General features: G+C 39.1%; 3 protein-coding genes across 3 annotated transcripts in view; 1 reads left to right on the top strand and 2 right to left on the bottom strand.

Moving 5' to 3' along the window:
• Nucleotides 1-15332, top strand: part of LOC131928436 (uncharacterized) — a 16880-nt gene extending 1548 nt beyond the window's left edge. The window contains exons 2-5 of the mRNA XM_059284469.1: nt 8842-8899; nt 9746-9889; nt 10350-10498; nt 15176-15332. Of these exons, the coding sequence (XP_059140452.1) occupies nt 8842-8899; nt 9746-9889; nt 10350-10498; nt 15176-15323 (499 nt within the window). The 3' untranslated portion in view covers nt 15324-15332. The remainder of the gene's footprint in view (nt 1-8841; nt 8900-9745; nt 9890-10349; nt 10499-15175) is intronic.
• Nucleotides 15333-21528: 6196 nt separating this feature from the next.
• Nucleotides 21529-52274, bottom strand: LOC131928432 (mucin-2). The gene is made up of 10 exons (XM_059284466.1): nt 52065-52274; nt 32505-32942; nt 31259-31355; nt 30525-30580; nt 29926-29970; nt 27290-27395; nt 26781-26805; nt 26230-26328; nt 25479-25559; nt 21529-25137 (listed from the first exon to the last, which is right to left on the bottom strand). The coding sequence occupies exons 2-10, from the start codon at nt 32614-32616 to the stop codon at nt 21931-21933; spliced, it is 3828 nt and encodes a 1275-aa protein (XP_059140449.1). The 5' UTR covers nt 32617-32942; nt 52065-52274; the 3' UTR covers nt 21529-21930.
• Nucleotides 52275-60465: 8191 nt separating this feature from the next.
• LOC131928434 (phosphatidylinositol 5-phosphate 4-kinase type-2 alpha) lies at nt 60466-70991 on the bottom strand. The gene is made up of 10 exons (XM_059284467.1): nt 70691-70991; nt 67545-67642; nt 66297-66393; nt 65738-65890; nt 64617-64763; nt 64327-64365; nt 63835-63948; nt 63520-63690; nt 62588-62717; nt 60466-62470 (listed from the first exon to the last, which is right to left on the bottom strand). The coding sequence occupies exons 1-10, from the start codon at nt 70802-70804 to the stop codon at nt 62286-62288; spliced, it is 1248 nt and encodes a 415-aa protein (XP_059140450.1). The 5' UTR covers nt 70805-70991; the 3' UTR covers nt 60466-62285.
• Between the last annotated feature and the right edge of the window lie 1098 nt (nt 70992-72089).

Raw genomic sequence — 72089 nt, 5'->3', positions numbered from 1 at the left:
ACGTAGTTTATAAATATAAAGTATTGTATAAATATAGATGGCATTATAAGCATATGTGGCTTATAAAGTACCGCATAAATAAACATAGTTGGATTAACAAGCATAAGTAATTTAAGAAGTACAAAATACCGGATAAATATAGATAGGAAGGAATGAACTGCGGCAAAGCTAAAGATCCTCTCAATATTTTATTTTTATAAAAAACAAAAATATTACAAATTTTGATTTGCATGCAGTTTTATACCACGTTTCTATTTGATGTTTATTATTAGATAGATAAGTAATTTTTAAAAAGAGGCATTTTAATTAATTTTTTTTTATTTAACTGTAGTGAGGAGAAAAAAAAATCGACATATAAATCAGTTCTTAATTTCAACTAATCTACCAGAGGGTTCGAACTCGAGACATTACTTTTAGCAACCATGAGCGTAACCGGCTTGACCTCGCCAAACCACCCGGAATTAGTTTTAAAAAAAGTAAAAGAAGAAAGAAACAAAATTTCATTTTACTTAGGAATTTTAGAACGATCAAAACTTTAAACTAATATTACGAAAAAAGATGTTTATATTCTCATTTTTATTAGTGCAATTGAATGTTTAGATGCTGCACAAAAAAGAATATTCCAGATTTGATTTTTAAAAGTTGCAATATCATAAACACTCAAAATGACATATCAACAGAAACAGTCAAACCCACAGAAAATCACAAACCTGCACATCAACTCAACAGATGTTATGGCTAAAGATAAAGCTGACTTTTAAAATTTAAAAAAAAAAAAAAAAAACTACTTACAGCGTATACAAATGGTGCTTAAAACGTATTTTTTTTCCAAATGTTATACATTCAAATAAGATAACTGCACAAGAATAATAATGTTGCTTATTTAATAGCAGCGACGATATCGGTTTGTAGTGCATAGGACTGCAAACCCGAAAGTCTTGAGTTCGATTACCGGGTTCAAGTCTTTTGAAAGTCCCTGAGTTCACCCAGTTATCACGGGTACCTGACTCACGTTCAGGAAAGTAAAGGCGGCTGAGTGTAGTGCTAGCTACACTATTCCTTCATGTGCTGAAGTCACTGAAACAGGTGAACACTACTTCATCTACCCCATGGACCGCCAGAAACAAAGAGTGAGATTGGAAGACCATGTCGGCCCAGTCAGCGTTGGCGGACGGTTTATTACTGACCTACGCTTCGCTGGTTACATACATGCCATAGCAGGCAGTGAACGCGAGTTGACAGACTTAGTAGACCCATTGAACAAACACCGACAACAGCATGGAAATCAATGCCGACAAGATAAACGATCGTGTCCACCAACCCTTATGATATAGTGGCACACATACGTGTAAATAGCCAAAGATTGGGGGAGGCTATTCTTTCAAGTAATTTGACGCCATACTATCTGATGAAGGAATGAAGCAAGAAATACTTGCAAGATGTGCGCAAACTACAACAGCACTCAAAAATCAAGAAACATTCGGTGCAACAAAAATTCTTCTATTGGCACAAAAATTAAAATGGTCGTTTCTATTTTATTGTATGGATGCGAGGCATGGAGCATCAGCGCAGACATCCAGAGAATAATCCACATCCTGCAAATGAGATGGCTACACACAGTGGCGTAGCGAGGTCGGGTGCCACCCGGTGCGGCACTTAATGGTGTCACCCTCCAGAGGCGTAGCGACTCTTCCCTGGGATAAACTTCAATTTTCGATTTGCCCCCCCCCCACCCCCTCAATTTTTCTCTATATATTTTACTATTTTTTGCCTTGGTGTCACCCCCTAAATTGTGTCACCCGGTGCGGTCCGCACCCGCCCCCCCCCCCCCCCTCCCTCGCTACGCCTCTGTTTACCCAGACTCCTCGGGATCCCATACAGACGTCACAGAGCTGAAAGTCTGTGAAAGGATCACTAATACAATTGATCCATTTGAGAAAATGAAGCAGGTTTGGGCGTGTCACAAGAACCAACGGCCTATCCAAAATAAAAACACAGGGCACTGTGACAGGAGGGAGAAGGAGGGAGGGGGAAGGCAAAGACATGACTGGATGGATGACATCAAAGACATGACTGGATGGATGACATCAAAGGTTGGACTGGGTGGATGACATCAAAGGTTGGACTGGATGGATGACATCAAAGGTTGGACTGGATGGATAACGTCAAAGGTTGGACTGGGCTGCCTGTTACAGAACTATCCATATCAGCTAAGGACAGAGACAGATGTCGTAAAATGACAAGAAAAACATCTGTAGTGCCCAACAACCAAAAAAAAAAGTTGATGATAAACGAAGTGAAGAGAAAGATATAGAAACAAATCATCATTGTCAAGGATAAATAAGTTTATAACAATCAAGCAGATCGAATTAGTAGTACTTTTTTCCATTGCAAGCTAGATAAATGACGGTGGGTATGGGAGGGAGAGAGGGGGGGGGGGTATTGGAGGATGATTGACGGGGAAAGGGTGGTGAATGGACATGTATCACGTGATATCACAATTGTTACATCACTGGACTCAAATGTCAGGCTTGGTGGGGGAGGGGGGGGGGGGTATTTTGTCGAGGTATGTTTTGGCTTGGAGAAATAAAAATACCACTAAAACATGGACAATGTCCACCACTAAAACATGGAATATCCACCACTAAAACATGGACAATGTCCACCACTAAAACATGGACAATGTCCACCATTAACACATGGACAATATCCACCACTAAAACACGGACAATGTCCACCACTAAAACATGGACAATGTCCACCACTAAAACATAGACAATGTCCACCACTAAAACATGGACAATGTCCACCACTAAAACATGGACAATGTCCACCACTAAAACATGGACAGTGTCCACCACTAAAATACGGACAATGTCCACCACTAAAACACGGACAATGTCCATCACTAAAACATGGACAATGTCCACCACTAAAACACAATGTCCACCACTAAAACACAGACAATGTCCACCACTAAAACACAATGTCCACCACTAAAACATGGACAATGTCCACCACTAAAACACAATGTCCACCACTAAAACATGGACAATGTCCACCACTAAAACACAATGTCCACCACTAAAACACAGACAATGTCCACCACTAAAACACAATGTCCACCACTAAAACATGGACAATGTCCACCACTAAAACATGGACAATGTCCACCACTAAAACATGGACAATGTCCACCACTAAAACATGGACAATGTCCACCACTAAAACACAGACAATGTCCACCACTAAAACATGGACAATGTCCACCACTAAAACACGGACAATGTCCACCACTAAAACATGGACAATGTCCACCACTAAAACATGGACAATGTCCACCACTAAAACACAATGTCCACCACTAAAACATGGACAGTGTCCACCACTAAAACATGGACAATGTCCACCACTAAAACATGGACAATGTCCACCACTAAAACATGGACAATGTCCACCACTAAAACACAATGTCCACCACTAAAACATGGACAATGTCCACCACTAAAACATGTACAATGTCCACCACTAAAACATGGACAATGTCCACCACTAAAACACAATGTCCACCACTAAAACATGGACAATGTCCACCACTAAAACATGTACAATGTCCACCACTAAAACATGGACAATGTCCACCACTAAAACACAGACAATGTCCACCACTAAAACACGGACAATGTCTACCACTAAAACATGGACAATGTCCACCACTAAAACATGGACAATGTCCACCACTAAAACACGGACAATGTCCACCACTAAAACACAATGTCCACCACTAAAACATGGACAATGTCCACCACTAAAACATGGACAATGTCCACCACTAAAACATGGACAATGTCCACCACTAAAACATAGACAATGTCCACCACTAAAACATGGACAATGTCCACCACTAAAACATGGACAATGTCCACCACTAAAACATGGACAATGTCCACCACTAAAACACGGACAATGTCCACCACTAAAACACGGACAATGTCCATCACTAAAACATGGACAATGTCCACCACTAAAACATGGACAATGTCCACCACTAAAACATGGACAATGTCCACCACTAAAACACAGACAATGTCCACCACTAAAACATGGACAATGTCCACCACTAAAACACGGACAATGTCCACCACTAAAACATGGACAATGTCCACCACTAAAACATGGACAATGTCCATCACTAAAACATAGACAATGTCCACCACTTAAACACAATGTCCACCACTAAAACATGGACAATGTCCACCACTAAAACATGGACAATGTCCACCACTAAAACATGGACAATGTCCACCACTAAAACATGGACAATGTCCACCACTAAAACATGGACAATGTCCACCACTAAAACATGGACAATGTCCACCACTAAAACACAATGTCCACCACTAAAACATGGACAATGTCCATCACTAAAACATGGACAATGTCCACCACTAAAACATGGACAATGTCCACCACTAAAACACAATGTCCACCACTAAAACATGGACAATGTCCACCACTAAAACATGGACAATGTCCACCACTAAAACACAGACAATGTCCACCACTAAAACAAGGACAATGTCTACCACTAAAACATGGACAATGTCCACCACTAAAACATGGACAATGTCCACCACTAAAACACGGACAATGTCCACCACTAAAACACAATGTCCACCACTAAAACATGGACAATGTCCACCACTAAAACACGGACAATGTCCACCACTAAAACACAATGTCCACCACTAAAACACAGACAATGTCCACCACTAAAACATGGACAATGTCCACCACTAAAACACGGACAATGTCCACCACTAAAACATGGACAATGTCCACCACTAAAACATGGACAATGTCCACCACTAAAACATGGACAATGTCCACCACTAAAACACGGACAATGTCCACCACTAAAACACGGACAATGTCCACCACTAAAACATGGACAATGTCCACCACTAAAACACGGACAATGTCCACCACTAAAACACGGACAATGTCCATCACTAAAACATGGACAATGTCCACCACTAAAACATGGACAATGTCCACCACTAAAACATGGACAATGTCCACCACTAAAACACAGACAATGTCCACAACTAAAACATGGACAATGTCCACCACTAAAACACGGACAATGTCCACCACTAAAACATGGACAATGTCCACCACTAAAACATGGACAATGTCCATCACTAAAACATAGACAATGTCCACCACTAAAACACAATGTCCACCACTAAAACATGGACAATGTCCACCACTAAAACATGGACAATGTCCACCACTAAAACATGGACAATGTCCACCACTAAAACATGGACAATGTCCACCACTAAAACATGGACAATGTCCACCACTAAAACATGGACAATGTCCACCACTAAAACACAATGTCCACCACTAAAACATGGACAATGTCCATCACTAAAACATGGACAATGTCCACCACTAAAACATGGACAATGTCCACCACTAAAACACAATGTCCACCACTAAAACATGGACAATGTCCACCACTAAAACACGGACAATGTCCACCACTAAAACACAATGTCCACCACTAAAACATGGACAATGTCCACCACTAAAACATGGACAATGTCCACCACTAAAACACAATGTCCACCACTAAAACATGGACAATGTCCACCACTAAAACACAATGTCCACCACTAAAACATGGACAATGTCCACCACTAAAACACGGACAATGTCCACCACTAAAACACAATGTCCACCACTAAAACATGGACAATGTCCACCACTAAAACATGGACAATGTCCACCACTAAAACATAGACAATGTCCACCACTAAAACATGGACAATGTCCACCACTAAAACATGGACAATGTCCACCACTAAAACACGGACAATGTCCACCACTAAAACATGGACAATGTCCACCACTAAAACATGGACAATGTCCACCACTAAAACATGGACAATGTCCACCACTAAAACACGGACAATGTCCACCACTAAAACACAGACAATGTCCACCACTAAAACATGGACAATGTCCACCACTAAAACACGGACAATGTCCACCACTAAAACATGGACAATGTCCACCACTAAAACATGGACAATGTCCACCACTAAAACATGGACAATGTCCACCACTAAAACATGGACAATGTCCACCACTAAAACATAGACAATGTCCACCACTAAAACATGGACAATGTCCACCACTAAAACATGGACAATGTCCACCACTAAAACATGGACAATGTCCACCACTAAAACACGGACAATGTCCACCACTAAAACACGGACAATGTCCATCACTAAAACATGGACAATGTCCACCACTAAAACATGGACAATGTCCACCACTAAAACATGGACAATGTCCACCACTAAAACACAGACAATGTCCACCACTAAAACATGGACAATGTCCACCACTAAAACACGGACAATGTCCACCACTAAAACATGGACAATGTCCACCACTAAAACATGGACAATGTCCATCACTAAAACATAGACAATGTCCACCACTAAAACACAATGTCCACCACTAAAACATGGACAATGTCCACCACTAAAACATGGACAATGTCCACCACTAAAACATGGACAATGTCCACCACTAAAACATGGACAATGTCCACCACTAAAACATGGACAATGTCCACCACTAAAACATGGACAATGTCCACCACTAAAACACAATGTCCACCACTAAAACATGGACAATGTCCATCACTAAAACATGGACAATGTCCACCACTAAAACATGGACAATGTCCACCACTAAAACACAATGTCCACCACTAAAACATGGACAATGTCCACCACTAAAACATGGACAATGTCCACCACTAAAACACAGACAATGTCCACCACTAAAACAAGCACAATGTCTACCACTAAAACATGGACAATGTCCACCACTAAAACATGGACAATGTCCACCACTAAAACACGGACAATGTCCACCACTAAAACACAATGTCCACCACTAAAACATGGACAATGTCCACCACTAAAACATGGACAATGTCCACCACTAAAACATGGACAATGTCCACCACTAAAACATAGACAATGTCCACCACTAAAACATGGACAATGTCCACCACTAAAACATGGACAATGTCCACCACTAAAACATGGACAATGTCCACCACTAAAACACGGACAATGTCCACCACTAAAACACGGAAAATGTCCATCACTAAAACATGGACAATGTCCACCACTAAAACATGGACAATGTCCACCACTAAAACATGGACAATGTCCACCACTAAAACACAGACAATGTCCACCACTAAAACATGGACAATGTCCACCACTAAAACACGGACAATGTCCACCACTAAAACATGGACAATGTCCACCACTAAAACATGGACAATGTCCATCACTAAAACATAGACAATGTCCACCACTAAAACACAATGTCCACCACTAAAACATGGACAATGTCCACCACTAAAACATGGACAATGTCCACCACTAAAACATGGACAATGTCCACCACTAAAACATGGACAATGTCCACCACTAAAACATGGACAATGTCCACCACTAAAACATGGACAATGTCCACCACTAAAACACAATGTCCACCACTAAAACATGGACAATGTCCATCACTAAAACATGGACAATGTCCACCACTAAAACATGGACAATGTCCACCACTAAAACACAATGTCCACCACTAAAACATGGACAATGTCCACCACTAAAACACGGACAATGTCCACCACTAAAACACAATGTCCACCACTAAAACATGGACAATGTCCACCACTAAAACATGGACAATGTCCACCACTAAAACACAATGTCCACCACTAAAACATGGACAATGTCCACCACTAAAACACAATGTCCACCACTAAAACATGGACAATGTCCACCACTAAAACACGGACAATGTCCACCACTAAAACACAATGTCCACCACTAAAACATGGACAATGTCCACCACTAAAACATGGACAATGTCCACCACTAAAACATAGACAATGTCCACCACTAAAACATGGACAATGTCCACCACTAAAACATGGACAATGTCCACCACTAAAACACGGACAATGTCCACCACTAAAACATGGACAATGTCCACCACGAAAACATGGACAATGTCCACCACTAAAACATGGACAATGTCCACCACTAAAACACGGACAATGTCCACCACTAAAACACAGACAATGTCCACCACTAAAACATGGACAATGTCCACCACTAAAACACGGACAATGTCCACCACTAAAACATGGACAATGTCCACCACTAAAACATGGACAATGTCCACCACTAAAACATGGACAATGTCCATCACTAAAACATAGACAATGTCCACCACTAAAACACAATGTCCACCACTAAAACATGGACAATGTCCACCACTAAAACATGGACAATGTCCACCACTAAAACATGGACAATGTCCACCACTAAAACATGGACAATGTCCACTAAAACATGGACAATCTCCACCACTAAAACATGGACAATGTCCACCACTAAAACATGGACAATGTCCACCACTAAAACATGGACAATGTCCATCACTAAAACATGGACAATGTCCACCACTAAAACACGGACAATGTCCACCACTAAAACATGGACAATGTCCACCACTAAAACATGGACAATGTCCACCACTAAAACATGGACAATGTCCACCACTAAAACATGGACAATGTCCACCACTAAAACACGGACAATGTCCACCACTAAAACATGGACAATGTCCACCACTAAAACATGGACAATGTCCACCACTAAAACACAATGTCCACCACTAAAACACGGACAATGTCCACCACTAAAACATGGATAATGTCTGCAGGGTAAACAACAGCCGAGTGATGTTTTTACCCGCTGGTGAAGAAACAGCAGCCACACTGGTTCGTAGAGTGTCAAAAATCTGTCTCTACGTCGATGTATTTATTAGTGTCTCTGTCTTTATTTGTCTCCGTGTCTCTGTCTTCATTAGTGTCTTGTCTCTCTTTGTCTCTGTGTCGGTCTCTGTCTATATTTGTCTGTGTCTGTTTCTGTCTCCATTAGTGTCCCTGTCTCTATTTGTCTCTGTGTCTGTCTCTACGTCGGTGTCTCCCTTGAGTCCATGTCTCCGTTTGTGTCTCTGTCTCTATTTGTCTGTTTGTGCCTTTGTCTCTACTTGTGCCTGTGTCTCCGTGTGTGTATGTCTCCATGTGTTTGCGTCTCAATTAGTGTCTATTTTTTCTTTTGGTGTGTGTGTGTGTGTATGCATTATTTAGTTGATGTTTATTTATTTATGTGCAGCGTCCCTGTATTTCATTCAGCGTTAATGATTTTATTGTATTCCTTAGGCTTTAATAAATCCCATCAATTCCTATCTTCTATTCCATGCAATATTATCTCAGCAATGATAAAATACCCGATGATTTGTACCACCACTTGTAGGCTATATTCTCCTATATTTTCATCCCAATCACCAACTTTTGCAGGCTATATTCTCCTATATTTTAATCCCAATCACCACCATTTGCAGGCTATATTTTCCTATATTTTCATCCCAATCACCAACATTTGCAGGCTATATTCTCCTATATTTTCATCCCAATCACCAACATTTGCAGGCTATATTCTCCTATATTTTCATCCCAATCACCACCATTTGCAGGCTATATTCTCCTACATTTTCATCCCAATCCCCAACATTTGCAGGCTATATTCTCCTATATTTTCATCCCAATCACCAACATTTGCAGGCTATATTCTCCTATATTTTCATCCCAATCTTTCTGTTTGTGGCGGGTCTGTTGCTGAGAGAGGTCTACTTGTACTGTATGAACAACGATCAAATTCAGCATGAGAAGATTTTCGTCAGGAACACAGCCACTGCCCCCATACTGGTAGCTACTTGTAGTTCAACTTAGTGGTAGATCTATATATTTGTAGCTCAACCTGCTTGTATCGACCTACTTGTATCACCCTACATAATGTATCAACATACATATATCAACCTACTTGTATCAATCAACCTACTTGTAACAACCTACTCGTATCAACCTACGTGTATCAACTTAATTGTATCAACCTACTTGTATCAATCAACCTACTTGTATCAACCTGCGTGTATCAACTTAATTGTATCAATTTACTTTTATCAACCTACTTGTATCCCCCCGGAGAAAAAAAAGTTAGGAAGAAACACTGCTTGCAGCGCAGCCAACTTTTAACTCCATTAACTAAGTAGCTGAGTAAATTAGCAAACGAAAAAAAAATGTCTGAAAAAAATCAATTAGATTATAACTATGTGAGCGTACACGAAGTACTCAACAACAGCTAATCAGACATTTTGTTGCTTTGCAGACAACCTTGCCCTCAAACTTCCGGTACGCGAAGTACTCACACACAGAGGTGCGCGTGGAGTCTGACGTCATGTCCGACAGCGGTTCCAGCCTGGTTAGCCTCCCCCACCTGGTCACGTGTCGGTGGTTCAAGAAGTGGTTCACACAGAGGTGGGTACACGCAGGTGGTTTTATCATCAAGTGGTTCACACAGAGGTAGGTACACGCAGGTGGTTTTATCATCAAGCAAGAAGTGGTTCACACAGAGGTAGGTACACGCAGGTGGTTTTATCATCAAGCAAGAAGTGGTTCACACAGAGGTAGGACAGTCGTACACGCAAGTGGTTTTATCATCAAGCAAGAAGTGGTTCACACAGAGGTGGGTACACGCAGGTGGTTTTATCATCAAGCAAGAACTGGTTTAAACAGAGGTAGTAAGTCGTACACGCTAGTGGTTTTATCATCAAGCAAGAAGTGGTTTACACAGAGGTGGGTACACGCAGGTGGTTTTATCATCAAGCAAGAAGTGGTTCACACAGAGGTAGGTACACGCAAGTGGTTTTATCATCAAGCAAGAAGTGGTTCACACAGAGGTAGGACAGTCGTACACGCAAGTGGTTTTATCATCAAGCAAGAAGTGGTTCACACAGAGGTAGGACTGTCGTACACGCAAGTGGTTTTACCACCACGAGATGCTTTATCACGGGAGCCGGACGTTTTCCCGAAGGGACACTTACCCGCAGAGGCGTAGCGAACCTTCCCATTTTGGCCCCCCCCTAAGGTCGGCGCCAGGGGACATATATCCCCACGCCCCCCCCCCCCCCCCCCCTTGCTACGCTACTGCTTACCCGAATTCAGGCAAGTGTCCATTCGGGAAGACGGCCTTCGGGCAAACGGCATTCCGGTAAGTGTCTTTCGAGAATTTGTCGTAGACCCCTTTATCAGAAGTACGCTGCCACAAGCAACGTTCCCTCTAAAAGGTGGTGAGCAATGTGTATCTTGTGCGTGGTGCTCTTAGTCTTATTTGTATTTTACAAAGTGACTGCGGGTCTCGTTCAAAACTACTGCGCGCATGCGCAAATTAGATGGGACATTGGCCACAGGTATACTTTCACAGGTACACTGCCGCATATATACTGTCACAGGTATACTGCAACTGGTATATTGTCACAAGTATTTGTCACAGATACACTGTCACAGGTACTCTGTCACTGACAGTACTGATTCACAGGTACACTGTCACAGGTACACTGTCACAGGTACACTGTCACAGGTACACTGTCACATGTACACTGTCACAGGTTCACTGTCACTGACAGCTACTGATTCACAGGTACACTGTCACAGGTACACTGTCACAGGTACACTGTCACAGGTACACTGTCACAGGTGCGCTGTCACAGGTACACTGTCACAGGTACACTGCCACATATATACTGTCACAGGTACACTGTCACAGGTACACTGTCACAGGTACACTGTCACAGGTACACTGTCACAGGTACACTGTCACAGGTACACTGTCACAGGTACACTGTCACAGGTACACTGTCACATGTGCGCTGTCACAGGTACACTGTCACAGGTACACTGTCACAGGTGCGCTGTCACAGGTACACTGTCACAGGTACACTGCCACATATATACTGTCACAGGTACAATGCTACATATATACTGTCACAGGTACACTGCCACATATATACTGTCACAGGTACACTGTCACAGGTACACTGTCACATGTACACTGTCACAGGTACACTGTCACAGGTGCGCTGTCACAGGTACACTGTCACAGGTACACTGCCACATATATACTGTCACAGGTACACTGTCACAGGTACACTGTCACATGTACACTGTCACAGGTACACTGTCACAGGTACACTGCCACATATATACTGTCACAGGTACACTGGCATTGAGGAACAAACTCTACTGTTATATCTATTATTACAATAGCTGTTTATTGTCACCACACCTCTATAACCTATGTGTCGTATGTTTGTAATATTTCTTGTATGTTGTATCTAAACTGAGCGTCTGTCTACACACCAAACTGTAGTAGCACGCCAATTATACCCCGGTGCCGTATATTGTGATGTATCTTGTGCCGTATATTGTTATGTATCTTGTGCCGTATATTGTTATGTATCTTGTGCTGTTATATTGTTATGTATCTTGTGCTGTTATATTTCTTGTCTTTAATACGGAAGACATTGACCTACACCAATGTTTGAAAAGCTACCTGTGTTTGAAAAGCTACCTGTATTTGAAATGCTACCTGTATTTGAAATGCTACCTGTGTTTGAAATGCTACCTGTGTTTAAAATGCTACCTGTGTTTGAAATGCTACCTGTGTTTGAAATGCTACCTGTGTGTGACCTACTTAGGTCTAGTAATGTTTTATTTTAGTTTGACATTGTTATAATACCATATATGGTTGATGGTGCAACAACCGGGTTTTTTCCGCTGTCCTACTAAGAGAGTCTAAGACTCAGTAATTTTCCATCAAGATCTGATTGATTGATTCAGACCAGATGACCACCCCAACCAATGGCCACATGAGTTGAAGGTAACCTCCCCTGTTGCCTAAGTCTATAACTAGATCGCCCTCAGGCGGCACGAGGCAGTCCATTTTGACCAGGCCGTCCATTTTGACCGGCAGTCCATTCTGACCATTTGAACGTGAGAGAGCTTAAGTCCTGAGTGTGCTATGCATTCTTAAGTTGTTTAAGTATTCTAGTATTATATTACTTGTGGCCAAGTGATTCTTGATGCTATAGCAGTGTTATGTGACCTGTGGCTATTTTTATAAAGTGTTAGAATCTGTGATAGTATTTTTTCTTACGCTTTGTAAGTTGGGTTTTGTTATTTTCTAAACTAAATATTTTATCTTGTTTAACCTTGTGTTCTGCCACAACTGTGTTCACTTATTAAAGGTTGTATGCAGATTGAATGAGTTGTTAACTTCAATAGTTTCACTAGTTTTCCCTAGACCTCGAAATCGAGCCCTAGTGAGTTGTTGAGTTAGTTTTCATTCAGTTAGGCTTTAGGCCATTTGCATATAACCCCAAGAAAGAATCCGGGGGGCGTTCACCATCTATCTGGCTGGTAGATAGGTGTCCGTTACAAAGTGGGGACTCGCCGGCATTTAATCTGTCGTTCCAGTTGTTGGTTGTATCAGTTAAACACTAAGTTTAGTTTGATTTAGTTGTTTATCTATCCAGTGGAGCCGTGTTATTAAAACGCGCGCAAGGCTAGAGTTATCTAGGTCAAAAAGCCAGACGTGTCACGTCCTAGATTGAAGGTCAAGTTCATAACGCAGCGTTGGGCCGTGTTAATTTAGAGAATCTAGGCTTGTTTTGATTTTGAAGTTAGTGAAATGGAGTCTTTCTTATCTAATCCCACCGTTGAGGAGGTAGAGAAGTTGAGTAGGAAAGTTTTGATTAGTGTTGTTAAGGAATTGAAATTGGATTATTCTGTTACTCAGAAATCAGAGGTGTTGAGAGATAAAATTGTTGTTCATTTTATTAATGAAGGTGTATTTGATGAAAGTTTGTTGGCTGGGGTGATATTCCGTGAGGAGAAACCTCTAGAGAAGGTAGAATTAGAAGCTAGAATTGCTTTAGAGAAGGAGAAAGTTACTTTAGAGAAGGAGAAAGTTGCTTTAGAGAAGGCTTTAAAAGAACAGGAGTTAGAGGCTAAAATTGCCTAAGATAAGAGGAGGTTGGAATTAGAATTTGGTAAAGTTAGTGGAGATGTCACTTCTCTGGTAGATCCAAAAAAGTTGTCGGTGGGGCAAGTGATTGCCAAATTTGGGAAATTAGTTCCTAAATTTGATGAAACAGATTTGGTCGTTTTCTTTAACTCATTTGAGAGTTTAGCGAAGACATGTGAATGGCCCGAAACTTCCATTACTGCTTTATTGAGCACGGTCCTTACAGGGAAAGCTGCAAAAACATACCAGGCACTCTCTCACGACGTTCAAAATAACTATAGTTTGGTCAAGACTGCCATTTTGAAGGCCTACGAACTGACGCCCGAGGCCTATCGGATAAAATTCCGAGCACTCCGCAAGTTACCCACTCAATCATATGTGGAATTTCTCTTTGAAAAAGAGAAAATTTTCTCAAGGTGGCTACACTCTGAGGAAGTTTCTGAGTTTGAGAGGCTCAGATCACTTATCGTAAGGGAAGAATTCCTAAAGTCCCTGCCTGAAGACATACGACTACACATACTGGATAACAAGATAATTGACATCCAGAAGGCTGCTGAGTCGGCTGACACATATATGTTGGTGCATAAGAAACCACCAGTGTCAGGAAACCGCCTCAACCCCGTGCTTCCCCTTTTTGGCAGCAATCATCCTGTTGGCCAACACTTGAAGGCATTACAGTCCAGAGAGAAACCAAGATCAACTCTCAATCGTCGAGCTACCTGTGTTTGAAATGCTACCTGTGTTTGAAATGCTACCTGTGTTTGAAATGAAATGCTACCTGTGTTTGAAATGAAATGCTACCTGTGTTTGAAATGAAATGCTACCTGTGTTTGAAATGCTACCTGTATTTGAAATGAAATGGTACCTGTGTTTGAAATGCTACCTGTATTTGAAATGAAATACTACCTGTGTTTGAAATGCTACCTGTGTTTGAAATGCTACCTGTATTTGAAATGAAATACTACCTGTGTTTGAAATGCTACCTGTGTTTGAAATGAAATGCTACCTGTGTTTGAGATGAAATGCTACCTGTGTTTGAAATGAAATGCTACCTGTGTTTGAAATGCTACCTGTGTTTGAAATGAAAAGCTACCTGTGTTTGAAATGCTACCTGTGTTTGCACCTATCAGAGAAGAACTCCTGGTACCTGTCAAAGACGACCCTGCAATTATTGGCCGAGGTAACATCCTGGAGCAGGCGGCGGCCGCAGAGCCAGGCGATAGAGTGGCCCACTTCTTCGACATTGGCCACAAGTGCAAGTTTGACTTTATTGTATAGACACGATTGTTGGCCGTTAATGTTTGACATTGGCCATAGTTTGACTCTTGTGTTGACTAAATTGTTGGCCTTTAATGTTTGACATTGGCCAGTTTGACTATTGTATAGACAAAATTGTTGACCTTTGTTATTTCACATTGGCCATAGTTTGACTATTGTATAGACAAAATTGTTGGCCTTTAATAGTCTACATTGGCCACAGTTTGTCTATTGTATAGACACGATTGTTAACCTTAAATTTTTGACATTGGCCAGTTTGATTATATTGTGTAGACACAATTGTTGGCCTTAAACAGATTGAGACGTATCTACTTATAGAGCGAGGCTATAATTCTATTTTACACCTTCAATACGGAGTTTTATGTGTAGTTTGATGAAATTGGTAGTTTAATTAAACAACTTTTTATTGATTGCCTCAAGATCAATTAAAGTCTGCTATTGATCCCCCAGTCGGTGTATGCTTGTGAAATAAAGATGAAAAACTACTTTTAGAGTTCATAGTTTCTCCTAGACCAGGGGTCTCCAAACTTTTCAGTCCGAGGGCCGCATCAACTATCAAATTTCAGTTCGGGGGGCCAGTTAGTTCCTGGCATGTCTTTGAATTTTCTGGGCAAAGTTCCTCAGCCATCACCAACAAACGTTTTTTCCGTGAACAAAAAAGATCTCCGCGGGTCGGATGAGAGGACATCGCGGGCCGCATTCGGCCCGCGGGCCGTAGTTTGGAGACCCCTGTTCTAGACATTGATAAACGGGAAGGCGAACGACTTATTCTAATGGTAATCCCCTCCCACACATCACATGTGATCTCTCTCCCCCCCCCCCCCCCCCCCACAAAACACACCAGCATCCAGGCTTTGAAGTCCAAAGCTAGCGCCAACCAACACAAAAAAAAAGACAAAGTCCGAGCAACATTCATTGTTTAATCATGAACCGACCAATGTTTGTATTAGTAAATTCCACACAAGACAGCAGCCTAGCGTGGCGATTCTCACAGCAACCTAACAACAGCTCGTTAAATAATACACAAGTTTCATCCTAGCCAAATAAAACCATAGTTTTACTTGTACAACTGGATCAGTTTCCAAGGAAACAAACTTTAACTAATAAAACTTTCATCCGTGTCGAATAAAACCAGATTTAAGTACAAATATTATCACACGAGGGAATTTAAGTTACGCGTAAAAAGATAAAATATGTACCGTTTTAAAATGGAAAGGAAAAAAAAAACAGGCCATCTGGCAAAAAAACACAACACATTGTAGACTCACAGCTTGGTTTAGTTAACCACTAGAACTAACCTTAAAATGCTGACACAGCGCTTGGTTTAGTTAACCACTAGAACTAACCTTAAAATGCTGACACAGCGCTTGGTTTAGTTAACCACTAGAACTAACCTTAAAATGCTGACACAGCGCTTGGTTTAGTTAACCACTAGAACTAACCTTAAAATGCTGACACAGCGCTTGGTTTAGTTAACCACTAGAACTAACCTTAAAATGCTGGCACAGAGCTTGGTTTAGTTAACCACTAGAACTAACCTTAAAATGCTGGCACAGAGCTTGGTTTAGTTAACCACTAGAACTAACCTTAAAATGCTGGCACAGAGCTTGGTTTAGTTAACCACTAGAACTAACCTTAAAATGCTGACACAGCGCTTGGTTTAGTTAACCACTAGAACTAACCTTAAAATGCTGGCACAGAGCTTGGTTTAGTTAACCACTAGAACTAACCTTAAAATGCTGGCACAGAGCTTGGTTTAGTTAACCACTAGAACTAACCTTAAAATGCTGGCACAGAGCTTGGTTTAGTTAACCACTAGAACTAACCTTAAAATGCTGGCACAGAGCTTGGTTTAGTTAACCACTAGAACTAACCTTAAAATGCTGGCACACAGCTTGGTTTAGTTAACCACTAGAACTAACCTTAAAATGCTGGCACAGAGCTTGGTTTAGTTAACCACTAGAACTAACCTTAAAATGCTGACACAGCGCTTGGTTTAGTTAACCACTAGAACTAACCTTAAAATGCTGACACAGCGCTTGGTTTAGTTAACCACTAGAACTAACCTTAAAATGCTGACACAGCGCTTGGTTTAGTTAACCACTAGAACTAACCTTAAAATGCTGACACAGCGCTTGGTTTAGTTAACCACTAGAACTAACCTTAAAATGCTGGCACAGAGCTTGGTTTAGTTAACCACTAGAACTAACCTTAAAATGCTGACACAGCGCTTGGTTTAGTTAACCACTAGAACTAACCTTAAAATGCTGACACAGCGCTTGGTTTAGTTAACCACTAGAACTAACCTTAAAATGCTGACACACAGCTTGGTTTAGTTAACCACTAGAACTAACCTTAACCCTTTGAGCCCGCGCCTCCCTGACCTAATTTCTCCCATTTCCTGAGCTCCCAGGGCCAAACCAATTTTCACTTATCTGCTTCTAACTTTGCCTATAACTTTGAACCGTTTGAGATAATCAAGCCACTTTTGGTATCCAGACTCTGGATCAAACAACAATGCAGCAAGATTCTGAAATTCTTTTTTTTTTTTACAAAGTTTGAACAGAACAATGTATATAAAACGAACACATAATTATTGTTTTGATAGAACATAGAAGAAACCAATTTACATTTAGTAATTGTTTTGTTATTATTGACACCTGGCCATACTAGTTCATCGCCAGAAGTCCACTTTTGTGTGATAACTTTCAAAACAGTTATCACTGCCGGACCCGATGCAAAGAAAAACTTAGCATGTTTTGCACCAGTAAACATTTTTTTTTCGTTTCCGCAAGTCTTTGTCCTTGACACCACGTGCATCAGAACGTACTTGAACAGTTTCATTGTCACTGTCAATTTCAATGTCACTGTGTTCAGTCTCAAATTCAACGTCACTATCATCACAATATAGACCAGGATTATTATCTTCTTCATCAGAATCAATAAGTAGTTGTATTGCCTTAGATGCAGTCATTCTACTTCTTTTGTTGATATTTCGGTCTTTTGCTTCATCTTTTGCACCAACTTTATGTGATGAAGTCGACGGCTGTGGCTCAGCTTTTCGTTTCGGCGGCATTGCTACGAAATGTAAACACTTTCACTTTCACTTTTTCCTAAAAATCAATTTTTAAAATCATAATCCCGCACTCAAAAGACACATGCACAGTTTTAGTCAGTCTTCCGCTAATTATATTTAATTAGACGGTATACCGGCCGCAAGGAATATGACGCTAGATCATCGGGCCGGAAAACCGGCTTTTCGGACATATATGCCTAATGTTGAAGCCGGTTTACCGGCCTAGCGGGCTCAAAGGGTTAAAATGCTGGCACAGAGCTTGGTTTAGTTAACCACTAGAACTAACCTTAAAATGCTGACACAGCGCTTGGTTTAGTTAACCACTAGAACTAACCTTAAAATGCTGGCCCAGCGCTTGGTTTAGTTAACCACTAGAACTAACCTTAAAATGCTGACACACAGCTTGGTTTAGTTAACCACTAGAACTAACCTTAAAATGCTGGCACAGAGCTTGGTTTAGTTAACCACTAGAACTAACCTTAAAATGCTGACACAGCGCTCACAGAGCATGTACAACAGGGTGGGTATGATGATCATTATGAGGCACATTCATTATGTCTACACACACGCTAACATAATGCCGAGGGGAAAGACTAACGAGAATCATCACAGACAGAGCGTAAGTCTGTCGCAAAGGTCCGTCTAGCGAAGACAGACTCACAACAAGAAATCAGACAGCTATCACCTGATACCAACAGTCGATGACCATTGGTCGAATCACTGAGTATTCCAGCTAGCAAATGTTCTCCAATATGGCTGTCTCAACACATTAATTACAGGATTAGACCTGTATGTTTAATTAACGAACTAGTAATTACAAATGCTTCAACATGAAGGCATGTTACAGATATATTCACAACGGGAAGAATTAATATTCTTTACAGCACTGAGAAAAAAGCTAGTGAAATTAAGTTATTGCAGACAGTAGAGTTTATACACAGGTGAAACTGTCAATTGGCCGACATTGGTGATATCGCTATGTGGCACTTTACAGTACAATCTACATAGCTGTGTACTATACGCATTCATACACTGTATAGTACCATGTATGTATGTGTAATACATGCACATAATACATGCAATACATGTAATACATGTAATACATGCAATCTACGTATGTGTACTATACACATACAAACACTATACAGAACAATCTACATAGAAGTGTACTACATACATACAATGTACAGTACTTTATATGTATCTGCATACAACACACTTGCACACACTATACATTACAATCTACATATATATGCATACTCTACGCATATACATTACACAGACTGTGCCAATGATATGTACCACACATACAATGTGACATCACTGGTTGAGACATCTACTGAGGTCAAAGATGGTCAAACTAGTCACACAACTGGTCAAACCCTTTCTGAAAGCTAGCCAACATCCCACATAACATGATGGTCAAGCGCAAGGGAGGTATTCGGTAAGAATTGAGATTGACCACAATGACCATGTCTAAAGAAACAGATCAACTTCACAAAAGACCGTAGAGTCAACAGGCCACTTGTATCATAGTGTATTCTATGTCAAATATCTTGACAAGATGCTCCAAATAATTGCAGGGATCTCGACTTTAGTTTTAAAGCTGTAAGGGTGTCACTAGGGGGCGGGAGGGGGGGGGGGGGGGGTCAGCTCATGGCATGGGGAGCGCCCCACAGTGATGTCACGTGTATGTACGACACACATCATCAACACTCCACTCACACCCCACCCTCACTCCTAACCAGCTGAAGTTGATGGTTGTTAAAACTGACACCCACAAAAAAAAACAACCAATGTAACAAGGCAACATGAAGGCACTAACAGAGTCCTGGCATAAAAGTGGGTCAAGGACATCACAGCATGGGATTTCAATTGAAGGTCAGTCCGTTGGTCCAGTAGTCAGTCAAGTCAAACAGTTAAGTCATAGGTGACGAAGTCATGTCCAACCAAGTCAGCTACACATCAACAATTCTATCACCGAACTTGTTCAATAATCATTCGTCCAAAACCTTCGTGTTAAATGTGAATAATGAAAACACTTTCATAATTAATTATAAACACAGTTCAACTGTATGTTCAACTTAAAACTATTACAACACTGAAGTTTAGTGTTCTATTATGAGCAGTTAAACTTAATGTTTAAGTTGAAACTTTTTATCAGTACAGTTAAACTTAATGTTTAAGTTGAAACTTTTTATCAGTACAGTTAAACTTAATGTTTAAGTTGAAACTTTTTATCAGTACAGTTAAACTTAATGTTTAAGTTGAAACTTTTTATCAGTACAGTTAAACTTAATGTTTAAGTTGAAACTTTTTATCAGTACAGTTAAACTTGGTGTTCAAGTTGAAACTTTTTATCAGTACAGTTAAACTTAATGTTTAAGTTGAAACTTTTTATCAGTACAGTTAAACTTGGTGTTAAACTAAAACAACAACCTCATCACAATTGTTAAAAAAATGTTCGGGTAAAAAGTCTACCAGCAGTCAGCTATAACGGGTTACAAAACAACTTTAGAAAACAGGCCCATACATTTTTAACAGTTGTTTTTTTAAAACAGGTTCAAAAGGTTTATAAAACCATTTTTTAAACAGGTTCAAAAAGTTTATATAACAGTTTTTAAAAACAGGTTTGTAAAGTAAGTATATAAAACAGGTCATACAATAAGATTAATGAGTTTTTTTTTTTTTACATAGGTTCATAACAAACTCATAAATTAACGGGAGAGGAAAAGTTATTCCTGTTTGTTAATAAAACAATTGAAATAAAAGCAGTTTACAAATTGAAAACAGAATATTTGATCCAAAAGTGAAATTATAGGTCTGAGGTGTTGCATGTGTGTTTGTACACTGACCATTCGCGGTGGTCAGTTACTGACCAGATCACGTGGTGGTTCAGCCACTCATCAGTCATGATAATGGTCAGATACTGACCACTGGTGATGATGGTCATATACTGACCAGTGGTGATAATGGTCAGCTACTGACCACACATTGCAGTGGTACAACAACTGACCAGGTATGTAAGAGCTGATGTAGTGTGTAAGAATCACAGAAGGTTGTTGCAGTTTTACCTTAAGAACACCACGACCTTAAATTTCAAAGCAAGACACCTTTTAAACTGGATGAACATTTTGCCGCGATATCCATATCCGTAGCTATGATTTAACACAGAGAAATTATCACTAACAACATGAACGACCTCTACATCATCAGCAGTTAAACAAAACATCATGTAAATATCAGGTCAATAAAACAATCACGTGATTAAAAAAAACATGTTCCCGCCCCACCCATATCACCAACATTCTCCCCAATGTTGTGGTAGGTCTACAACTGAAGGTGAGTAGAACAACAGCATCAGGCAATGAATGGACACAACTACACCAACGCGGGTCAACGGCCAAATATCGAGTTAAAACCCCGATGTCTCTACAACAGAACTTGTTTAGGTAGGATTCAGTTAAAGCTATGGCTTACACATGACTAATTAATTAGCGCTAATTAAACAATAAATACAAGGGGGAGGCGCTATTTCTTTTTCTTGCTGGACAAGTCCAACGGTCCGATTTTCCCGGGGAAACTGACCACACAAGACGTGTGGCAGGAGGTTTGAATGTCCGGCAGGGCGCCCGTGTCCGCACGGTCTTCCGTGCCGGGCGACGTGACGTCAGTGGCCGGTGACGTCACACTGGAGGCGTCGGACGGGCTGCTGCTGATCTCCACACGGATCTCCTCCATGGGGGCGTGGCTGTCCGGCACACCCGAGCTCGATTTCTTCCCCGACTTGCGGCCGAGTGACTGACCCGACTTGCCGCCGCTTGACTGCTTGCACTTGACTTTACCGGACTTGACTGAGCTCTGATCTGACTTGACGTCACGAGACGACGGGTATTCCCCCAGGAAGTGTTTGTCGTCTTTCAACGATCGGGATTTCCCCGAAGTTTTCCCCGCATCAGTGAGGCTGCCCTTTCTCCCTACAGACAGAATACTGTTGTTGTTAAGTATCGATTGGGTTGCCATGGCAACGTCGGCCTGGGAAGCGGGAATTCTGGAGACTGGAAACAAACCGTTAGGCGACGGGCTGACAGGCCGACCCGACACGTGCTTGAGGGGCGCTGAAGTTTTAAGAGGCTGGGGCGCTGAAGTTTTAAGGGGCTGGGGCGCTGAAGTTTTAAGGGGCTGGGGCGCCGGGACTTTGGGCCCTCCGTTTTGTGGGGGTACAAAAGGCAGACAGCTGACCGAAGCTGTGGTCAATGTTTTACCTGGGTCAGTGACCCACTTGAGAGGTGAGTTGGTTTTATTCGAACTTTCGGGCACTTTCTGACTGGATGTAAAAGACAACCCTGGGTCACCGCCCGACCCCGGGGCAATAGCTGTTGAACACGGCGTTGAGAAATCGAAAGTTGAAAGTTTTCTTTTTTTCCAGTTCCGTTTCTCCATAGCGTCGTCGTTAACGCTGGACACGGCAGCTTGACCACTGGTCTGTCCTTCGTAGGACATTGACCGCTTGACGGCCAGCAGCTTCCGATGCTTCTGGAACTTTGGAATGTATGAGGCGAAAGTGTCCGTGTCGTCCTGTGTAGCCTGGTCTCGATCCTCAGACCTCGGTGAGATGTACGGGCTTTCTATCACGCTCTGTGATCTCTGGATGACTGCTGCATCACGCGAGATATCCCTACTCGACGCGCGATCTTCTGTATCACGCGATATCTCCTTACACGAGACGTGATCTGCCGCAGGTGAGCTAAATGTATCCTTCCGCTTCCCGTTTGGAGCTGGTGGAATTTTGCTGGCCGAGTCGGTAGCAGCTTCAAGGCGAGAGGGAGTAGGATGCGAGTTCTTTTTGCCGGTTCTGCTGAGTATCGACTGGACACTGTGTAGCAGGTGACCGGGGCCGTGAGACTGGTCACCCTTGACTGACACAGGGGCGGGGGTGGTGACCGGCGAGCTAACAACATTGGGTGAGTTTACTGTGGTGACGGCTGGGTAACAAGCAGAAGTTACTGGCTGTGGCGCTTGTTGAGTCTTTTGTTCAGTTGGTGGGATTCTTTGCACACTTGGTGGTATTTTCTGTGCCGATGTAGGTGGTGTTTTCTGTGGCGTTGTAGGTGGTGTTTTCTGTGGCGTTGTAGGTGGTGTTTTCTGTGGCGTTGTAGGTGGTATTTTCTGTGCTGATGTAGGTGGTATTTTCTGTGGTGTTGTGGGTGGTGTTTTCTGTGGTGTTGTGGGTGTTTTCTGTGGTGTTGTGGGTGGTGTTTTCTGTGGTGTTGTGGGTGGTGTTTTCTGTGGCACAGTTGTTGGAACAAAAACAGTCTTTAGCACCGAAGAAGGACTGGGTGATTTGATGTCGTGTTTTCTTTTCTGATGAGACACGTGTTTTTCTTTGGTAGGTGACAAGGAGCTTGAGGAAAATGGTAGTATGGGCGTGGTTGGTGCTTTCATGGGCGTGGTTGGTGCTTTTGTGGGCGTGGTTGGTGCTTTTGTGGGTGTGTTAAACGAGCTTGCTGGTGTGGTGGATGGACGTGTGGGGGCGGTGGTTGAATAAGCGGGTGTAATTGTTGCCTTGGTGAATGTAGTGGTTGTTGTGGTTGTAGCTGTTGTACGTGTGCTTGTGGTGACTGATCTTGCGGGAGTGACAGGTAAAAATGAGGGTGTGGAATTAGTCACTGTGGGTGTGGTAGTTGTTCTTGTAGGTGTACTACCTGTACTTGCGGCAGTTGTTGTTGCTGGTGGGGTGGTTGTCAACGTGGGTGTGGTAGTTGTTTTTGTAAGTGTGTCGGTGGATCGAGTGGGCGTGTCAGTTGATCGAGTGGGCGTGGCAGTTGATCGAATGGGCGTGGCAGATGATCGAACGGGTGCGGCAGAGTGGTTTAGTTTACTGACTACGGCTGCTGGGGTGCTGGAGGAGCACGCGACTTTAGGGGGCACGCCAGTACGACCCGGGCTCGTGCTAGAGCGAGGCTTGGCTGAAATATTGATGGTTATATAAGTGTCAGGAGGCGTGGCTGATGAAACAAAGGGCGTGGCCGATGAATGGATGGGCGTGGCAGATAAAGTGACGGACGAGGCTGTGGATTTGATGTGGGTAAATGCAACAGAAGTAGGTGTGGCAGTAACAGTAGGCTTGTTTATCACAGACGTTGACGCCCTCTTCCTTCCGTTCGGAGCAGCTGTAGTTGACAATGACGTGTCAGTTTTAGTGACTGACAGTATTCTATTGTCAGTATTAGGTTTTGAGTTGTCTAGTGAAGTAGTTTTTGGCCTACCAACATGTGCCGGTGTGGATGCAGCTGTCAAGTTGTCACCACTTAGAGCAGGTCTTGTTGTTTCCATACAAGTTCCTTCACTTCCTGGTTCGTGTTTGACGTGTTTGAAAACTTCAAGGATTGGTTCATATTTGACCACGTGCTTTTCTGCTTTTGAATCCCGCTGGTGTTTGGTAATTGGCTTATCAACCTTGGTAACCTGTTCGCTGATTGGTTGTGTTTTTACAGTTTTAGCAACATGTTCACTGATTGGTTGTATTTTCACAGCTTCTGTAACTTGTTCAGTGATTGGTTGTATTTTTACAGCTTTAGCAACCTGTTCACTGATTGGTTGTATTTTCTTAGCGTCTGTAACCTGCTCACTGATTGGTTGTATTTTCACAGCATCTGTAACCTGCTCAGTGATTGGTTTCTTGTTGACAGCTTTGGATTTATCTCTGACAGTGTAGCAGATCCTCATGGGCTTATCCTGTGGTCAAGATATCATAATTTTATTCATGAGAGGCTAAGATGTAATAAGTTAATTTCTTCAAGCTGACACTACGACAAAATAAATTACCAAAATTAATGCTCCTAATCAAAAGATACACCATCCACATCAACAATGCCCGTATGTCTATACAGGAACAACCACACAATAAAAGGCACTACATATTATAAGGAGCCACAATTGAACACGCAACAGTCATCATTTCACCTCAGCTACATTTACAACAACGAACTACTTAAGAAAACCAACACATTTCCCAAAATGGAATTCCGAGAACACAGTGTCATAGATTGCCTAATTAAAGCTAATTAGTATCTTACCCCTCGCCATGAGTAGATTAAGGCAATGTCCTGCAGCATGAGGTCATCGGTCAACTCCTCGCCTGCTCGAAACATCTGGATCTGCAGACGATACGGTGACGTGAGTACAGGAGTGGGCAGGGGACGGAAGAGAAGGGGGTAAATAAAACGGTGGGAGGTACAATGTACGGTACAGTGGAGAATACAGTGAGTAGTTCAATGGGTAGATCGACCAAGATACAATACAATGGACGTACAATGAACACAGTACACAGTTCAATATATAGATGCTACATGGGACAGTCCAGTGTACAGTATAAATGTCGGTACAGTGAACGGTAGACTAACCAATGGATGGATAGTCGACTCGCCAATTTTTACATAGGAATATATATAGGAGTGTGATTATTATACAAGCATAACAACATGAGACTAACACATACACACCGATAGATATCAATATCAACAGGAGGACTGAACACAATGGCGACACTTTGACGTGCCGTACAAGTGGAAAGGTTTAAAGTTGAAAGTGTGGGGTGGGATGATTGGGGAGGGGGTGCAGACGTTTTAGTCAACAATTTCAAACTGTGGTAGTAGGGAAATTGGAAAATGTTACTTCAAGTTTGTGTGCAGCAGGTGAAGTGGTCAATGTTACACACTGGAAGATTTTTTAATCAAACTAGCGACAGGTAAAATTTTTAAAAAAATATACGAAAAGATTGGCTGTCGATAGTCACGTGCTGATGGCTGTAACCATAGCAACGCTTACCTTAAAACTCTCGGTCAGGTCGAATTTGTAGCGCAGGAATTTCTTTAAGTGTTTGATGGTCACCTCAGACGGACACAGCAAATAACGGTTGTCTTTCACCTGCACAAAGGAAACATCACCAGTAAACTATGGAGTAACAAACCAGCGTCTACAGCTATAGTCCAGAGGGGGTTAAAATTGTTCAGATCACAACCCATACAAGGGGGTGGTTTGGTTTTGGCTGTGGTAACTAATGTAGCTCTACTTAACACTAAGTCACGTTCAGCAGGGGGGGGGGGGGGGATTCTATCGTCACTCTAGCCAAGTTGTGGTCATCATTTGGCCAGTAGCCATTATTTTAAGTGGTCATAACTATGTCCAGTTGTGGTCATCGTTATGCCCAGAAGCCATTACTTCACTTAACTCAAATCAGGGTACAACCGATCAATTTACGACATCGAGCCGGGGAGTCGAACTCGAGAATATCGTGTTTCAGTCTTGAGCTCTACAACTCGACTTCTGAATCCACATTAACCCACAATGTAATAATAAATAGTTGAACTTTTTCTTACCTTAAATTTTTTTCTTTCATTTTTCCTGAAACAAATTCACAAAAGTTTAATCGGGAGTGCAAGTGAAGGTACTATGGGGAGGGGGGGGGAGGGAGAGGGGGGTGAATCAAAGATAAAAAGAGTGCTGGAATGCAGGTGAATAGAGGGAAGCAAGGTGGAAATACACAGGTAGATGAATGGAGGGATCACAGGTGGAACGAATACGCAGGTGAGAGCGGAATAAACAATTGGTTGCATGGAGAGACACGTGGGTGCATAACAGGACGGGTGGAACTGGAGTAAACCGATGAAAGATAATAGCAATGATGTGAATAAAACGATGAAGGTAACGATAAAAAAGATGAAGATGTGAAGAAAACGATGAAAGTAGCGATAATAGAAAATGAAGATGAAAATAAAATGATGAAGGCAGCGATAGAAGAAGATGAAGATGTGAATAAAATTACAGAGGTAGCGATAAAAGACGATGAAGGTATCGATGACAGAAGATAACAAAGATGTAGCAATACCTATAGACCATCTGTAGAATAAGACTGATGTGATCATCCCCAGGTTTAAATTCTCTCTCCAGACTTGCCTCCCCTCTCTCCTCTAGACTCAACTCCTCCACATCACCTGAAACACCAATGGTCATCGTCAAGTAGATACAAGCTTACCTGTTCATCAGTGAACACAACAAAATCATTTACCTCAAGTTCTCATTTGTTCGTTTTTTTTCAACTATTTTTGCTATAGCACTAAGACTGCAGCAAATAAGTGTTAGGAAAGAAGACAACGGTCATTATACGCCAAGTTTGACCAATCAAAGTGAAAAAAGCTGACGGGAAACGAACTCCATTGATCTTAAACCTTACACCAGAAATTATTGGATCTTGTTAATGGTAGGCTTGGTATATAACGTCGTGCGTCAGTCATACGCAGGCTTACTGGTCAAACAAAACATTGGGACAATAGTCAGTCATACATCATGTTGGTCAAACAAAACATTGGTACAATAGTCAGTCATACATCATGTTGGTCAAACAAAACATTGGTACAATAGTCAGTCATACATTATGTTGGTCAAGCTAAACACAGATAAAATATGTTGGTCTAACAAAGACCCATCATGCCAATCAAACAAAACAATGACCCATTAGTTATACCTGTGGGTAAACAAAACACTGACAGTCAGTCATACATCATGACAGTCAAACAAAACAATGACCCATTAGTCAGTCATACAGCATTCTGGTCAACCTAACATCATGTTGGTCAACCAAACACTACCCCAAAAGGTACTCATACATCTGTCTTAACTCTCAGTTTAATTATTATTTGTCGGCAGCTCGCCAGTGAGACAGCGAAACAAAATGGTGACGAATATCTTCCAGTGGCTACTGTTTACTGTCTGGCAGTAATGATTAACTCGTGGACACACGGACTTCAACATCAATAACAGAAACCAGTCCTTGGACACTCGGACTATGGGCAACCATCTTATAAATCATTTCACTATTTTATCGATTGTTGGCAACGTTAAAATAAAGACAGAATCTATTTCATCATACCATCCATGTTGTAGGGACATCATACACAGCCTCTCAATGAACATCATACCATCCATATGTATGAACATCATACCATCCATGTGTATGAACATCATACTATCCAAGTTTAAAAACATCATTCACAGCTCTCAATGAACATCATACCATCCATATGAATGAACATCATACCATCCATGTGTATGAAAATCATGCCATCCATGTGTATGAACATCATATCATCCATGTGTATGAACATCATACCATCCTTAAGTATGAACATCATACCATCCTTACGTATAAACATCATACCATCCTTATGTATGAACATCATACCATCCATGTGTATGAAAATCATACCATCCATGTGTATGAACATCATACCATCCATGTGTATGAACATCATACCATCCTTACGTATAAACATCATACCATCCATGTGTATGAACATCATACCATCCATATGTATGAAAATCATACCACCCATGTGTATGAACATCATACCATCCATATGTATGAAAATCATACCACCCATGTGTATGAACATCATACCATCCATGTGTATGAGCATCATAAATTCGCTCATGTGCAAAAGTCAGGTGTTATTTTCAGTTCCCTCTCGGTCAATGTTTGGATGCTGGGCAGACGAAAACAATTCGTGCCCTGGAATTGTCTCGTGTAACCTTGACCCAATACTGGAGCGAGGAACTCTAACTAGGAAGTGAGTGAGTGAGTGGGTGAGGTGTGGGGGTGAGGTGTGGGGGAGAGGGATGGGTCCTCGGGGGAACGGCATTTGCATGTGGGATCTATAAATAGGTCACGGTGTTACACTTTCCTAGGGTAGTTGAGATGAAAAGCGGGAGTGAGCTCCCCTGCACTTTCTTGTAGGCTATATTTGTATGTAACAGTAAAGGATGGTGTTAAGTATCACATTGTAAGGATAGTCTAGAAATCGTTCAGATCCCCTGGTTTTTGATTTCTTGTACTTATTAAAATTGACTTAGTTGGGATGACACACTCAGTATAATCAGTCTTGGTAGATTTGTGACAAAGCCGCTATAATCAGGCTAAAGAAATGGTAGATTTGTGACAAAGTTTTTCGAGAACATACACAGAGGAGAAAAACGGCTCAAGATCGCTCAATAGTCGACAGAAACCAACGTAGAGGATCTAATATGAAACTTCGTCCACCTAACTAAAACGGTACTCAGGTTACCGTGTTCAAACAGACAAGATTGCAAACTTTTTTTCCAACCTATGAATTTGGAAGGTGTAAAGCGTACTAATTTTTTTTGGCAAAATTTCGACTTCGTTTTTTTTTTTCACGATTACAGTAGCCCCCCCCCCCCCCCCCCCCCCCAATATTCCATATGCAAGAAAGGAAAAAGAATCCCGTTTTTTGTTGTTGTGAGCCATTGCTGAGGGCCCCAGTTGTTGAAGTGGGCACATATCACCTTCGTATCAGCGTTATGTCACTGCGGATATTGAATTGTCAACTGAATTTAACATTTTCCAGCTAGACTTCCTGTGGCGAGGGGGTGGAAGTGGGGGGGGGGGGGGGGTGGAAAGAAGATGTTAGCCACAGGGTATACGGGAAAAAAAAACAACTCGTGACCTACTTTCTGACAACGTGGCATGGAACTCCCGCCTCCTGCGCATCTCATCTGCAATAAAAATGGGGTAAAATATTATTTACACCTTAATTAAGGAAAGTTAAAAGTCACATGGCATACAATGGTCAGTAGGAAATTTCTCTCACATAGGACAGTCCTTACAGAATTACCTATATCGTGCTATATGGTCATATCTAAAGACAACCAAGTGTGAAAAACTGGCCATAGTGGAGACATCAAGGTTTGTTTGATGTTATAGGTTGTTGTTTTTAATGTTATAGGTTGTTTTTTTATGTTATAGGTTGTTTTTTATGTTATAGGTTGATTTTTTTATGTTATAGGGGTTTGATGTTATAGGTTGTTTTTTTATGTTATAGGGGTTTGATGTTATAGGTTGTTTTTTTATGTTATAGGGGTTTGTTTGATGTTATAGGTGCTTGGTTTGTTATAGGGTTTTGTTTGATGTTATAGGGTTTTGTTTGATGTTATAGGGTTTTGTTTGATGTTTTAGGGGTTTGTTTTATGTTATAACGTTGTGATTGATGTTCTAGAGGTCTGATTGATGCCATAGGAGTTTACTGTAACCAGTGTAACATGGATCTCACCTTGAAACAAGCCAGGTACCAACTTGTACACAAGATTCTGTAAGGTTTGGTCTGGTCTGAAGGAAGAAACAAAATTCAACAACTTTTATGGTTGGCTGCATTATTTGTGGACCAATCCACACGTCAACCACCTTATTAGACAAACATGACATGTGATTGTCAGTTCCCTTTGGTATTCTGTCTAAACCAGTCCCACCACCACCCCCTTTCCACCTACATGTTAACAAACAACCATCAGACCTACACCCACAGGTATAGCTAATGCTAATAACATATAGTTGAATGTCGAATGGATGTACATTTAACAAAAAAATGGGACATTTTATATTCACCCCCACCCCATATAACGTTATTTTCCCATAGACACGTCTATCCCACCATTAGTATTGTATTGTACGATCCCTGTAGGATTGTCTTGTGTAATTTATCGTGTACGATCTATATTTAATGTGGAAACAGAAAAGTTGAAACAAAACACGACAGTTACCAATTATCGATAACGTGTGTACCGTACGAAAGCCTAACATAACAAATATATAGAAGCTCCGTACTACATCCATTGTGTAACATACTCATCTGTATGTAAACGTATTTTAGGAATCCGGCGTAAATTCGTAAATAAACTTAATATCAATTTAATGAAAGGGCAAGTAGTTTTCAGGTTTTCATGAACAATAATGGCATCATACAAATCACGCAACACCCTAACCCTAACAAAGCTATCCATCAACTACCTGATGTTGAGTAGTGGCCGTGTCTTGTGTATTTGAGCGTCACATATTGGGCACACCTTGCTCGTCTCGAGAAAGTTGACGATACAGGACCTGCAGACTAATCACAATAGGCAATATAGGATATGTAGGCTAAACACAGTAGGCAATACAGGATCTGTAGGCTACACAATAGGCAATATAGGATCTGCTGGCTACACTATAGGCGATACAGGACCTATAAACAACACAATAGGCAATATAGGATCTGTAGACTAAGCACAATAGGCAATACAAGATTTGCAGACTAAACATATTAGACAATATAAGATTTGCAGACTAAACATATTAGACAATACAAGATCTGTAGACATATCCGAACTAATGATAAGTTCGGAGCACATAGAAAATATTAACACCTGATAAAACACATATGGCAAATTTTTATGATGTTTAATTAATGAAATGGAATCCATTTAGTTTGAAATAGGAACAGCGTTTCAGGGTTCGGGATAACGATTCATAAAATATGTATAAACGTATCTAAATATTTTAGTTTACTAGAAAATAAACAATTTTGTTATCTAGCAAAAGGTAGTTCTCCAATGAAAGTAATTTTAAAGAGAGTGTGTTAGAAAAATGTTAAACAAATGGTCAAAATGATGACCTTCACAACATGATCAAATTTAATGCCAGTGACATGAGTGAAACTTTAAACATACAGTGAATATTTCAACACCTTAACATTAGATCTGTACAGAAATAGTTGAGCAGTATAGGTGGACGGATCATTATACCCTGGACATTGACACCTTGCCCATCCCCAGATAGGGCATTGAAATTTCACTGAATATTTATACACACAGCTTCTAGTTTCACATTACTTATATATTAATGTAATACTACGTGTGATCAGGTTATCGTACGTTGTATAGACTCCTAAAATAATGGTTGTTAACGGTTAAAACCACTAAATTAATTATTATATCTCAAAATTAATGAATATTTGACTAAATTAATTGTTCTACCATTAAATTAATGGATCGGCTACTAAATTATGGTGACTACAAAATTAACGGATAGACCACTAAATTAATGGCTAGCCCCTAAATTAAAGTATGGAGCACTAAATTGACAGTTATACCACTAAATTATGGATATACAACTTAATTAATGGCTTGACCACTAAATTGACGTTTAGAGCACTAAATTAATGGCTTGACCACTACATTAACGTTTAGAGCACTAAATTAACGACCACCATACTTACACGAATGCAGACATTCTATAACTGTAGTGGCCTGTATCAGGTAGCCTCCGCACAGCGCACACAAGATGTGTGGGTTCAAATCCCGCACAGCCACGCGCTTTGACCCGTACATATCGCGGTGAGCTATGTCCGCATGAAAGACAGATGTGTCGCCAGCCAACACTGCGTCTGCTCACATTATGTTTATCTAATCCCGCACGTGCGCTAACGTCTGCACCAGGCGGTACAAAGCACTAAGCGCCGTCCATCTTGAGCTAACCTGACGTCGGCACGTCCATGTCGTCAAATCCCAGATTTGCCGGACACGTGACACGGTTACGTCGACTCGCCCATCTACTCGTCAATAATGAGGCTCCCTTCACGTGGACGCACGCGCCGCGGTCACTTCCACTCACGTGAACCAAAACTCGCGTGCTTGAGAAATATGAGGCCTAGTTTCTGAAAGAAAAAGAAACATAAAATCGTACTTTGTCGTAAAAAACATAGTGTCCTATTTAAAAATGTACTCGAATTTCATATTATAAACTAAACATTAAACATTTAAAAATGTACTCGAATTTCATATTATAAACTAAACATTAAACATTTAAAAATGTACTCGAATTTCATATTATAAACTAAACATTAAACATTTAAAAATGTACTCGAATTTCATATTATAAACTAAACAATGAAGATTTTCTGCGAGTAATTGCTAATTAATAACACACCAATTAATAACAAATGTTGATGTGGGTGTGAGTTACTTCGTAATAAACGCAGGTGTAAATAATTTGTTGAAATACGTAAACTATTGCCTATCTGTAGGCAAGTTTTAATGTTTATAATAGATGAAACCACCTGTTTAAAGTACACATTTTTTAAACGCTGCAACGTGTACCTGGCCGTCTGCCAAAACGTTCGGGCAGACGAGAGTTTGAGCGGTTAGAAAAAGGTGTTAATCAGCAGCCGGCGAGTCACGTGCTACCACGTGATGCGAGTAGGCGGAGCTAAGTACGACTCATGCACATTGTCGGGCTGAAAACGTCGCAATTATCAAATTACTCGATGACGTGTGTGTGTGAGCCAGTCCCGGCCTCGTTATCAATACAGGGCACACTGCTCTCGTGTAGTCATCACCGCTCGATGGATCGTTTAGGGCACGGGTTCCCAACCTGGGGGTCGCGACCCCCCGGGGGGTCGCGAAGGGCTTTCTGGGGGGTCGCCAACTGGTATACTAAACCTTAGTAATGAGAAACAAAACATAAATATTTAGAAGAATATCTGAAATTCAGCTTTACTAACATCACTGGAAATGGAATAGAGAAGCAATGATTACTCAATACTGTACAAAGTTGTTCTCAGTCACGAGGTAATGAACTTTTCAAATCTAAAACGTCATTTGAGACGAGTCATTCCGAACACACCATAAAAGATACGGAGTTCTTTCGTCGACGTGAAGCTAGTTGCAAACGTCAGAGACTTGATCGAACTGGAAGTTTTCACGAAGGAAACACAGCATTAGTGCAAGCATCTTATGAAGTCGCGATAGAAAATGTCAAGCAAAAAAAAAACAAAAAACAAAACACAATAGGAGAAAATCTCATCAAACGCTGCATGTTGAAGATGGTGAAGTTAATTCTTGGGGATTCCAGTGCAGTAAAGATGCAACAAATATCTCCCTAATAATAATATTCAGCGGCTTATAGCAGACATGTCCGTAGATGTTAAATAACACATTTTTATTGAAATCAAGCTTTCACCATTGTTTGCTTTTCAAGTTGATAAATCAACAGACTTGAGTTCGTGATCGCAGTTGTTGGTCTTTGTCTATATTCATGCGGATGATAGCAAAGAAGAGCTTTTATTTTTTAATGATAGCATGGAAAAAATAAATACGTTTTTCGAAACTGGATGATTAAAATGGGTTAAAACGGCTGTGGGGGTTTGAACGGATGGTGTGCCATCTATGTTTTGGTCAAAATCGGGCTTCCAGAAAACAGAAAAGATTTAGCTCCCTAACCACTGCCCTCGCCATCAAGACTCCATTGCTAGTAAAAGTCGTAACTTATATTAAATCTGGAGCTTTCAAAGAACTGTGCAAATACATTAATAAAGATCACGAGGTTCTGCTTTTCTACACTACATCATGATGGCTGTCAAAAGGAAATGTAAATCGTGTTGTGAAATTGAAAGCTGAAATCAAGTTGTCCTTCGAAGTACAAATGAAACAAGACCCGAGTTTCTTCGAGGCATCTCTTCGGGGGGGGGGGGGGGCGAAGCCCCCCCCGAAATTTTTTTACCGCCCCCCCGAACGAAATGAAATTTATATAATTTATATAGAAAATATATACTTTTAACAGTGTCCGCCCCCCCCCCCCCCCGAAGAAAGTTTACCGCCCCCCCCCCCCCCCCCCCCCGAAGATTTCAAGTGCCCCCCCGGAGAAAAAAGTCTGGAAGAAACACTGAACAAGACCCTTTTGGTACACTTAATACGACATACCTAGCAGATGTATTCGAACATCAACATAAGCTTGACCTGAAGCTTCAGGGAAAATGAACGCATATTATCACTTTCCATGATAAATTCGGGGCATTTTTATCAAAGCTGGAAAAATAAATCTTGGAAATATTGCCATGTTTGAGAACTCTGCAATGTAGTAGATGAATCTGTTTGTGAGATAATTAACATTTTGAAAGAAGCGATTTCTGGGCATTTTGAATCTCTTTAAAACGAACTGCAGCGCTATTTTTCTGCGCTGAAAAAAGAAGAATCTGCATTGACGCATTACCCATTCTCTTCTTCCCTTGATGTTGCCAGCATTCCAGATGAATTACAAGATGAATTCTTTGATTTGCAGAATGATTCAGCGCAAGATGAAAAACTGCACACACAATTTTGGTGTAGTATTCACCATTCATACCCAAACGTAATATTGATTGACTTTTCGAGAATAGATTTTCAACACTATTCTTTGATTAAAAACAAAATTAAGGAATAAATTGAGTGTTGATAATGAAATTAGGTAGGCGTTAACAAAAACTTAACCGCGAATGTTTAGTAAATAACACGCAATTTTACACATGGTATTAAAACAGTTATCAAGGGTAGTTCACATTGAAAGTCTACTTGAAAATCTTAATTTAGTGCTTGTTAATTTCCATACTAATTTCGGCTTTTTAATTCTATGGGGGTCGCGGGTCACTTACTTTTTATAAAAGGGGGTCGCCACTCGAAAAAGGTTGGGAACCACTGGTTTAGGGGGAGGGGGGGGGGGTGTGGAAGCAACGGCCACCAATTAGAGAATGGCGGCATGTTATATAACTTTAAACAATTGAACATTTTTATCACCCTATCCCATATAACGATAGGTGACACTTCCACAGACCTCCACCCCAAAGTATGTTACGTTTCTAGAAAACGTATCTAGGAAATTGTGTAACCCAGTTGAGACAAACCATATAAAATAGATATATTTACGCGCTACACAAGTGAATCATACAGAAGAGGCTACATCAGAGGCGTAGCTAGGGGTGGGGTGCGGACCGCACCGGGTGACACCATTTAAGGGGGTGACACCAAGGCAAAAAATAGCAAAATATATAGAGAAAAACTTGAGGGGGGGGGGTGCAAATAGAAAGTTTGAAAGTTTGTCCCCGGGAAGGGTCGCTACGCTTCTGGGGGGGGGGTGACACCATTAAGTGCCGCACCGGGTGACACCCGACCTCGCTACGCCACGGGGCTACATCAGTAGATTATAATGGTACAGGATATATCCCAGTGGATCGATGACGGGGTTTGTTTATCTTAAGTGGGCTACCTACTGCTAGAACATATCTAAAGACTGGATAAGCTAATTTGTCCTTCTGTGAAATTTAATAGGGTACTATAAGAAACTTTGGAGAATAATCGTTAACATTTAGGTAAAAAACAGCAGTCGCACTTTTTAAAAACAGCATTGTTTTGTTATCGATAACTGGTAATTGCGCTAAAAACCCCCCTTCACAGAATAAAGAGCTCAGCAAACTGAGGTGGGTTGTCCATATTTGGCGCCGGGAACAAGATTTATTGTTTCAGTAAAACTAAACTATGTATGAACTTTATTAGCACCGAACTGGAGTCATGAAAACAGTCGGACAGAGGGACATAAGCAGACACTCGCGTACACTTTCAGGTACACACACCTATGAGCTGGGGTTAAAACACCTGCAACGAGTCAGGGAGTATCAGGGATAAGGTAAAAAATTAACACACGAGAGCTAGGAGAAACGTTCACAGACAATGAATGTAGTCACGCCTTTAATCAAGTGCATTTTCGTTCGTTCAATAAAAAGAGTTATATTAAAAAAAAATTAAAATGGAGCAATTTTTACTTTCTCGTATATACGAAGTATAGAGAAAGTCTTGTAATCGTGCAAAAAAAAAATCGAGATTTTTGCAAATCTCGACGTTTTGCATCTCACTGATACGGAAAAACATAATTTTGCAATCTTGTCCGTATGTCTGTGTGTGTGTGTGTGTGTGTCCGTGTATAAACACGATAACTTGAGTACCGTTACAGCTAGGTTGATGAAATTTCATATATAAGTATTTAATCAAAATCGTAGATCCGTATCAACTTTTGAGCGATTTCCGATAACCGGAAGTGGTACTTTTCCTACTTTGAATTTTTCAAAAGCCTATAACTTGAGTACTATTTCAGATAGATAAATGAAATTTCATACGTAAGTAAAGATCTAATTCTCTACCTTCTATTAAATTTTGAGTCATTTCCGTTGACTGGAAGTAGTACTTTACGCTACTTCCGATTTCTCAAAAAACTAATGTAAATTTTAAAAGTAATAATAATATTGCGCACTATTATGCGCTTTTTTATTTCGCGTTCACTTGGTGTGCAATTAATTTGTCTACGAGATTTTATTCTATTTTTAAAACTTTAAGTATTTAAAATGGATTAAAAATCATGTCTATAGCCCGAGTTCCCATCCCCTGTTATTTTATATAAGAATATTCGAGAAAGTTTAGGGGAGATCACTCCCGGTTTAATACTTGAAAGAACAAGAATAAACCCCAAATATAGTGAAAAACAATTACCGTAAACAATGAGAACAAGTCGTGGTAAAATTATGTGTGTTCAGTTATTACACGTTTTCGTGTAAATTTAAAGATAACAATGGGTCTTCACGTTTGATCACGTGAGAAAATCAACCAATCAGGAGATAACGAAATCAAAAAACGTTTAAGCGAATGGGAATTCTAGGTGCGAAATATTTAGTTTGGCAGGCGATCAACATAATTATTATTGTTACTTATTATAGTTTAAAGAGTTATTTCTTCATCTAAAAATAAGTATAAAAAGGTAAGGCAGAGTAACCTGCTAATGTAATCTAAGACAAAACTTCTTCTATAGTCCTTAAAATGTCGGTATTGTTTCCAGAAGTTAACTTGCAAAGATACATTTGTACGACGACGACAAAAAACATATTGTGCTCTATATTATACACAAAAGTGCGTTTTTTTATGTTCATATCGGCTATTTGGGAAATTATCACCATACAGCCAGTAATAATTGGTCGAATAGGTGTCACTGTTAAATATTTTAATGTGTTGGTTGAAATGTCGGTCACAAAACGCTGTCGCTAGCAGAAACGGTTAAAGATATCAAACGTGAAATTCACGTGATGTATTGAGAATCGGCTGAGAAGTAACTCGTAAAAATCACATTTAATTAATGTGTGCATGCTAGAAAGATGACCCCGTGTTCCCTTTTGGAATGTCCAAACACAGACAGCAGACGATATATAAAATGTATGTGTGGCTCTATACTCAGCGTGCTGGAACTTTCCGTAAGCAGATTTAAAGCAAGGCTGTTGGGTATTCAGTGAACCTGGCAGTCCATAGGGAAAGTGAAGTAGAGTTTACGTGTTTCTCTAACTTCAACATATGAAGGGATATAGTAGTCAGCACCATGACCAGCAGTCTTTATTTTTCCTAACGTGGGTCAGATACCCATCAGAGCTGGATGGACTCGGGGGCTTAATACGGACTAGAACCCGGATTCGAACTCGAGACTTTCGGGTTAGCATTTGTATGCTCTACCGCTCCACAACGCCGTCCCTTTGTTGTGTAATCAGGCACACTTAAATCATCCAAATTTACTTCATGCTTTACAAAATCGTTTTGATGTTGTGTTTTAATTTGTAATTATATCACACGGGCCAGCTTATGCATTAATTGTAGCTAAGACAAAAAGCAACGTTAGTTAACAAGATCGGATATTTTTATTTTTAAAAACTTTAAAATGAGGGTGGGAGGGGAGGAGGAAACAAGTCACAGGAACAGATAGTCATTACTTGCAGCAACAACAAACTGTATTGGTACTGAGGCACTAAGTGTTTCAACAATGCACTTCGCCTTTTTACGTGTTTAAAGACTGATTACCTATTTGAAAAAACAAAAACATCTTTGATCAAGATCAATAACAAAAAAATATTTGACACACATACACAGACACACACACACACAAAACCATACGCTATGATCCAAAGATGCGGGGGTGTGTCAATTGTTTTCACTAGCTAACCGGAAGTAAATCCCTTGTGACCTCAAAACAAAGTCAAAACAATTGAACAAATTCAGCCCACGAACCCCACCCCACTCGAAAGTATTGATTTACAGTATGAGTAAATTAAACATTTAAATTTTTCTACCCAAATGTGCTCATTCTCCACCCCCTACAGCTGCTCAGTCGAACGAAATTAGGTCATGGTCGTCTGGAGTATAAGGGGGGGGGGGAGGAGTAGTTAACTCCCTTGCAGACGGCGTATCGATTTCTTTGTTTACAGGCTGATAGTCTCTCACAAGACGGTTAGGGTTGGAGTCCGTCACAACATGGAGTGGTCACGACGGTTAGGGTTAAGCTTTATGACCTCTAGTCCAACTAAAAGCCATACCCCCGTCATAAAAATATAGTTGTAGTCAGCAAAGGTTTCAATAATTGATTCGTTCGTGTCGATATTTAAATGTAACAGTAAATTGTCGCGAATGTTGTTTTTTTTTTACATCGGGTTATGGCTGGGGTTATGTTTGGGGAATGTTTTTATCTCTGGGATTTTTTTGGGGGGGAATGTTGTTTATGGGCGATATCAGATTTCTTATCACTGATATACAGCTAATTATGGAGGTAAAGCTGACTTAATACTTAAAATAGCTATAGTTCAGGCAAGAAATTGGACAAAACAAAGTACAAGACTTCAACGCTCTCCCGACGATAGCAAAGACGGTAGTACTCGTAACCCAACAACTAACCCTAACACGACACCAGGGGGATAAAAACAGCTCAACACGATTCAATAAGACACTGTCGGCAAGCAAAACTAATAAAGTGCCTACAATATTGGGTACAGATCTAGCACACCAACCTGTCAGGTTTAGTTAAAGCGTGCCAACCCAAAAGATACGAGCAATAAACTTCCCTCTTAAAGTTAGGGTAATATGAGCCATGAACCAATATATTTGTTTACACATCGAAGCTGGCAACAATTCTCTGCAAGTTTCTACAGACGGTATAAAATAAACTGAAAGGCAGATGAACAGGGTACGCGAATAGAATCAAGCTAAAACTTCACTCTCATAAAACACAAAACCCATGTTCATTACCAAACAATAAAAAACGTTAACATTCTCCAACAACTACACTTGAGATAACAACAATAACAAAGTAATAGCACATGCAGTCAGCTACAAATGCGCATGTCGGTCTTTTGCCCATATCGGTCTTTTGTCCATATCGGCCTTACTTCCCGATCTCATGGTCTGAAATGCTATTTCTCACCTAATAAACGTAAACATTTTTGTAAACTGTACCAGCAGATATGTGTTTTATAAAGTGTGTCTATCCAGTCTAGAAAAGACCAAGCTTCCATAGTCATGATAAGTCATTGGCGTCTGGTTCCTTGTTCAACACCGTAAATCAGCGGTTCCCAAACATTTTGTGTCTAGCCCCCCCCCCCCCCTTAACAACACAAAAATCACGCCTTCCCAATCTCTTTCCTATTGCTATGTGTTACTGTCATGTGTTCATGTCCATTTCGATTTAGTAATACAAAATAAACGCTACAAGAAATCGAACTAAGAAGAAATTAATTTTGTTAACGCCGACAATGTAACTGTTCTATTGGTGAGGGGGTGGGGAGGGGGAAAAGAGGAGGAAGTGGGGAATGTACAAGGGGTGGTTTTTTGTGTTGTTTCAAAATTAGACATCTATCCTTTGGATAAAATGATTCGCCTAGTATCCACAATTAGAGTCAAATGTTACATATAAAATAGTATACTATGATAGTAGCTTTTATTTTAAAGACTCCCACCCCCCCCCCCCCCCCCCATCCCCATCCCCCCAAATCCATTTAACAGATTTTTAAAAATATATTCGCTAAAGCAGCATTTCCTTTCGAAATATTTCATAAATTTATTCTGATTTACTACTTAACAGATATGTTATATTTCAACACAAAACTAAATCATCGACTTAAATTACCCATCCCAACACCATTTGTTTTGCTTTATGGTCTGCTCGAGTGCCAACACATGGTATACACTTCCCCGACAAATCAAACTTGTACAGAAAAATATATGTAAAACTAAACACCTATTTTATCAACGCCTGTTGAAGCTTAACCGCTTAAAACAATGTTTTGTTTGTTTTTTTTATTTTTATTTTTTTCATTTTGATTCTGTAAATCAGAATTTCTTTTAAAAGTTAAATGTTATTTTATCTAAATTCTATAAAAGTTGAGTTTTAAATTTGTTACATCGGCCAATGTGTCAAAAGACCACTGTGCTATCTATTCCTACCGTTACAAAAATAGAATATTATTATTGTGATCCATGTGACAACCAAGCTATCCAGGTTAGGTTAGACTGTGGGTTACACTGGCAATGACGCGTCTCCGTGTCTAGCCGACAGAGACCTTAATTAAATAATTGCTTTCTAAATTTTTAAAAAGTATTTTAATTACAGTTTTGATAGAGATGAGTTATAAAGTTAGTGGCTGTCAATCAGAGTAATGTCTCCATCCCGACCACGCCTTTAATAAAGCTAAGAGTATTTATTCGAGGAGCCAAAATGACAGAAAATTAATAGAAATGATCAGGACACGAGCTTTGTCGTGTTAAAAATGTCACGAGCCACCAGAGCAATAAAACGTTTCCAAAGACTGGCCTTGCATGTAATAAAGTGATGTCAGCGAGCAAGCAAATGTCCTATGCTAGATCTGAAAATGTCCTATGCTAGATCTGCAAATGTCCTATGCTTGTTCTGCAAATATCCTATGCTAGATCTGCAAATGTCCTATGCTAGATCTGCAAATGTCCTATGCTAGTTCTGCAAATGTCCTATGCTAGTTCTGCAAATGTCCTATGCTAGTTCTGCAAATGTCCTATGCTAGTTCTGCAAATGTCCTATGCTAGTTCTGCAAATGTCCTATGCTAGTTCTGCAAATATCCTATGCTAGATCTGCAAATGTCCTATGCTAGTTCTGCAAATGTCCTATGCTAGATCTGCAAATGTCCTATGCTAGTTCTGCAAATGTCCTATGCTAGACGTGCAAATGTCCTATGCTAGATCTGCAAATATCCTACGCTAGACGTGCAAATGCCCAATACTAGATCTGCAAAATATGGCATGAAACCTATGTCATAATCGCAATAACGACATAAAACTACGATCGATGCATGTGGGTAGTGACATGTCAGCACACTGTCAGTGTGACAAGGTTATGTCAGCACACTGAAAGTGTGACAAGTTTATGTCAGCACACTGTCAAGTTTATATCAGCACACTGTCAAGTTTATGTCAGCACACTGTCAGTGTGACAAGTTTATATCAGCACACTGTCAGTGTGACAAGTTTATATCAGCACACTGTCAAGTTTATGTCAGCACACTGTCAGTGTGACAAGTTTATATCAGCACACTGTCAGTGTGACAAGTTTATATCAGCACACTGTCAAGTTTATGTCAGCACACTGACAGTGCGACAAGTTTATGGCACAACACTGACAGTGTGACAAATTTATGTCAGCACACTGTCAGTGTGACAAGTTTATGTCAGAACACTGACAGTGTGACAAGTTTATGCCAGAACACCGACCGGTTTTGTTTCTACACAGATATTTTCGAATGACTCACAGCTAAGCCGACACTAACACGATAAAATGACATGACCTCTGACCCGATCTGTTGTTGAACTCGGAGACGGGGGCGGGGCGCTGGAAATTTAATACCCAGTGAGCTGCAGAACTTAAAGGAAATGGTTAACTCTACTGCGACTGCGCCAGGGACTTTATTAAACCGATATTAAACTGGATCCCAGGGTCTACAAAAAATTTAAGCGTGGACGATCAAAATTAGGTTTGATATTTCTACTTAACTAGTTGTTATAATAAACAAAACATCAGCATTTAAATGTGTTGTAACGACTTTTGAGTGATGTCGTCGATGTTAGATTAGGACTAGAGTTTGAGTTAGTAGTTGGATGAGAATTTAATGTTAGGTTTAGGGGTATCTGGATGTCGAGTTAAGGACAGATTTAGCGGGTTGTAAATTTAACGCTGGTTATCCCCCACCCCTCCTCCACCTCCCCCTTGAACTATTTTGTGCAAGTTCAGCCAAAGACAAACAATACAGTCACGTGACGATTAGCTCCACTTACACGAGCATGTTTGTAAACACAGACCGAGGAATGCCGAGGTACCAGAAGGCGGGGTGAGAGCTCATGCATTCTATCCACGCTGAGAAGGGGAGAAAAAAATCTGCCAGGGAATGGGGCGAGGGTGGGGGAGACCTGCCCTCAATATCCGCAGTTGTGAAATGCGCAGTAAACAATGCCCCTACTTTCATTGTGGCTCGGCAGTTCTTTTCACGAACCAGCGGGGTAGTCACACACAGAGCGTAGTCACATGAGTAGGCGCCTGAAGGCAATTCGCCATTGTGCAAACAGTATAAAGACATTTCCAAGAAAGAGACAATGAACTAAAAATCATCACCCTGGTAACGATAGTGCAAGACGCATCCAATTAAGTTCAAAACTACTGGACTCGACTGGACATAGGTGTCAAGCGTGTCTATAATTTCAACTGGACATACGTAACATGTGTCCCACAACTGTAAACCACGTAAACTTGTTGACACATAAAACATTGTTTATACATAGATCACACACGAGCAGAGGGGGAGGGGGAGGGGGGGGGGGGGTTAGTAAACACGATGTCTAACTTGACGCTACAATTTGATGTGGTGATGGTTACACATCAATACAATCATATTAGTACGAGTGTGTAAACTCGACACGTTTCTTAGTAAAGCAGCTTTTACGACCAAATTGTTATTGTCAATTTATACAACGTATACAACATTAGTATATTTTGTATGCGACATTTGTTTATGCGTGTATTATGCGATATTTGTTACGAGGTTTTAATTAAATGTTTTCGTTGTATATGTTATATAGGGGCCTACTTGACAATAGATGCATGTTACAAAGTGACATTCTCGCAGTGTAAATTAATTGACAAAGATGGCATGACGAAAGTGACATTTACTGTAGGATATTTGTGACACTAGTTAGGGTATTTGCGGTGGTATTTGTGACTATACTTGTGGTACTTGTGGTATTTGTCGTGGTACTTGTGGTATTTGTCGTGGTACTTGTGGTATTTGCTGTGGTACTTGTGGTATTTGTGACAGTACTTTTGTGACGGTACTTGTGGTAATTGTGATTGTACTTGTGTGACGGTACTGGTGGTATTTGTGGCGTATGGCAGAAATAAAGTTCCCAATGCCCAACTTTCTTAATACTACATTTAGCCAAATGAGAAATATAAGGACACCTATTCTCAATTTTTTATTATATCTACGGCTAAACAAAAGTCCGACAGATCGCAATAGTGTGTGTCAAAATACTACCCACCAGCCCTTTAAAAAAAAGATCAACTCCCTATGGTAAAAAAATCTTACACAAATAACGTAGAGATATATTAGTATACCTAAAATTAACGTCGAGATTAGACTGTGGTTTAGCAAGTTTCAGACGAAGAAGGTACGCTGATATCAACATACGACTGGCTTGAAAAAGAGCAAAAAACCCATTTTGAATTCTTATCTTTCGTATTTACGAAGTAGCGGTACATGATATTAGTTTACACTCGCATTGACACCATGACCATAGCTAAAGGTTACGAATTAATTGGTCTGCTCAAAATAAGAGGTCTATATTTCAAAGAACCGTTTAAACCATTTCTATTTGGCATGATTAACGTTATCTGGTTGGCGAGCTCGAGTTATCCGTCTAGCCGATGCATTAAAGAATTATCTCCCATTATTGATTGATCCCGCATAATATGCAGGCTAATAGAGAAACGGGCTCGAAAATGTTTTCTGTGGAATCGTTGTCAACATAAAGATGCATCTAAAACATAACTCGCCACACTACACTGGGGCATCTAAACCATAACCCACCACACAAAATAGGGTCTTCCAGGTCATAACCCACCACACAAAATAGGAAATCTAAATCATAGCCCACCACACAAAATAGGGAATCTAAATCATAACTCACCACACAAAATAGGGTCTTCTAGACCATGACCCACCACACAAAATTGTAAATCTAAACCATAACTCACCACACAAAATTGGAAATCTAAACCATAACCCATCACACAAAATTGGAAATCTAAAACATACTACACATAATAGATGCATCTAAAGCATAACCCGCTACACTAAACAGGGGCGTCTAGAACATAACCCGCCACAGATAAAAGGGGTGCCTAGGACATAAGGAATATATTTCATATTGAATACGCCGGTTTTCGCCCAACAAAACCGGAAACTGACCGGCCTTAATACCGTGGGAAACCTTCCGCTCATATCACTGCTGCTGGTGTAAAAATGTGTTTCAACATCCGGTTGGGTTGGTTCAGGAACGAGCATTGTCATCAGCCCAACAAAATGTTGGATAGAGATATAGTCTACAACATTTCAACAAAATGTTGAATAGAGATATGGACTACAACATTTCAACAAAATGTTGGAGACATATATAGGCTACAACATTTCAACAAAATGTTGGATAGAGATATAGACTACAACATTTCAACAAAATGTTTGATAGAGATATTGGCTACAGCATTTCAACAAAATGGTGGATAGAGTGATAGGCTACATTTCAACAAAATTTTGTAGGACATGGGTGTTCTACATCGCAACATAATGTTGGATACTAAGATATACATCATCACAACAAATAACATATATATTGTCCGAGTGGCTAAATCTCTGCTGGCCGATTAACTGGCTACGCTGTACCATACTAAATTTGTCTACAGCAATATGCGATCGTATTCCATTTACATAATTTTACGAAGAACATTTTTTTTAAAAACCTATTATTGCTCTATCATTTGATTAATAAGGGCTAATTAATGCTACAAGAACACCAACATTTCTAAGTGTTATTCTATTCACAAGCAGAAGCTATCTCTTTTATATAGCATGGTGATTAAATTTTATTATCAGTATGGCTGTTTGAGTCATGGTTAAGAAAGCGACACTAGCAACGTTTACTTCATTACGCTCTGTTAGTTTTCAAAGAATTACCTTGCAACGGAGATCACGGAAACACCCTTACAAAACCACCTGTACATTTTGTGACTGTTAATACAATACGCGTAAGAACCATCCGTACACCTTGTTACTATAACACACTAACAAAACCACCTGCTATATTTTAATGTCCCTAACACTCAAACATGTGTAACGTCAATAAATCCACCCAGCTTTGATGGGTACCTAATTCACGTTAGGGAAAGTAAAGGCGGCTGGGCATAGAGCTGACTACACCACCTCTTCCTAAAGTCGAGGTCAATGCAACAGATGAGCTCTACTTCATATGCCCCATGTGTCTTGGACAAGAACGGGGAAAAAATGAAGATGACCACTCAAACAATGTGTAAGAATACTTTAATTGAACACAACTTTTGGCGTGAGATCAATTACTTCCAGACACAAACGAGGGTGGGGAGCGGGCCTAGTGTACTCTTATTTAGTTGTATCAATACAACTCACTCGCTATTTGAGTTATAGGGCCAGAATTTAGGATATTAGATATCGTTCCAAATAAACGTTTAGGCTAAGGGAAAAGTACTCAATACAAAAAACATTCACCCCCCTCTGCTCAACCGTTTTCTTGCTTCCTTTTCCAAATTTAGGTTAAGAAAAATCAATATCAGCGGGTTTATAAAAAAAAAGGATGGAAGCTCCAGAAAGCAGTTAAAAATGCGCGTGTTTACGAACCAATTTTAATTATTGCTAGATGAAATAACGTAATACGTGGCAGTATTGTGTATAGAAGTTTTAAGTCAGCTTGGAAGTCACATTGTAAGTAAATTAAAGATTTAAAAAATAATAATTAAAATCAAAAATAGTTTTAAATGCACTAAAATGTGAAACCTAATCAATGCAATGTGCTATAGCTAAAGAAACTAAATATTTATTTCTTTTTTCTTCATCATAAGTAATTTCCAAATTGTTATTGAATATAGTAATGCTTCATTAAATTTTAATGAGTAATTTAGGATTGAAAGCGTATACTTTTGCGCTGTCCGCGATGAACAGCTTATCTGCAGAGTTAAAAAGAAATCGCCCCAATAGAAATGGGTAACAACAATGTACAGGGTTCCAATATTTGACCACAGATAGACACCCAGACTTTGTAACCTATATGCATGATAAATAGGGGAAAACCTGAAGTCGATTTACATAATCTACCTAATCCATACGACTCACCAGACTATTTTCGTACATTGTCGACAATATTGACAAGGAGATTACGGTAAATCGAGCTCTGTAGTCACAATAACAGACTTCAGTTTAAACATGTAAGAAAACCACAGACTTGACGTTTCATGAGGTAAGATGTCCAGCATAAAGACGTCCTTGTTGCTTGTACTAGACCAGGCAAGTTATAAACGTGCGAATTTTAATTTTTATAGATAAATACTAGGATGATGGATGGTACGGTGGTGGAGATTTTAATTTTAGCAACACATCAACGAAATAAAAAAAATAGACATTTTTCATAGATGCTTTGTTCGCAGATACAAAGTTTACAGCCAAAAGTTCACAGCACAAAGTTTACAGACACAAAGTTTACAGATACAAGGTTTACAGACACAAAGTTTACAGATACAAAGTTCACAGACACAAAGTTTACAGACAAAAGTTTACAGATACAAGGTTGACACAAAGTTCACAGCACAAAGTTTACAGACACAAAGTTTACAGACACAAATTTCACAGATACAAAGTTTACAGACACAAAGTTCACAGATACAAAGTTTACAGACTAAACACACATCGCCCACTTCACCCACGGACCACCAAATAACGACGTTTCATCTCGCATTACATCTTGTGTGAGATCGCTTGAAGGTCATCGCAGGTCAGCAGTCCTATCATGAAGGTCACCGCAGGACTGCAGTCCTATCATGAAGGTCACCGCAGGACAGCAGTCCTATCATGAAGGTCACCGCAGGACAGCAGTCCTATCATGAAGGTCACCGCAGGACAGCAGTCCTATCATAAAGGTCACCGCAGGACAGCAGTCCTATCATGAAGGTCACCACAGGACAGCAGTTCTATCATGAAGGTCACCACAGGACAGCAGTTCTATCATGAAGGTCACCACAGGACAGCAGTCCTATCATGAAGGTCACCACAGGACAGCAGTTCTATCATGAAGGTCACCACAGGACAGCAGTTCTATCATGAAGGTCACCACAGGACAGCAGTCCTATCATGAAGGTCACCACAGGACAGCAGTCCTATCATGAAGGTCACCGCAGGACAGCAGTCCTATCATGAAGGTCACCACAGGACAGCATTAGCCATACCTTAATTACCATATTTCCCAGCCTCATATTTTCTTACCAAACACGCCCTCTTCCCGACCCCGGGTCGACCCAGACAGACCCGATCATGTGATTTTTATACTCTTGTGTGATTGGGTATTGATTGGTTGGCATCAGGGCGTGCGCAAGCATGAACAGGCATACCTGTGGTGGGGGCCACATATACACACGGGGGCACGTGAATACACGAGAATATATTATATATATGTTATATATATATATATATATATATATATATATATATATATATATATATATATATATATATATATATATATATATATATATATATATATATATATGTTAGCTATAACATGTGGCTGTGGGCCTGTCCAGTTATCTATAGCGTCCTTGACTTTCACATTCCGATCCTAACGCACGAGCACGAGGGAGGTTAACTGGCATACAACTGGGACACACACAACAGGTTTAGCACAGTAAACACTGCAGAAAATTCAAATTCAAGCACAGCGTTAGGCATGTCTATGGTAACAATTACCAGTTTCAACTGGCGGGGGGGGGGGGGGTCGACAATTAGGAAAAATGTCCTCTTATCGCATTGCGTTTCAATAACTTTTAGAAGGTAATTGAAAACAGAACTGTTCGTTAATTTTTATGTTTACAAATAAAATTAAAGTTCGCTTGTTATACAAATGAAACAGCACAAGTCAGCTGAACCGTGCATTTTAGACTGCTGACTACAGAAAATTCAAATTGATTTTCTGTCGGGGTAGTTTTTTATACAGTTGAATTATTGTCTCCACTGCTAATTTTTTAAAGATTGGGTTTTTTTTAATGGGTCTATTGTTGTACACAGAAATACACAGCACGATTAGGGGTAACAAAATATTACAGAGAATAAAGCGAGTTATACAGGGCTTTTTTAAAATAGTATTTTTTAGAGTAGACTACACCAGTAATCATCAGAGTTTCTTATATAATTTATATAGAAAATATATACTTTTAACAGTGTCGCCCCCCCCCCCCGAAGAAAGTTTACCGCCCCCCCCCCCCAAAATTTCAAGTGCCCCCCCCCCCCCCGGAGAAAAAAGTCTGGAAAAAACACTGGTAATCATAGATTGCTATAATCCGACAAGAAAAGCAAAATGGAAAGCCAAATGACATGAAGTAGCCTATTCTGAGGGCGAACCCAATAAAAGTATGCACATTTTCACAAATCATTCAAAGCGTGGCGCAATAGCAACTAACCATTGCTAAATTCCGTATGTAGTATCAGCTACAGCGTACCACCGTGGAAAGGTGGCTGAAATGGGGAGGGGGGCGACCCCAGGTTAAAATGTTCGAATTAACTTTGTAAATGCTCGTTGTCTAGTTCTATAGGGTTTGCAGTGCATGATGATAAACACGACTTCATTCATTACTGTTATCAGAGAGTGCACAGTCGTTAGTGCTGACGATCTGTGGACACTGAGATATTTCAGCACAATCGTTAGTTTTGAAGCTCTGTGGATACTGGGATATTGAGATATTTCAGCACATTCGTCAGTATTGAAAGCTCTGAGGTCACTGAATGTTCCTAAAGAATGGTTAGTATTGAAGCTCTGTGGATACTGGGATATTGAGATATTTCAGCACATTCGTCAGTATTGAAAGCTCTGAGGTCACTGAATGTTCCTAAAGAATGGTTAGTATTGAAGCTCTGTGGATACTGGGATATTGAGATATTTCAGCACATTCGTCAGTATTGAAAGCTCTGAGGTCACTGAATGTTCCTAAAGAATGGTTAGTTTTGAAGCTCTGTGGATACTGGGATATTGAGATATTTCAGCACATTCGTCAGTATTGAAAGCTCTGTGAACACTGGGAGGTTCCAACACTGTTTAGTGTTAAGTTTTCGTTGAGATCTAGGTTTTTGATAAAGTTCCATTTCAAACCAGAATATCTACCGTGCAAGTGAAGTACAGTTCGACCTCGGCATATGAAGGGATAGTGTGGTCAGCACTATTTTGTATACAATTGTACGTAATATATCCATTGTTTGTCTTCTCCTTTAAAGCAACCATCAATATATAGTAGTGTCAATCGTAAATTTTAACCAATCAAATTAACTGATTATTACGATAGGTGTGACTTTAATCCCGCCGATGATATTAAAATAGTTGCTTCTGCTGTCTGACGAAGACCTGTTGTGTGAGCGTCAGGAATGTTTGTTTATCATGATCAGAAGGTGTTTAGCTTAATCTCTGGTCAAGAGTTCAAATACCTTCTTGGTAACAAAAGCAGGTGTGAGATGTATGTAAACGTGAGGATTATATAACATCTGAATTGTGGGCTATATACAGGTGTAAGGTATCGTATATTAATTGCAGGTGTGGATTATAATTTGAAGATGTAAGGTATATTTTTATCCTGGGCGTTATACAGGCGTGAAAGATACTTTAAGTATGAGCTAGATACAGGTATAGCCTACACTACAATAACGATCATAAAGGTAAATTACTTAAAAGTAAATATAGGCCTACATGGTTAACCTGAAAATTAACGGTTTCTTTCTTAAAGACTATTCTAGTTTGCGTAAGAGTGGGATGTGTGTGTGTGGGGGGGGGAGAGGCTCCAAGTATTGCTTATTTAACATTTTAGGTAGGCTTAAAGTTGTGCAAAAGGATATAAGGACCTAGTCACAAAAGGGCAATATTATATGAGACTTGTAACAACATGTCGCACTGTACCGTACTTATATAGTAGCCTCACATTTTTAACTTAGCAGTGTTTTTTATTACTATTTGTATTATATAATGGATCTAAAATATAGGCCTAACAATACAATTAACTAATAATTAGTTAATTATTGATCAATTCTATCGACAAAAAACTAATATTGTCAGTTATAAGGCCTAATTATCACTAATTGAATTAGGCCTAGAGTATTTTTTTTATAATCAGTGTTAATCACAATATAAAATGTGTTAACTCATTAAATTCTATTTTATACCAAATAAAAAGTAATATCTATTATCTAGTCGTCCTAAAAAATGGAAATTACAGGACTTAAATATATCTACATTCTATTAATGTTAATTAGCAATTAGGCTAACTGATTTTGGTATTTTAATGACTAGACTCTCGACGAGATTTAAGAAAGAGCAACTAAAGAATTACAGAAGAAATATTTAACTAACACCTTTTCTATAATTATTAGGCCTAATTAATATCATTCTATCATCCATAACTTAATCTCATTGATAGTTTTTTTTCTTCTTCATTTTTATCAACGAATCTACAAGGTCGACAGATTGTGGGCCAAATTAGGATGACTGACTCATTCGCCACCTCTCATTTCACCGGCTGAAGCTATTCAATACTTATTAAATTTGGCTGCGGTTGTAAATCTATTTTTAGATCGTACCTTATGTACTCTAGGAAATTATCCGTAACGTTGAACGTCCACGTTTCAAAACAAGCTTCAAAGACCAAGATCCTAACGACATCATAATGCGTTCAGTCTAGCCCCCTTTCCCCCCTTTTATCCAGGTGAAGTTTGCCTGTGCACAGTAAATACCTAAACCACAACAGATACGGCGTGATGTCACTAATCGTAGCTAACCTTCTTGAAAACGAAAATAGAAAATGAACACATCTACTGCGTACCTGTGCTTGTGAGTTATCCGTATCAATGGCGATTCTTTAAGCCTTCGTCTCTGAGAAATCACATATTTAATCCAACATGAAAAATGCAGACACGGCACACGAATGGTTTAGCCTTAAGGCCTGTAGCAAAAAGTAGGCCAAAACCGAAAGAATCATAGGCACACAACAATAAACCCGTCCGACATACGCCGTCTGCCGTTTCTGCGCCCCGTTGGCTACGCTCCGTCACGTGACTGCGGGCAGCCATTCACAGCGCGAGGTCACGGCAACGCCAAGCCTTACTGGATTGATGAAATAGCAGAGGGTAAAAAAGTGAGAGAGAGAGAGAAGGGGCGAAGGTGGGTGGAAGAACGCGAGGCATACAAGCCAAAACTACAAGAGATTCTCTTAGTAGGAAAACAGAGCCGTTGTAGGCAGCAGCTTTTGTTTTACAGTAGATCTAGTAGACAACAGCATTTTCACTCGAAGACAAAAGCATTCTTCATTGGTAAACAGCAGCATTTTACATTTGTAGACAACAGCTTTTTACATTTGCAGTATTTTTTCATTTGTATGCAGCTATATATTTTTCATTTGTAGACAGCAGCATTTTACCTTTGTAGACACAGCATTTTTTTTTACATTTGTAGACAGCAGCATTTTATATTTGTAGACCGCGGCTTTTTACAGTTGAAGACAGACACCATTTAGACGAGTACAGCATGTAGATAAAGACAGCATTTAAATGTAGACAGCGTTTAAAAGTAGACAGCATTTAAATATGTATACAGCATGACACAGATGCAGACAATACTATACAGCTATAAACATTGTGTACGGACAGCTGTTACATAACACAAACTTGCCTATGGAAATAAGTAGCTGCAAGTCATTAAATTCTGAAAGGCTTCTTGTTTTTTTTTTCTCTTCAGGCTTTGACCTTTGTTTTATTTTTAGCTTGAAAAAAAAACACGACTGTCCTGAATACCACCCCCCCCCTCCACCCCTTTTTTTCTCTACGCTTTGAATCTTCAATAACGTGGGTTGTTTTGTTTTTCTATAGTGAAAACACATTGCTAAATTGATTACACTCCGATTTTCTTTAGCAAGAAAACACGGCCTGTGTTGAAACCCATGTTAGGCAGAATACAAATCTATCAACGTTGTAACTGAAACAGACCCCCCCCCCCCCCCGACCACCGAGTTTTCCCTCCTTGTGCGAAATAAACTATTCCCATTCACCAACTCTAGATCTATATGCAAATGTACTTTTGTGTGTGACCCCCATCATCGTCTGCGACGTTTGCATGAGTTGATTAATCAGTGGCAGCCGCTACAGGTGATTCATGTCGTCTGGTGGCTTCATTAGTGGTTAGATACCGCACGCCCGGGGGGGGGGGGGGGTCAGTCACTGACCGGGTCAGCACAGTTTGATCACCTGCTGGCTTGAGGATATGGCGGCGTCAATCAGGAAACTACCCAGGGGCGTCTCCAGACCAGGTGTCACTTCGTGTGGTAATTCGGGGTGGGGTGGGGGCCAGTGTTTCTTCCAGACTTTTTTCTCCGGGGGGGGGGGGGGGGCACTTGAAATTTTCGGGGGGCGGTAGACTTTCCCTGGGGGGGGGGGCGGACACTGTTAAAAGTATATATTTTCTATATAAATTATATAAATTTCATTTCGTTCGGGGGGGGGGGGGGGGGGGCGGTAAAACAAATTTCGGGGGGGGGGGGGGAGATCACCCCCCCCCCCCCCGAAGAGATGCCTGGAAGAAACTCTGGTGGGGGGGGGGGTGGTGTCGTCAGCCCAACCCAACTTTTGTGACGGTACCAGTATAGATTAAGTAAATTGACTTATGGGTGTCAGTTGTCCACGATTGTGGACAATCGTGCATGGATCACCGGGGTAAAGCAGGGCGTCTTCAGCCATGGCTTTTAGGGACACATACGCTTATTGTGGTGGGTGGGGGATGAGCTAATACATCGGTTACTTCTTAATTTTTGAGGGGTAACCATTTCTAAACACAGTGGCGCAATTTTCGTCAATTTACTCAACATGAATTCTAAGTCAGCGATCTGTTACTTGTACTTGGTTGAGACGTGTGAGGCCCATGTTTTGTGGATTCTTGCAGTGTTGCCAGGACAAATTCTACAATTCTGGCCTATGCTGGGCCCAGGAACATTTCACTTCCTATACAGAGTTTCTTTCATGAATATCTCCGGAAGATATAACTATTAAGAAGGGTTTGGCGAATGAGTATTTGAAACCGGTGGTGTTCGGTACCTCCAAAAAAAAAAAGTCAAGAACCACTCATCTACATCAGGGGTCTCCAAACTACGGCCCGCGGGCCGAATGCGGGCCGCGAAGTCCTCTCATCCGGCCCGCGGAGATCTTTTTGTCCAAGGAAAAATCGTTTGTTGATGATGGCTGAGGAACTTTGCCGAGAAAAATCAAAGACACATCTGGAAGAAACTGGCCCCCGAACTGAAATTTGATAGTTAATGCGGCCCTCGGACTGAAAAGTTTGGAGACCCCTGATCTACATAGATGCGCTAAACATTAGTTAGACACTTAAATAAAATACTCTTAAATGATAATTATTTATGTAGTTAGTCTAGTTGTTTTTTTTTTTAATGAAAGGGAAAATGTGAAAATACTTTTTAAAAACTTTAATAATTTTTTCCCCCTCACAATCAGAAAATGAAGCGCTGGAAACTTGTACTTGCCCTATGTTGTATTTACAAGTTTTACAGTGAAATTGTCTAAATAACGACGTATTTGTATCTCAGTTCTAATGAAGAGCCGCTGGCACAGATTGTAGCTCTTTGATTGATAATGATAGGGTAATGATAGGGATGGCTAATATCTGTTTGACCAGTCTTGGTGTTGGGAGCTGTGCTGTATGAGAATAATTTAACACTCTTGTCTTCCCCCCCCCCCCCCCATCTCCCGGATAAAATACAATTTAAAATACCCCCCCTCCTTCCCGTCTCTGTATAGCCAAATAACAAAAAAAAATAACAAACAAAAAAATTAAACAGGATGAGTTAATGCTGCAGATTATGCTCTTTGTGGTCGTTTAACTAGAAATTGTTGGTCTTAGATATTGCACGTACTATATAAGATCCCGCCACATTTAACGTTACGTAACAAAATATGTATGTAATATCTCCAAACACCTCGTGTCATCCAAGATTTTTAGTGACCACCTTACTCTCTTCATTTTATTCTTGTTCTTATACTCGTCAAACATTGTGTGTTTCTAATATTTTTATTGATCGAAATCTTTTTTTTTTAATATTCGGGACACGTCGTAAAAAGCAAAAAAAAAAAAAAAAAAAAAAAAAAAAACCATTGTATTTATACCGATTCAGTTTGGCCAACAAGTTCACAAAACTTTTAGAAAATCTAGTGCCTATACAATGATGTTCATTGACAATAAGTAATTGTATTATTTTGATGCTACAAGAGAAATAATTAAACGTTTTGAAAATTTATTGATTTATATGTCCGGACTAAAAAGCCAAATATCTTTTTTTTTTCGTGTCAATTTGATAAGGTTTTAGTTATTTGTTGTGTTAGGTTACATAGCAGTAGCGTAGCGAGGGGGGGGGGGGGGGCGGGGGGGGGGGGGGAACATATGTCCCCGGGCGCCTTAGGGGGCGCCAAAATGGGTTGGAAAATTGGAAAAATAAATAGAAAGGTTGAGGGGGGTGCAAATCGAAAGATTGAGGGGGGGGGGGTGCAAATGGAAATCTCGAGGGGGGGGGGGTGCAAATCGAAAGTTTGAGGGGGGTGTGCAAATCAAAAAGTTTGTCCCCGGGCGCCGGGAAGGGTCGCTACGCCTCTGTACATAGGTGTTTGGATTATTCTTGAAAGCAAAGTTTCCGTAGAAGGTAAACAGCTAACAAAATTATCAAGTTTATAAATCTTAGGCTCAGATGACGTATGAGACAACAAAGTTAATGAAACAATATCGCAACGACAAATGAACGACAGAATTTAGATATTTTTATTTTTTCTCCGTTCTTAATTAATTGTAATATTGGGAGGAATTTCCAACACAATTCTAAGTGTTACGTGTCAACTCTTTATGCACCATATAGGCCGTTGACTCCTATTTTAGCCAGCTTTGCTTTATAGTTTTGCTTTTGCCTCCTCGAGAACAAACTACTAGGCAGCAGTAGGGTGGTTTTGGAGTTTTACTCTCCGAGATGGGTTGCTGTCCCCCAGCTATCGAGCCTCATCTGCCCGGGGTTCAACTGGGGACTCATCGGTTTAGCAGCCATTAGCTTTACCTACCCGACCACACAGACCCCTGAATTGTTACACATGTTTGTGTACACATTCGGGTGGTCGCTAGTTTTAAATATTGTTGGCTATATTCTACATAGCAGAAAAGTAATTCCCTTTCGAACGTGACTGTCAATGGGGCAGGTGAAACAGAGCTCACCTGTTTCTGTGACCTCGGCATGTGAAGGGATAGTGTGGTCAGCACAATACCCTGCCGCCTTAAATTTCTCCAACATTTGATCACGTCGTCCCATGCATATTTTGCATAGTTGTCAATATTTCTATAACAACATAAGCCGAATAACTAATGCTGTCGCAAGATCATATAAGGCTCAGCGATATTATTTGTAAAAATTAGACGAGACTCAAAGACCTATTCACAGGTTTACCATGAGTAAAAGGAATGGAGTATTTAAATATTTCAGGAGCTAAACGTTGATCTGTAAATAAAAAATAATACATATACCTATATGATATACATAAAAAATATACATTTCGTGTAATTTTGCCCCTATTTGCGCTAACTTGAAAAATATTTTAAAATGTATTTGAAAAGAGGAATAAATGAAATTGAACATCTGTATTCTGACTTCAACACGAGGCTAAATTAACAAAGTTCATTAAGTGAATCCACGGAGTTTCAGATTCGGGGTGATAAAAAAAATGTGTTCTAAAAAAGTCTTTTATTTTGTGTATAATTGTTTCGAAATTCGAACATATCTAACTAGCCGAGAAGCCTGAATGACTTGAAATGGTTGATGGTGGAAAGATACCGTGTTGTGTAATGAAGTAATGTTAATGTGTAACTGTGACCGCAATTTTTTTTTTTTTAAACCGTTAGTTTTTACTCTGTGGATGACAGAAATCCCATATGAAATTATATTGTATAGCCTTTAAGTAAAAGTAAAGATTCCTATTTAGACCTCGCGTTCGACTGTAAAGTTCTGCACTGACCACACATTTAACACTGTGTATTTTTAATTAGGCCTATATTTTAAAAAAAATTACAATGTCCTTGTTTTTTTTAATTTTAACATCAGGTCATTTAATAATGAACGTTTGTGCATTCGTTCCCTTGAAATTGTAAGGTGTGCTGTTTTTATGTTATACCATAGTCAAGGCGTATAGCCCAATCAGGAAGTTTATCTACTATACAGGACCAATTGCTGAAATATATGCGCAAATAGTATGGGTGACACGTGACACGATTCGGGTAATACCACTCCATTAATGCAATCTGTAGACAAAGTGTAACTGTTTTTAAAAAATAGGTATAATCTGATGGCCAAGTGACGTTGACCGTCATGTACCAAATAAGTAACGGTAAAACAGCTGGCGTCTTCGGACCGATCCAGTCTGGATTGTGTGTGACCGGACACTATACTGACCACAACCACAAAGGAATACTCGATATACATGTAGGAGGTGGTACGTAAAGCTACCTGTAGTTTTTAGATTGCTGACCAGGTATGTGGGGCTAATTTCCACTTAGGTAACAGGCACCAACATAAACACACGGGGAAAAAAACCCACTTTCTAACGGTCACGCCGACCTACAAATCTTGGCTCCAGAGACCCGTGCCCGTAACTCATTAAAACATGTGCTCTCTTCTCTCACACACTAAAGTAAAATAAAACAAACAAAAAACAACCAACTAGGGCAATAGAGTTGTAGCTGTTTACAATGTTACGTACAATGTCAATGAAAATATCCACAAACAAATCTCATGAGTTGGCCCTACACTACGGTTAGCAAATATCGAGGACACAAACATAAGTATGAACTAGTTCCATGGGCGGAGCTGTTAGACCTCGAGTAGTGACGGGATGGGCTCAAATAACGTTACTTTGTTCTACAACTATTGTGTAGCACAATATGGATTTACGAAATGTAAACCAAGTTACAATTCTAACCACACTTTTCCGATTTGTGATATAAGGTCAGTACATGGTAATCATACTGAGAGCCTAGGTCTACCGCAGGAGAAGGTGGATTCAACCATACCAACTATGGTAGTGACCGATCTAACCTAAACCTAGGTGTATTCACGTGTTAGTTGGTAGGCTTAGTGTCACCTACCTTCCTCTCTACCTGTAAATAACGTTTAGGGGAGCTTCTACTACCGGATAGGGTTACTGACATTCAGCGCAAGGGTAGGATTAGGAGGTCATCGGCCCCTAGGGGTAGGGACCTGGAGGTCATCAGCTTTTAGGGGTAGGGACCTGGAGGTCATCAGCTCCTAGGGGTGGGGACCTGGAGGTCATCAACCCCTAGGGGTGGGGACCTGGAGGTCATCGGCCCCTAGGGGTGGGGACCTGGAGGTCATCAACTCCTAGGGGTGGGGACCTGGAGGTCATCAGCTCCTAGGGGTGGGGACCTGGAGGTCATCAGCTACTAGGGGTGGGGACCTGGAGGTCATCAACTCCTAGGGGTGGGGACCTGGAGGTCATCAACTTCCACTGCACGGGGGGCGGGGGGAAGCATCCTGCTAGAGGTCATGTGACAAATTGGACAACAAAAGTATAGAACCACGTTCACACTGAACCGAGTGCATAGAACAAAAACCTCAGTTATACAGTTGATCCAGTACATTGAGTGAGTAGCTTAGCAACAGTACACTACAGCTTACAGATATCTGCAATCTAACCATACAAATCTGCTTTGTGGTCTAACAGTATCAATCTGCTTGGTGGTCTTACAATTCAAATGTTGCAACCATACACATTTGTTAATTTAACAACAGAAATGCCTGTGATCTATCATGAAAAATCTACTAAGAGATCTAGTTGGACACACATTGTTTGGACAAAATTTTCATCTATTGGACATTAGGTTTACAATTACACCTTATCTAAATCTGTAAACATTGTGCAGATACGTGAAATCAACTTTCTTGGACTAAACAAAGCATGGTCTGCATGAATAAAACAAAACAAACTATTGTTTATTACCAAGCAAATTGTTAATGACAGGAATGGCGAGTATTAAAACATGTAAATAAATAAATGATTACAGTAATAATCACAGTGGTGAAATAAAAAAAACATCTACTAGTACACAAGACCAGCCGTAGCTGCTCTAGTTTGTAGGTCAGTGACATTATGCTCTACGACAGTCTGAGTGCTGGCAACATACTGGGTGGTCAAGCCACTGGACAATCAAGCGGTCTATAGGACACAGGGTGGTCAGGTCACTGGACAATCTAGTGGTCTATAGGACACAGGGTGGTCAAGTCACTGGACAGTCTAGTGGTCTATAGGACACAGGGTGGTCAAGTCACTGGACAGTCTAGTGGTCAACTGGACACAAGGTGGTCAAGTCACTGGACAGTCTAGTGGTCTATAGGACACAGGGTGGTCAAGTCACTGGACAGTCTAGTGGTCAACTGGACACAAGGTGGTCAAGTCACTGGACAGTCTAGTGGTCTATAGGACACAGGGTGGTCAAGTCACTGGACAGTCTAGTGGTCTATAGGACACAGGGTGGTCAAGTCACTGGACAGTCTAGTGGTCAACTGGACACAGGGTGGTCAAGTCACTGAATAGTCTAGTGGTCAACTGGACACAAGGTGGTCAAGTCACTGGACAGTCTAGTGGTCAACTGGACACAAGGTGGTCAAGTCACTGGACAGTCTAGTGGTCAACTGGACACAGGGTGGTCAAGTCACTGGACAGTCTAGTGGTCAACTGGACACAGGGTGGTCAAGCCACTGGACAATCAAGCAGTCTATAGGACACAGGGTGGTCAAGTCACTGGACAGTCTAGTGGTCAACTGGACACAGGGTGGTCAAGTCACTGGACAGTCTAGTGGTCTATAGGACACAGGGTGGTCAAGTCACTGGACAGTCTAGTGGTCAACTGGACACAGGGTGGTCAAGTCACTGGACAGTCTAGTGGTCAACTGGACACAGGGTGGTCAAGTCACTGGACAGTCTAATGGTCAACTGGACACAGGGTGGTCAAGCCACTGGACAATCAAGCAGTCTATAGGACACAGGGTGGTCAAGTCACTGGACAGTCTAGTGGTCTATAGGACACAGGGTGGTCAAGTCACTGGACAATCTAGTGGTCTATAGGACACAGGGTGGTCAAGTCACTGGACAGTCAAGCAGTCTATAGGACACAGGGTGGTCAAGTCACTGGACAATCTAGTGGTCTATAGGACACAGGGTGGTCAAGTCACTGGACAGTCTAGTGGTCAACTGGACACAGGGTGGTCAAGCCACTGGACAGTCTAGTGGTCTATAGGACACAGGGTGGTCAAGTCACTGGACAGTCTAGTGGTCAACTGGACACAGGGTGGTCAAGTCACTGGACAGTCTAGTGGTCAACTGGACACAGGGTGGTCAAGTCACTGGATAGTCTAGTGGTCAACTGGACACAGGTGGTCAAGCCACTGGACAGTCTAGTGGTCTATAGGACACAGGGTGGTCAAGTTACTGGACAGTCTAGTGGTCAACTGGACACAGGGTGGTCAAGCCACTGGACAGTCTAGTGGTCTATAGGACACAGGGTGGTCAAGTTACTGGACAGTCTAGTGGTCAACTGGACACAGGGTGGTCAAGTCACTGAACAGTCTAGTGGTCTATAGGACACAGGGTGGTCAAGTCGCTGGACAGTCTAGTGGTCTATAGGACACAGGGTGGTCAAGTCACTGTACACAGGGTGGTAAAGCCACTGGGCACTTGTCAAGTTACTGGACAGTCTAGTGGTCAACTGGACACAGGGTGGTCAAGTCACTGGACACTGGTCAAACCAGTGATCTATAACAGGCTAGAGACAAGCCCAGCTCTGATTTCCCCCATCTGACACAAGGTGGTCAAGATTATAAAACACCAGACAGTCCAATGGATAGCTTTAGACATAAGAAACTATACACTGTATCAAACATGCACATATCCTTGATGTGGCAGTGGTCACTTGGTTGTGCACGTGTCTAACATATACAATTGCTCTCATTAATAAAAACAAAGAAACTATAGCTTTTCCAACACTACAAGTGCTCAACAATTCTAATAATCCTACCAATTAGACACATCTTCCTTCAATACTTTAAATTTAAAGCAACAAGTATTGCCATTTTATTTTGATGCATTGTTTATGGCCAATTTATGCTGTTCCGGTGGTGTATGCAAATTATTTTAATTCTTTCTGAGTGTTTAAATAAATTCATTGAAAAAAAATATCTTTATAAATTCCCATAAAGGAGGCAATCATTTGTGTAATGAAATTAAAACTACAAAGATTATGGCTAAGTCTAAATTGCAAGAAAAAATGTTTGAAAAAAAAATTGTCATTACAAAAAAATCATGTATGGTTATATTGGATTATACATTATCAAGAACATTCATACATATAAAAAAATGTGATACTTTCTATTGCAAATAGGCAAATAACTTTCTCTTAAGTGGGAGCTGATGAAACAAAAATTAGCTGTTAGGATATATAGAAATAAATAAGTTTACACCTGAAAACATTCATTTTTTAAGGTAATACAAATTAGATCTAATATAATATACCTAGAGGCATACAATCTGCATTGCTTGTACTGACAAATGTACTAATACTGATTCTTTATAATGTGGGGGATAGAAGCAAAAACAATACATGATACTGTGCTGTGAGCTGAAAATAACATTAGTGTAGTGTAAAGAATGAGAAGAGTATTTTCATGCATGCACGATACATTTTGGATTGAACTTTTTTTAGAATCCCACGTACGGTCAACTGAATAAATTAAAGCCCTTTTTTTATGCTTTACATTATAAGGAGCTTTAGAAGCATGGTGTGAAATGTAGTTAGTGTTAAAAACTAGAGCCTACCCCCACAAAATGCAATCATTAGAGTGGCACCACTAAGATGTGACCAGCTATGAATTGTGTAACAAGTGCTGACGTGGTTGACTAGAACAACACACACACACACAGACAGACATCAGTGGCTCAGGATTTCACTCCACACACTTGCTGATGAAGTCCATGAATCTTTTTGCATACTGTTCTGGGTGTACGGTTGAAATTTCAGCACCTGCGCCGTGTTTGACTGTTTTAGCTGCCTGGGCAGTGCGCTTCTTCATGCCATACTTGGTCAGGATATCTATTAAGGCCATGAAGTAGACTTCACGTTTTCCACTTTCTGGGAAACAAAATACAATTCATGCATTAACATGGACTTCTATATGAACATTTGAGCCATTGTATTAAATTTGTGAAAATAGTAACCAAAATTAAATTGAAAACAAAATGTCAATACCTTCACTGCTAAGAACACCATAACGTTCTAGATCAGGGTCTAACTCTCCTAGGAACTGAGGCATTGGAGTGACAGGCTGGGGTGAGTCTGGAGGACTAGGAGCCCCATCTGGATCATCCTCGTATTCTCCCTGGTCAAATACAACATTTTACATCCTTTACTTATTGTACAAAAATATTTCTTCTACAATTATGTGACAGAAGATGTCATACATGTACAATAAACACAATATATTCCACTGCATGTAACATACAATAATTGAGCTATTAGCTTCAATTCATCAAAGATTCACCATAACAAAAATATTAGTGATAGCCCTCTAGGAACTGTTGGGCCTCAACAGAGAATAGCCTTCCACAAAGCTCTAAATACAACTTATAAATGGTTGATAAAGCTTAGCAATGCTGTGGCTCCCATCATGACTAAAGACATTTCTTTCCCTTTAAGACAATGGTGACGAATAGTCATCTTATATTAAACAATAATTGTTTTAAGCACTAATGAGGAATATGAGCACAGCTGATGCTTGGCTAAGCTAAATAAATTTCCATTAAAAAGTGATGTCGAAAAAAAAATCCACATTGATTTCATTTTTTTTCAAATCAAAAAGTTTTTGGTTTTTGGCTATGCACAAACTATGCATGTTGAATAAGATACACTTTTTTGTAATTTAGCTTCAAAATTCAGTTAATGGGTGGGCAAATGTATTATAAATGTATTACAAACCAACGAAATGTATACAATTAAAATAACATTTGTTACATCAAGTTTGCATTTTGAAATAATTTACAACTATTGTTGTGATTTTTTTGTAATAAGGGAGTAAATACTATTTGCCTGCTATAAAATGAACAGGTAATGATTTAAGATATTGACAGAAAAAGTTTGGTTATTTGAAAGTGAGCACCACCAAAGAATGAGAGAAGCTGTACCTGGTCTCCACCTCCAGCTATTGAACCACCAGCTTCCACATCATCCTCTTCTTGTTCCTCTTCATCAGCACCAGAAGGCATGGCAAAGTTGATCCCAGACTCATCTTCCTGATCCCTATCATGGATGCCTACTATAAGACTATAGTCCATCAAGTGAAGGCTACTTAAAAACTGAAATAAAAACAACATAAACTTTAGAAATATTTGTGGAGATTCAATAAACAATCTCATTGTTGTTTTTAAGAACATGATATAAAAATACTTTAAACCCGATACCAAATATGTATTTGAAAATTAAAAGAAATGTAGTCTTACATCTACATCACTTTGCAAGGTCTCTAACAACTTCTTCTTCTCTTCTGGTCCAATATGAATTTTAGCACCATCATTAAGGAAATCATTATCTTTAAACGTGGGTAAGGTTTTTAACTGAAATATTCATAGGAAGATATTAAATAGACCACCATGGTTAAAAATATATATTTAAATCAGAATAAAAGTAGAAAACAGAAAAATTATAGTTGAATGCATGCATATCTTAATGTTTTCATTTTACCAAGTCTATTGAAACACCATTTGTTATGTTTTGGATGTGATTAGGTCCCAGAGGTGGTGGGGTGGATAGTTTCATTATTGTTTCCATTGTTTGCATGCCTTGTTACAGCTGATCTTTGAAATACACTACGGTTTTATGTCACAAAAAATAACCATATCATTAGACTTAGGGTTGGATTTATGTATCAGGTGCATAGCTAGGTGTGATAAAAAGCAGCACACTCAAAGATTTCTCTACAAAAAAAAACTTACCCTTTCTTTTTCACTAGCTTTTCTGTCTACAGTTGATCCCTAGAAAAAAATAATTTGAAATTTTTATCAAACAAGGAATTTGATAGAATTTTATTTTGCTTGAAAGTAAACCAAACAAGCAGTGAAATCTAGCATGTAATATGTAAGGTATGCATTTTTTTTAATTCTAAAGAATTGGGTTAGATTAATATTTTTAACCTCTATACATGATGTGGCATTTTTAAAATTTAATAAAAAAAGAAAGTGATATGTAATATAGTTCTAATAAATCAAAAAGAGAAAAGACTAACCTTAAGGTCATATTTTTTATGTATTGAGAGACGAGGGCTGAACACATTGCGCATAACAACAACATAGGTTTCCACATCATTGACTGTAATCCTATACATGGCTAGGTACTGGGGTAATAATGTTTGAGCATGGCATTCTACAATATACTGAAAGGAGAAAACACTGTTTACATGAACATTCAATGTTTAAAAAAAAAAAGACCACTACAATAGAAAATGTGTTTAATGCTAGAATGTACATAGGCATTTAGTGTGTACATGATTTTCATTTCTGAAGGTTCTTTTTCAGCGCTTTTATAAAAATTATTAGTTACATTTTCTAGCATTGTTTTTTTTTATAGACAATCCTAATTATCTTATCAGTCAATTTTTGTAACACATAATTTAATAAAACTAAAGTACATTTTATTCAGTTAGTTAAAATGATAGAATTCAAGATAATCTTTTACATAACATGAAATAGATGTGAAGCACTACTTATAAACTTTAGAATGTATATTCTCATATTGCTTAACCCTTTACCACCCTGCGCATCAGATATGGCACAAAATCTTTTAGTAAGAGCACTGGCCATGGTGCCAGAAGTGCTTTTGGTAAGTGGCAACATAAGTTTTTCTACCAGTTACAATTGTAAATTTTCTAACTGAAGCCAAAAGTCATTATTTTATTTTACACAATTTATTCCTTTATCACTAGATGTTAATTTTCTAATTTAAAAAAGCAACACTGAACAAATACACTTTGTAAAATCCACGTCTTATCTTCTATCAAATGGAATAAATGAATAAGAATTTGATTATTATGTATATGATCTAGTAATATCAACAGCAAAAATATTTCAAGAATTTTAGATGTTATTTTTTCATTATCTTAACTAAAGCCTTTTGTTATGAACAAAACAGTCCTGTCTTCTGGCAGCTGAGGAAGAAATTTTTTTAACGTTTGGCCAGCAATGTTTCTTCTGTGAAAAAAATTCATGAGCACAAAACATAAGTAGTGCGAGGTGTGCTCAACAATGTCTTGAACAGGCTAATATGTATTAAACTACAGTACAGCCACCCAGATTACAGGGAGCAATGAAGCTATGTGCTGTATCTTGTCTAGACAACACCATGACATACCTGATGATATTGTTTAAGGAGGTGATGCATCATTTCTACTTCTTCTGAGACCAGAGTCTTTATAAAGAATTTCTTGTCACGAGAGACTAACATGCGGGCGCCACTTCTTCCAGGTGAATCACATGACATTGGCTGCTGCTTCGACAAGGAATTCTAGACAAAAACAATTCAATTTAGGTGGTCACTTTACAAATATAAACACATGTTACACTAAAGCTAAACAAAGATATGGCGAATATCTTATTTAATCAAAATCTTTTAGTTTACTATTCTTTAATTTCCTAACTATATCATTTACTTTATTAGAACTTTAAAAACCCTTTGCAGAATAGTACAGTATATATAAGAGTTTAATTCCTACTGATACCGGTTATAATAAAAGACAGTTTATCAGCAAAAAAAAACAAAAAAAACATCATTGTAATAAGTATTATTTTATTATGCTCTACATATACCCTCACATTTTAAATACAGAATAAAATAACAAGCATATGATATAAGCAACCTTATGCCATAGATTTAAAAAGGCTAAATAAATTTGCAATAACAAAATGGTTACCATATAGTCCACATCATCTAATCCGAACCTTTCTCGTAGATTTCTGAACACAATGGGACAGTACTCTTTTACTTTGAATCTGCTTGGCATATTATCTCTGAAATATTTTAATATTTTAGATTGATAGCATAAAAAAACTAATTCTTTTTTAAAAGTAGAAAGAAGCAATCATCTGATAGTTTTTTACTTCATGGACCTTGGAGCTTCTTGTGTTCGGGAATTTATTTTTAGACTGAAAAAAGCTAATCTTATAATCCAAACAAGATCATGGCCATCAAGAAAATGCAATACAAGAAATCAAATAGCCCACAAGCAGTGAAGTTTTGATGAAGCCCCCCACACTTTCTGGGCAGAAGCTTTGTTTATCTGTTTAGATACAATTGTATTACCAATAATAACTTTCTTGTAAAAATGCAGCGAGGTCTAGAGGGGAATACAATTGAAAGTTTTTTTTCTAAACAAAGCTATGTTAAAATTTTACATCTACATCTGATATAATTATGCATGGTTATGTTACACCTATATTTTGTCAGAAGATTCAAAAAGAAAAAGTCTCAAAGATTCACAACCCAAAAATGTGAACTCTAAAGTATAGGTCAATTTCTTTCAACCAAAATCCAATCAAACATCTCATTTAACAAGGGAAGTAATATGAACAAGGATTTTCAGATTTAAAAAATGTACAATTATACATTTTTTCTAAATACCTATAAAAAATTTGGAAGAGTTGAGACTTTAAGGGCGATAAAAAGGAGCAAAGAGCATGCTTTATATGATATCTATATGATTGTTTGCATGCTGTCAGGTTCATAATGTAAGTTACAGAAGAGGTTTAGAACTTACAATAAAAGGAATTTACTGGTCTCTCAAGAAATGTTTTCAATATGCCTATACTTTTTTGTTTCAAGATTATTATTACACTGAATTTAATAACTATCAGATTTTTTACTTTTGTTTGTATTTAAGTATTGTAAAGATGTAAGAGTAAACCAATATTGAAGTTCTAGATACAACACCACTATATTTAATTAATTAATTCTGTTTCTTCTAAATCAAGTAGACACCCCACACAAACAACTCTTGTTCAGCGATCTTTTTACAGTACAATGATCTTACTTCAAGAAAAGATGGGAGTTCAGTTTTTCAATTGTTATAACTTTAAGACAATCAAAACTATTTTAATTTAGCCCCTTAAGAAATGCCTGATATACTGCAACTTTGATAGAATGTAGCATGAAAAGTACTCACTTGTTATACATATGATTATCCACCCTGATTTTACTGTAAGATTTAAAATCATCTGGCATCAACATGACCCTTAAATTGACATGGTTCAGCTCATTAACCTGTGGAAAAATTAGATATAAGAAATTGATACCTGGCATCAAAATCACACTTAGTTTGACATGGTTTAGGCCGTTCACCTGTAGTTAAAAATATTATTAAAATGTAGAAAAAAAAAATACATGTTAAAAAGCAAATTACACTTATCTGGAGCTGATTATAGTTTATAAGTTCTTTTTTAAAAAAATAAGACTTAAAAAAGTACAAAAAAGCTCAGTTTTGTAATTTTCACACACACACCTACAAAAATACTTTAGAATTTTTTATTAGTTATGAAACATTACATTTTATTTTATGCTTATTGATCTTTTAAGGAGGGCTTGTCATAAAAAATATCAATAATTGCAGTTACCAAGGTTACCAGCTCAAGTATTCTGAGCTGAAAAAAATCAGTGGCAAGTTAATTTGCTCATAACTATAGTTATAATGTTGGAAAAACTGTTCAATTTTGGTAGAGAAATGCTGAATCTGATCTTTTAATTAAAATAATAACACTGGGAAGTAAGATTAAAATATCCTGAATAAAATCAAGTATCAAGTCACACGTATTGTTGACTATATAGCTAAGTTTTTTTTTTTTAATTTAGTGGTGCTGTTGGTGGTATGACAATAAGAAACTTCTACATTGGTGAGAATTAGCTTAAAAAATAAAATAATTTTATGATAGCTGTTTATATTGAAAAATAATTACCAGCATCAACTGATTTTATAACTTTTTAAAGAAGATTATTAATAACATTTAATTAAATATTTAAAGATACCATTTAATTAAACATTTAAAGATACTGCAAGTATTTTTTTAATATTATAGTTTAAGGTCTAGAATTTATAGATCTTATTTTTAATTCGACTACAGCAAATTTTCTATAACCTTCCCATATATAAAAATCTTGTCATTAAGCTTAAACATTCTAACTAGTAATAACAATAATAAGTATTGACCAGTTTGATGATAGTAACCTAGATAGCCTAGACTAGTAACATATGCCATTCTAATTCTACCTACATGGTAAGATAGGCAGGATGGTAGAAGTAATATCTGTCTGTTTACCAACTATTAGACCCACCATCAGCTGCTAACATTGGTTAAAACAATGTCACCAGATGAATCAGTTTACAGACTGACTGTTGAGTTTTAACTTTAGTCTAGGGATAGTGCCAGAGTAGTGCCAGAGACAAAGGTTGTGACAGTGCTTCGCTAAATAATTTTAAATGATTGTAGTAATGTAGATAGTCAGATATGGCTCTGGCAGCAATGATTTTTTATTAAGCCGAACGTAATATTTTACAACTTTTTTTACAACTTTTTTTACATTTTACAACTGTTTTATTATTCCTAAGCTAACTTATTCCATTTCAAAGTATATCAATTACAAGTTAACTAAGCATAGCATATATGGTCCAAACTAATTTACAGACTGAAATAATTTTGTTAAATATACAACTCATTCATTTTATATCGCCAAAAATAGTGAAAAAGTAATTTGACAACTAAGTCTACAAATAACATTTAAGTTAAACTGGTTTATATTCTCAGTTTCTTGTGGTCATTATGCCTTGCATTTATTTTGAATTCACTGATTTTTAAAGTCATTGTTAAAATGCTTACTCAGTCAAAATTACATTAAAACAATATTTTGTGTTCTCCTCAGTAGAAAAATAAGTATGACAAAGATCATTATAATGTATGATGTCATCAATCTTAAATTTAAATACAAATTTCAAATAATTATTTTTGTAGTGCTGCTTTTAATCAAGTATGCTGAATTTTTTTTTTATTATACCTTTGCATTGAGATGAAAACTGTTTTTTTATTCCAAATCAAGTCAGCTGTTCAGTTAAAAAGGAAACTTAGATAAGAAATTAACAAAACATTATTTATTTTTTTATTTACAGGTTACCATTAAATTAATCAGGACATTGATTCTATATTTATAATTATTAGTTGATAGTATTATGCTAGACAGATTAATTTTGTGCCTTCACCCCCATTTATAAATAATTATTCCCCCCAATATGTAAAGGTTGGGGTGCTTTCTTTTTACCAGTCACTCACTGTCCCTTAATTTTATTTTGATGTCCCACAAGTGATGTAGAAAAACAGTTAATAAAGTAAATCAATCTGTCGAGCTAATTAACAATCATTATCAATCTTTTCTTTTTAACTTTGTCTGAAATGGAAATTGAGAACATTTGACACTTAGTTTTTAAATTTCAATATTGTCTTCTCAATGCATGTCTAACTAAAGACTCTTCCTTTATAACATAATTAAAAATTAGTCAGATAGCTAACAAGCTTAATAAATAAACTAAAACTACACGCCACAACTAATATAATAAAATATAATTATAAGCCAGGCCTACTCTATATAAAATAAAAAGGCCAAAGCCCTAGGACCCTAATTAATATAATAATAGGCCTAATATTGAACTTGAAATGTGAAAATTAGCCGTACATAAGCTAAAAATTTATTGTTTGGATAACTGAGGATACAGAGGTTTTTCTGAAAAATGGGTTTGTTATGTTGTTAGTAGTAATAGTAGTGTTGAAATATCTATAATTTTTATGGTTAGAAATATGGGTTAGGCATATGGTAGGACTGGAGTTGGGGTTAGCTTTGACATTAGCAAGCTTTGAGTCTATATTTTTGAATTTAGTTAACTAAAAGAACCAGCAGCCTCGCCCCTTTTTAAGAAGATTCTAAGTTCTAAGTATTATCTGCTGATGACACTCATCAATAAAAATCCCCATTTGTTAAAAATTTCATTGGGCCAATAAGTTTTAGATCTAGATCTAGTGTCCACTCAAGTCACTCTCTAATGGGCAAGGATGTGTTCTAGGCAGTCTAGGGCAAGACCTATCAATATTTTTATACTATTCATAGTTTTACAGAACTGTCAGTTAGTTAAATTATTGGCCAGGAGCTGGCAGGAAGTGGTTTGTGTTGTACTGTGAACTGACTACAGTTTATGTAACAAGTAAACCATAGGCCCTCAAATGTAGATCTAAATGAAGTAATGATCTTTAATAAGTTAAAAAATTAACTCACCGTGTGATTTACACCCCACATCAACACACTCAGAAGAGGTTCATTAGCTCTGAATAATTTTAGCTTCGGCGCAACAGCCTTGACTTTGATTTGTTTCCTCTTTGTTGATGACATTTTCTTATTTAAATGAATATTGCACTTAGCCGGTCAATCAATAAATCAGTTTTACGAAACCAAGACAATTTGATTAGGAAAGCTAAACGGTCCCATAAAAAAGAAACATACGGCTAAAAAATTCAATCACATTCTCCGTCGGTAGGCGATTACACTTTGTAAACAAGATGGCGCTACCCAGCATTCATCAAAATGCAGGGTGAGCAACTCTGAAATATCAATGATCTTCGCCTTGATATTTCGAGTTCTAGATCTATAATTAACTATGCAAAAATCGAGCAGGTCTAATGGTTGTCTTGTGAAGATAACGCATATTGATAAAATCCTGTCGCATTGCTAAAATAATGCAAGCTATTAAAAATGGAGGTCTGCTGTACAATCATGTATCTAGATCTAGAATCTAGATCAGTGGTTCCCAACCTTTTTCAAGTGGCGACCCCCTTTTATAAAAAGTAAGTGACCCGCGACCCCCATAGAATTAAAAAGCCGAAATTAGTATGGAAATTAACAAGCACTAAAATAAAATTTTCTAGTAGACTTTCAATATGAACTACTTTTGATAACCGTTTTAATAGCATGAGTAAAATTGCATACTATTCACTAAACCTTTGTAGTTAAGTTTTTAGTTTAAAAAAATTTTGTTAACACCAACATATGTCATTATAATTATCTTAATTTTGTTTTTAATCGAAGAATAGTGTTGAAAATATATTCTCGAAAAGTCAATCAATTTTACGTTTGGGTATGAATGGTGAATACTACACCAAATTTGTGTTTGCAGTTTTTCATCTTACTCAGAATCATTCTGCAAATCAAAGAATTCATCTTGTAATTCATCGGAAATGCTGGCAACATCAAGGGAAGAAGAGAATGGGTAATGCATAAAAGCAGATTCTTCTTTTTTCAGCTCAGAGAAATAGCGATGCAGTTCGTTTTCAAGAGATTCAAGATGCCCAGAAATCGCTTCTTTCAAAATTTAAATTATCTCACAATCAGATTCATCTACCACACCGCAGAGTTTCTCAAATTTACAATATTTCCAAGATTTATTTTCTTTACCGATTTTGCAGCTTTGATAAAAATGCCCCGAGATTATCATGTAAAGTTATAATATTCGTTCATTTTCCCTGAAGCTTCAGGTTAAGCTTATCTTGATGTTCGAACACATCTGCTAGGTATGATACTCTCTCCAACCACTCTATGTCGTTTTAAGTATACCACAAAGTCTGGTTTCCTTTGCACTTCCAAGAACAATTTGATTTCAGATTTCAATTCAAAAACACAA

Source organism: Physella acuta, unplaced genomic scaffold (assembly GCF_028476545.2).
Source record: "Physella acuta isolate Inbredline_101_S28 unplaced genomic scaffold, ASM2847654v3 ptg001502l, whole genome shotgun sequence".
NCBI classification, from domain to species: Eukaryota; Metazoa; Mollusca; class Gastropoda; family Physidae; genus Physella; species Physella acuta.
The sequence above is the reverse complement of the archived record's forward strand: the minus strand, read 5'-3'. Positions and strand labels throughout refer to the sequence as shown.

Excerpts from the sequence above, each read along its gene's own strand:
- LOC131928434 (XM_059284467.1), bottom strand. The coding sequence starts at position 70,804 with ATGTCATCAACAAAGAGGAAACAAATCAAAGTCAAGGCTGTTGCGCCG. Across the intron at positions 64,366-64,616 it reads ATAAAAAATATGACCTTAAG|GGATCAACTGTAGACAGAAA; the intron begins GTTAGTCTTTTC and ends ATTTTTTTCTAG. Across the intron at positions 63,949-64,326 it reads AAGCTAGTGAAAAAGAAAGG|TTAAAAACCTTACCCACGTT; the intron begins GTAAGTTTTTTT and ends TGAATATTTCAG.
- LOC131928432 (XM_059284466.1), bottom strand. The coding sequence starts at position 32,616 with ATGTACGGGTCAAAGCGCGTGGCTGTGCGGGATTTGAACCCACACATC. Across the intron at positions 31,356-32,504 it reads TATAGAATGTCTGCATTCGT|TCTGCAGGTCCTGTATCGTC; the intron begins GTAAGTATGGTG and ends TATTGTGATTAG. Across the intron at positions 30,581-31,258 it reads CGGCCACTACTCAACATCAG|ACCAGACCAAACCTTACAGA; the intron begins GTAGTTGATGGA and ends TTCTTCCTTCAG.